Below are 72,089 nucleotides of genomic sequence, written 5' to 3' on the forward strand. Positions count from 1 at the left end.
ACCGTGATGGATTATGAGGTTCACGGACAGCAGCTGATGGATTGTTGTGTTGCCAAGCATCACGTGTTGTGCCTGCACCACCAGGATTATACTGTTCAATGTTGTTCAGTATCATGGCTGGGAAATGTATACCTGTTGAATTACACTGCTCAGTATTGTTCTGTATCATGGCTGGGAGAGTGTCTGTTGGAGTACACTGCTCGGTGTTATTCTGCGTCATGGCCGAGAGAGTGTCTATTAGAGTACACTGCTCGGTGTTATTCTGCGTCATGGCCGAGAGAATGTCTATTAGAGTACACTGCTCGGTGTTATTCTGCATCATGGTAGGGAGAGTGTCTGTTGGAGTACACCATTCGGTGTTGTTCTGCGTCATGGCTGGGAGAGAGTCCAGTACATTATACAGCTATGTTCCATATCACTGTGTGATCTTTTAGATGACATTTAAAAGACATGGCGAGAAGGATTTACAGGAAACAAGGTGACAAATCACAAAAGAACGGGAAAAAACCATTTAAAATAATAAATCAGCAACAAACGATTATATAAAAAGTTGCACTGAAATGTAACAATCACAATACTCTTCAATACTTTTATTTATTCCCCATCATAGTGAAACTGATGTTGGTTATTTGTACTTTCTAATGCAAATACATATAATTTATATAAATGGACAACCTTAATTCCCATCATTCTGAACCATGTTGCACGTTTGGTAACGACATACAAAGATATTTATGTAAGCATAAAAAAAAGCCACACACACAGACACACATACACTCACACACATACACACACGCTCTTTGATGACATTAAGTACATTTTCATCTCGTTCGAAGTGTAGACTCCACACACTTCCTCTATGAGTCCCGGGGTCAAATGTCCCGTGACAAAGTTCCATCCCACTTATACTAAAATAACTGGGAAAACAACAAAATCCATCTTCAGGTCCAGACAGGCGTCAGCACCACATGCCTTTCAAGTTACTCCAGTTATGTACATTCTTTTGTATGCCCTATGTTGGTCTCAGGGTTCTCTCTCTCTTTACCAAAATTTGAGGCTGTGCTGGTACACACTGCCCTGACTTGTGAGACATAGGAAAACACCCCATTTTATTCAGCCATCAGCTCTGCACAGGCTGGTACAGTAAAGCTACATTAGCACTGTCCTCCTGTTAGAGAACAATACCATAATATGTGGTATATGTGTGCACAGCCAAGATGGGTAAAATAACACTTTGTACAGTTGGTAGCATGGTATGTTACAGCAAAGTTGACATCCTAATATATTACAGTAAGAGAAAGCAAGATAAGCTTTTACAAAGGCAATCAAAAGTAAATAATCTGCAGCAAAATATTGTTTCCGCTGACAACAGTTTGCAGGCTGCTACCTTACACAAAGTCACCGTGACAGATTCAGCCTCAGAACAACTTAACTTTCATTCATCACGTGATGTTTCGATGTTTCTTTCATATTCCCAGAGCAGATTTAGGTGAACAGATGTTTGTCTAACACACTCAGGCTTATTAAGCACAAGCATGAGTATAAATGACATCCCAGATTTTCCGTAAACATTGTAGACCTCCCCCCAACAGCAGGAGGAAGCTCTTCGGACATTTTACCCATGACCTTAAACCAAACGTTACACTGTGCATATATCTCTGTTGTCTCCAGCTAGGTAAAAAAAAATATCTGATCAATGTTATGAAGTCTCCATTCTGTTGAACCAAAAGCACTTCCCATACTTTGCAATGTCACCCATGGACATAGCTAGAGCAAGCAAATCTCTTTACTTTAAACAGTGTTTCTAACAGAAAAAAACAATGGCAATTGCATTAGCTACAAGCTAAATCCACTTTAGGACCTTGGTGTTCATGTCACTGAAGGAGCTTATGTAATTTCACTGAGGAGCTTCCAAAGGCTTAAAAAAAGTTAATAAATTAGTAAAACCTTTTTAAAGTGAAGGCAACTTATATCATCATAGTGCACCACAGATGTCATCTGTTCTGTAATATGCAGTATGTTCATCATGATCACACAGTTACCACGTGGTTCATCTCGGTGTACTCTACTGTCATTACTCGGTTCACTTCAATAATACCATCACTGTGCTGGGCATCTCAGACAATCAGGTTTTCATGGTGAGGTTCATTACACAGAACTGGACAGTCTTTCTGTGGTTCATCTTAGTCAAATAGATCACCTCTGTGTTTCACATTTTAGTCAACTAGACTGTCGGTGTGTGGCGTCAGATGATCACTGTGAGGTTCATTTTAGTGAACTTGGTCACGATATGTTTCTTTTCAGTCGCCTAGATGGACTTGGATGAACACAGTGTCACAAAAGAATCAAATCCAGGTAATCATAGGGTTTGAGGCATCACAGAGCCAACATTACGGAGCTCACTTAAATCCAAAGGCTAAGAAAACAAGAGCATAGATCTACAGAGGTCAGCACAGCCTAACACACCATCCATCACAGCAATAGCCACCTCTGCCTAAGCGGCAACAATTTTACACGCAATCAGTTTATCTTGAATCTGGTTTAGAAATGTGCAGGTCAGGAAACCAGCTTGTTCCCCATCCCGCATGCGTACATTCCTGGTTCATGCATCAGCATTTCAACATGCGTAACATCATGATTTGTTAAGACACTGCTGATTTTTGCATGTCACACACGTACTGCAACATCGCAGCCATCAGGTGAGCGGTGAAAGAACAGGGATTTGTGTTCATTGTGGCTCAGTTACATTCATTTGCAAGTTGGTGCTATTTTCTTTCAATTATTTTTGTCTATATTTTGACACTAATGCATTTTTGCCATTGCCATCTGAAATAAATGCTGATGTGTTAGATGGTCAAACCACAACCTTCCATTCTGCAGTATTGATGTACATTCATTTTAACATTAATTTGGTTTGTGTCCTGTTTTTCAGTAAATTGGTTGGATTTGCATCTCTTTATTCCTTCCGATTGGTTAGGATAATATTCTAATTCCTTCAGTTCTTTGCTCTGATTGGTTTGGTTGGTATTCTGTTCCCCCTTTTTCAGTTTCTTGGTTTAGTCCTTACTCTCCTCCTTTATGCTTCTGATTGAGTGCGTTGGCATTACACCCTTCCTCTCTTTAAATCAGAGGCCCCTTCAGTCAAACTCTTCAAGGAGTCATTTGCTTGGTGCCCACACGACCCTGCTTGGGGAAACAGTTGCTAGGAGACTGAAAGGGTGGACAGGAAGAGGGTGGCCAGGATGAGCAGCAGTCGGTCGTGAGAGGAGCCACTGCCATTGGTGCTCTTGTCCAGGCTGGGAAGTTCAGGGCTAAACTCTTCTGGGAAAGAAAGAACAGAGGCTTAGTGGGCAAGACAGACTAAGCCAGAGTCAGAGTCAGCGTGTGATCAGTGTGCTGATGTGACAGCGTGGTATTGCTGCACTGGTGTGGTGTCTGTGTCTCAGTGCAATGTCAATAGGTCAATGTATTAATCTGTCATCCTGCTGGATTGTGTTTCTGGTAATAGTCTGCTTCTGTGGAGCTATTTATGTCATTGAGGTATAATTACAGCATGGGCAGAGGACTTGGGGTTGTTGGTGTTTAATGTACACAGGGCTGCTCTCTAATGTCAATTTCAGAATCCCTGTAATGTTTCTCTCTCTCACCTGCCTCATGTTCACTTCATGCATTTCTAAATGCAAGTTTATTTCTGAACTTAATTACTGAAATACTTGAACACTTAAACATGTTCCCCATCCACTATATTGTACTAAGGCCTCTGAGATTAAATGCTGTAGGGCAGGGGTGGGCAATCTTATCCGCAAGGGCTGGTGTGTATGCAGATTTTTGGAATAACCTTTAGGTAAGCTGTTCAAACCCAGGTGTGAGGACTCTTCAGCCAATCAGTCCTCTAATTAGTGACCTAATTAGGGAGTTGCAGCGAAAACCTGCATACACACCGGCCCTTTGCGGATAAGATTGCCCACCCCTGCTGTAGGGCTTTCCTTGAGATCAGAACATGCTTTTTTGTGATCCCAAGATCCAAGCATAAGGAGAAAAGAGCAAGTCAGGTCAGTACATGTGCTGTCCAGTGCAAAGGAACAAAGCAGCGCTGGCAAGATGCTCCTGGACATTAAAGCACTAGACAGCAGTTTTCTCTTCAGCCTTTACCCCAGCTTTTCCTCTGGGCCTGGATACCAGACACCCCCACAGTAAGACTCAATGATTTGGCCTGCGTGTGCGACCACCGCGCATTGGGCTTCTCAGGAAGTGTGTTGGATGACCTGTCGAGCTGACATCCCTGGAGGGTATAGCCTGGTCTGCCACAACACTGGCTGCAGGGGACCATCTATGTACTATAGGTCTATGCTTTTAGCAGTGAATGGCAAAGACCTAAAGATTCTACGAATATGAGTGGGAGTAGAGGAGCAGCTATTCCATGATTTATCTACATACTTAGCTTACTGAGTCATACAAGCTGATGCAATAATGCCATTAAGGTTAGCTGGCAGGCAATGGGGTCAGAAAGTTAATACAGGACAATCTGGAAAACTGCAATGCTGCATGGTGGTGGGGTTACACAAACCTTAACTTAACCCTAACCCTAACTTAACCCTAACCTGCTCCTAGGCCCAGCGTAGGCATGTGCCACTCAGGCTTGCTTTAGGCTGCTGTAGGATGCCTACTGACAATTAATGTTGTTCAGAGCAGAGAGACAGGACAGATGGAGCAGGGGAACATGGGTAACAGCTGCCAGGTGGTTACATTGCTCTGTTTTTTTTTCGGTTCCTGTCCCAGAGTCCCGAGGGAAAACATGTTTTTGTTGCAGCCTTGCAGTGACACACCTGATTCAAATAATCAAGAGTTTCATTATGAGCTGATTATCTGAATCTGGCCTGCGTAGTGCCCGGCTGAAACAGAAGTGTGCCATCCCCTCAGGACTGAGTATGGGAATCAGTGCTTTACAGAACACCAAGGAGATCCTGGAGCCCCTTCGCCAGACACATACATGAAGAATTCAGCAAAACTACACACACACACACACACACACAGAGGTTTGTAATTATATCTTTGTGGGGACCCTCCATTCATTTCTATGGAGAAAAATTTAATCCAAACATGATGGCCTTAACCCCTATCCAGCCCTAACCTTAACCATAGGTAACCAAACAAAATTTGACACTTCTGGCATTTTTACTTTTTTGATTACATTCAAGGGGCAGCACGGTGGTGCAGTGGTTCGCACTGTCGCCTCGCACCTGGCTTTGAGTCTCCACAATGTGTGGGGAGTTTGCATGTTTGCTCCATGTCGTGCTGGAGTTTCCTCCCCTCACAGTCCCAAAAAACATGCTGAGGCGAATTGAGTTACCAAATTTCCCACAGGTGTGGATAGGTGTGTGACTGGTGTGTGAGTGTGCCCTGCGATGGGTTGCCGCCCCATCCTGGGTTGTTCCCTGCCTTGCGCCCATAGTCTCTGTGATGGGCCCTGGGCCCCCCGTGACCCTGAATAGGACAAGTGGTTTCATAAAATGCATGGAGGATTGCATTCACAGATCTTTGTGGGGGAAATGGTCTCCACAGTGTCAAAATAACTGGTTTTTGTTATTAATCCACATACAATCCACACACAGATGCACACACACATGCAGATGCACAGTCATACAAGCTTCCTGATTGTAGTGGCAGTGAGTTGACAGGTATTCCCCTGCTGAAAAACACAACCTGTTACATCTGATGTGACAGAGAGGAGATGGAAAGAAACAAAGAAGCAGGACACAGCAAAAGGACCCAGCTTAAATGGGGTACATGGGACACACTCACCCATACTGTGTATTTTGAGGTTGGGCCTGAGAGTGTAGTCTGGCATCGCCGCGTTAGAGTCGTCATCTCTGTGAGGTGCTGATAGACACAGAGAAAGTAGCTTCAGTAGGGACTCCATCATGTTCCACTGCATCTCAGCCTGGCGTACTAATGAAGAGGCTCTTTCTTTCTAGTCTGCTGACCACAGTGCTTGTCTATCTGCTCTGCTGACCACACTGTGCGTCTCTTTTATCTTCTGTGCTAAACATGCTGTGTGTCTGCCTGGTCAGTCGACCACTCTTGGTCCAAGAATAATCTACTAACAGAAAAACCGCCAATGGGTGCAAGAGGGACAGGAGGCAAGGGAGTGAGTGTGTTAGAGGAGAGATGCTGAGATAAGGGGGAGGAGCAAGCTGTGTGCGGGGGGGGGACTTACGGGTGGAGCAGCAGACGTACACCCTCAGGCGCAGACAGCTGTGGTCATTATGGTGGGTGGGCTTGGCTGCAAAGCACATCAGCGTGATTACATGGGGAGGGAATGCTAGCCTGCAAAGGGCCCTAAATACCAATGTCACATAATGTCAAGAAGTTCAGGCAGAGTTAAAGCTCACAGATCTATTTCAGAGGTGCGCCAAGGTGTCCGAGGATATTTATCAAAAACAATATGTCACACTGAATTCACATATATAGAGGTGCAGTAGAATGTAAATCACACTGAATTCACAGATATGTCAGTGCACTAGGATGTTAAACACATTGAATTAACAGATATATCAGTGAACTAGGATGTTAAACAGATTGGATATGCAGATATAAATCTGCACTAGAATGTTAATCTCACTGAATTCACAAATATGTTTGTGTACTATGATGTTAATCAAACTAAATTTACAGATATATCAATGGACTAGGATGTCAATAAAACTGAATTCAAAGATACAGTATAACAATGCACTAGGACTTTAACTTCACTGAATTTGCAGATATATCAGTGCTGTAGGATGTTAAATACATTGAATTCATAGATGTACTTCGTATCAGTGCACTATGATGTTAATCACACAAAATTTACTGAGTAGACAAGGATATAAAATACACTGACTTCACTGGTGTGGTGGTCTACTAGAATGGTAATCAAACAAAAATACTTGATGCAGTGTACAAATAAATTTATACACATATAGATATATATATAGATATATTGATGTACAAAGATATTAAACACATTAATTTCCAATATGTATGCTGTACTTAGCAGTTGAACGCACAGCACTCACAGATGTAGTAATAGTCATGGCCCACGTTGAACTCGTAGCCCAAGGAGAAGGCGCTGTAGCGCTGGAACTTCTCGGAGAACTTGATGGGCACATTGGGGGCATGGGGGGCATGTGGCTTGTTGCACTCCCACCGTTTGAAGCCCCGCTTCGGGTCACAGGTGTGGTAGCCATGGGAGCTGACCATGTAGAGCACGTACTGCTCTCCTGTCATTGTCCCCTGCTGGCTGCCATTGTAGAGGGGGCAGTAGATGTCCAGGTAGTCATTCACGCTCACCTGGACTGTATAGCCTTCTCTTCTCAGGCTAGAAGACAAAAAAGAGAATATTATAGTCAACAGCTACAACGTCCATCAGATCATCCATCAGAAAAAGACATTAAGTTGTTTCAGAAACAAATGTCTGGCTGTATGAAAGAAATCATCAGAGTGAGTTCTGATTGTGAGACAAATATAATTGCAACTACAAAAACCTAGAAGCACCAGTAGGTGTCAGTAACTGCACACATAGCTTAATGGCAAACATGTTCTCTCCTTCTCAATTCTAGGTCAGCTACGCAGGGAGTTTATTATTTCATTAATAAATGAGGATGCCAGTACGACATCTCTCTCTCTCTCTCTCTGGTCCTCTCTCTCTCTTTCCCTCCCTCACTCCCTCTCTCTTTTTCCCTCCCTCTCTTTCGCTCTCTCTACCCCTCCTCTCTCTCTCTCTCTCTCTTCCTCTCTCTCCCTCTCTGTCTTTCTCGCCATGTCTGCTGTCACCACGTTGCCCCGTCTCCGCCAGGAAAGCAGGCAAACACTGCCACTCAGCCCAGCTGTTTCTACCGGCATCACTCAGCCCTGTTTACCAGAAGCAAGAGCAAAAACATGTTTCTGCAGAGGAGATGAGGGGAGAGGGATACACAGACGAGAGATGGTACAGGAGGAGCAGACACAGACGGGGAGGGCAGGGTGTGAGTGTGTGTGAGTGCATGTGCGTGAGTGTGCACGCATACACAAGCGTGTGGTTCGCTCACCTGAACATGGTAATTTGATGATGTAACAGTATCGCACATCATCAGCGGGTGACAGAGGAGAGAAGGCTGGTTTCTACAGAACGGGGTGCAAGTCTAAGTGTGGGGGGGGGGGGGGGGGGTAGAGCTGGAGAATATGGCCATGTAAAGAGCGGTGAGAGTGGCTATTTTTATAGCCAGTAAATGGGAAATAAGCACTGAAGCTGGAATATGTTTGAAAGTGTAACATGAATATGATGGCGGCCCCCCAAACAGTTCCTGATGTTGTTTCGGGGGGCAGAGCTGATTCTTAAGGACAGAGGACTGTGATAAACCGGAGATGTGGCTGGGGGTGAACAGGGGTAAATAAAGCTCCTCTCTCCATTAGTCAAGATGCAGAAAAGGCTGGAAATCAAGGCTGATGCTGATCACCAACAAAGACTTTGGGGGCATTTCAGGCCGCTGCCCACGGCCGTCCTCAGGTCCCATCAAGCATTTCTGAAGGGACATCAGCAATGTTTGGCTGAATGGAGGGGGGGGCTCCAGCAGCCCTGCTTTTTAATAAAGAGGCTCTGTCCTCCCAGGATGCTGCTGTGCGGATAAGGACCCGGAGAGGAGAGGGGTCCGCGAACGCCATGTTTCTGTGAGCCCCCCAGAGGAATTTGGCATGGAGTGGAGCCTCTCTTCCCCTTCTGCGCTGCTGAGGCGTCCCGGTGAATGTCAATTTCCTCCTTGGCGTTTCAAGAGCTGACTGACCCTTTAGAAATGTAAATGTAAATGCCGGTGTGGAGGCTGAGCTGCAGCCTCTGTAAGACAGAAGCTCTCCCACTGAGCTCTGCGGGCCTCCGGGCCGGACGGCAGCCGCCAAGAGCTCAGCTTCCCTGCCGTTCTTCTGTCTGTCGCTGCCGACAGCACACACACATTCACGCACACAGCTGCACTGACGCACAGACAGACACACACATCGACTCAGATAAACATACTATGCACATCAATGTACATAAAATCCAGGCACATACACTGACACAAAAATACACAGACAAACTTACACAAAACTCATACACACATAGACAAATAAACACTAATATTTCTGCAGCTCCACATACAGATTTATACTTTGTATTTCACATAGCAATTGTATGCAGTTATGAACTCTCATGAAATCCTCAATATCCCATTAGGTGTCACTCAGTGAGCTTTCTATTTTAATAGGTCTAGCCTTCTTAGGCTTCCAGCCCCATGGTTGGTCTCCAGAGTGCTTTCCCAACATCCTGGCAGCCAATCCACCGGAAACTGCTCTCCTACATTAGCATAAATATAACCCACATGCCACTAATCAGTCTTGCCAACGGCACTAAAATTTGATCAGCACTTAGCAGAAACGGACCCATTAAAGTGCCAGTCGATATAAGCTACATAAGCTTACCTAGCAGGCTAAATATTAGTATTTTTTGGTCAACAGATGTGGGGTGGTGCAGTGGTTAGCACTGTTGCATCACAGCTCTGGGCCCAGGGTTCCAGTCTCTGCCATAGCTCCATGTGTGGGGAGTTTATATGTTCTTCCTGTGTCGTGGTGGATTTTCGTCTGGGTACTCCGGCTTCCACCCGGTCAAAAAATATGCTGAGATGAATCAAAGTTACCAAGATGTTAGTAGGTGTGAACGTGTGTGAGTGTTCCCCGTGGGGGGTCGGTGCCCCATCATGGGTGGTTCCCTGCCTTGCCCCCATAGTTTCCAGAATAGGCTCTGGACCCCAGTGACCCTGAATCGGACAAGCAGGTACAGAAAATGGGGGGATGGTAAGCAGATAGCATCAGAGACGTAGGGCTGCTGTGTGTGGGCTGCAATGATAATAACAACAAATGTCATGTCTATCCTTCATGGAAGACCAATATATTCTGTAGGCCAGTAATTCTCCCACTTACAACCATGTTCATTTCACAGGATGGATGTGATATATTGCAAATAAATACACTTCACAACAAAGTATCCATAAAAAAGCCCGTTCCCCCAGCATAGCTCATCAACTGGTCTAAACCCAAAGAACGTCTGATTCTTTACTCATATCATGCATTATTATATTCCCTGGGATCTGGGGAACCCATATGGTTATGGGACCAGTCCTCTGCCACTGACTCAAAAACTCTTTCACAAATCATTTTCAAACTTTGCAGAGGCATTTTTTTGGTGTCGAACTAGAACTGTTAAAACTCTTTGAGATAGATTGCCTCAAAAATGGGGTAACAGCGTTTAATGGCAGCAAAGGAAATGGTGAAAGTGGACAACATTCGACCTTGTGAATGTGATAACTCAAAAGTATTTGATGGATCTTATTACTGCTGCACAGAAACATTACATGGATGAAGATCTACACCAGATTTCATTTTCAGATCATTTACCCAGAAAATGAAACAGCAATGCTATGTGGCAGCAAAAGAAGGAAATGACAGCTGTAGAAGACACTTGGTCTTATAAACACAGTAACTTCAATAGTAGTGGACAAATCGTTTTCAAACTTAGCACACTTTCACAACTTTGCACATTGTAGAGGTGACAAACTGGAAGTAATATTCTGAGAGAGATTACCCCAAAATTGAAGTAGCACCACATAGTTGCATCAAAAAAGGGTAGTTTCAGACATTTGATCTTGTCAGCATAATGAGTCAAAAACGATCTGTCTCATTTTTTCAAAACTTTGTAGTCACATTGTGTGAGTGAAGATCTGGACCTTCAAATTTTGAGACAAATTACCCGAAACTTGAAGCAATGGCATTTAGTGACAGCAAGGAGAAGGATGAGATTATGAGAGGCTTATCTTTGTGAACAGGATCCTTCTACATGTAATTATTATTCTGTTTACTCTATTTGATCTTTGATGGATCTTATTAAAACTTCACAAAAGCATTATATGGATGAATATCTACACATGTACAGTTGACCAGACCCAAAATCACCGCAGAATTGGAAAATAGGAACTGCAATGACAGGAGGCAGCTGAGAGGTAAAATGGAATCTTGTGAACATAGCCATTTGCCATCTAAACATATAGATTTTTCGTCACTAGCCTTCCCATTCAGCTAACTTTACCTTCAGCGGTCCAGTAGCCAGTCGGAAAAATGTATCTTAGGGAACGTAACACTTAAACACATTTATTGTGGTAGAATTTAATAGTGTCACATTTTTGTTTTTTGGAGAGGTGGGGATAGTGTGTAAGGTAGGCTAGAGATACTGCTTTTTTTAGACTGCATTATTGCCATTAAATGTACTCTTTTTCGCCAATATTTGCCAATATATTTTGTTTTCTGGGGAAGGAATTTGCATACTGTACGACCGAAGAGTTAAAAATACTTTGATTTGTAAAAACTGTTCTTGTTGAACAGCAAATCCCGTGTAAGTATATAATGTCACGCCCAGCTCCGTACGATCCTCATGTGTGCCACGCCCCCTCTTTACCTCGTGTCAATTCCTGATTGTGATCACCTGTGTCCTGTTATTTTTGGCTAGTCTTGCGTATTTAGTCCGTGTCTCAGTCAGTATTCCCCAGTTCTGTCATTGTATTGTCCGTGAATGTTCATGCCTGTCTGTCCTTACGTGACAATTAAAACCCGTCTACCCGACTGATCTCGCCTGCTTCCCGACGCAACATAATGACAGAACTCCAAAACGACTAACCGCAGCAAGTCGAAAGCGAGCGGATGGGCTTGCTGCAGACGGTGATTCACTGGCTGTCCCAACCCGAGGTCCAAGAGGACCCCGTAGCCCGGGACCTGGCCAGCCGTTGCGGAGACCTAAGCGGAGAAACCCCACCCGGACACGCTTACCCCATTCCGGAAGTACGCGCTAACCTCCGGCGGCTGATGGAACGCCTGACAGAGAGGCGGAGCCAGCTGGTCGCGCTGCAAAGAAGACGGGAGGCCATGCCGCCGGCCGCCCTCTTTGAAGCCATGCAGCCTCCGCTTACAACAGCCAGCCGGAGGAAGAAGAAGAAGCGAAGGGAGAAGAGACCAGCGGAGGAGCTAACCGTCCTCCTGGGAGCCGCCTCTCTCTCCCTAGCTTTTTCTCCGGCCAGTAGTCAGGGAGAGTCCCTGATTACATCGGACATCACCGCCACCTCGAAGGTACCTTCGCAGGCAGCTTCCCCCTTCTGGGGAACGCGGCTAGCCCTTAAAGGGGCCAGGGCTGTCTGGGATGCGATTCCCCGGATCCCCAAGGCCCTTTAAGGGGCAGCGCCTGCATACCCGGCGCCACTCCTGGCGCCCATTTCTGACCTGCCCGCTCTGCCCACGGCAACACCTGCTGCTGCTGCCGCCGCACTGCCAGCGGCACCGCATGTCCAGTCTGACCCGCTCGTCCTGCCTGCGATCCCTGCAGCTGCCGCTGCAGCCGCTCTGCCCGCGGCACCGCCTGCTGCCGCTGTTCTGCCCGTGGCAACCCCTGCTGCAGCTGCCGTCGCCGCTACGCCCGAGGTACCTGCTGAGGTGCCCCCTGCTGGCCACGTGACGGCGGCGCCCGCCGAGGCGCCCCCTGCTGGCCACGTGACGGCGGTGCCCGCCAAGGCGCCCCCTGCTGGCTGCACGCCCAGGGTGCCTGCCGAAGCGCCCCCTGCTGGCCGCACACCCGCGGCCCTGCCTGAAGCCGCCTCTCTGCCCGCGGCCCTGCCTGAAGCCGCCTCTCTGCTCGTCCAGCCCTGCTGAGGCGCCCACTGCTGGCCACGTGTCGGCGGCACCCCCTGCTGGCCGCAAGCCCGAGGTGCTCGCCGAGGCGCCCCCTGCTGGCCACGTGTCGGCGGCACCCTCTGCTGGCTGCAAGCCCGAGGTGCTCGCAGAGGCGCCCCCTGCTGGCCACGTGTCGGAGGCGCTCCCTGCTGGCCGCAAGCCCGAGGTGCTCGCCGAGGCGCCCCCTGCTGGCCACGTGTCGGCGGCACCCTCTGCTGGCCGCAAGCCCGAGGTGCTCGCAGAGGCGCCCCCTGCTGGCCACGTGTCGGAGGCGCTCCCTGCTGGCCGCATGCCCGAGGTGCTCGCCGAGGCGCCCCCTGTTGGCCGCATGTCCGCGGTGCCCGCCGAGACGCCCCCTGCTTGCCGCATGTCCGCGGCACCTCCTGAGGCCGCCGCTCTTCCCGCGGCACCTCCTGAGGCCGCCGCTCTTCCCGCGGCACCTCCTGAGGCCACCGCTCTTCCCGCGGCACCGCCCGTCCAGTCCGGCATGCCCATCCTGACTGAGGCTCCGGCTGCACTGCCTGCTGCCGCGCCCGTGGCTCCGGCTACACTGCCTGCGGCCACGCCTGTTGCCTCATTGGAGGCCCTGACTCCAGTTCCCCAAGCCCTGGTCCCAGTCCCTGAGGAGGTCCCAGACATTCCAACCACCGCTCCTTCCTCCCTGGAAGGGGAGGAGCACAAGAGGGACCCCTCGGGGACCTCCCTCATGACTCCCTCGCCCTTGCCTCCGCAAGGCCGACACCCCCTAGGACCCTGCCTTTCCGTGTCTCGTAAGGGGAGGGGACACAAAATGTTCATGCCTGTCTGTCCTTACGTGACAATTAAAACCCGTCTACCCGACTGATCTCGCCTGCTTCCCGGCTCACCTGCCTGCCGACGCAACATATAAATAAAAATGTACATTTTTTGCAGCCATTCCATTTATTGTGTGATTGCCCCTTCATTGACAAATTAAAAGTGTAGCCCCTTTTTGTACCAATATGGGATGCCATGTCGTTTTTGCTGAATTGTGCAATGAGGAGCATGAATTAGTATTTCATGGACATGTCAAACAAAAGCATGACTTAGTATTTCATGAACGTGTTAAACAAAAGCATGATTTAGTATTGCATCAACAGTGCTCCTTTATCTCAAAGGTTTAAATTCCAGGGACCACACATAAATTGTACTCCTTCCCTCTTCTGTCTTTTTGGCTCGAGGTACAGTACAGCAAATTATTTACTTTTATTTTTACTGTATATTATTATTATTATTGTGTATGGCCTTTATCTTTTACAACATACCTGCAAATTTGATTTAAAGACAAACTTTGCATGGGAATGGGTCTCATTTGTAGCCTGGGGACTGCCTGTATTTAAAATTAATAAAAAAAAAAAATTAAATAACACTGAATAATAACAATCTTAATTAACATGTTCTCTACTACCAAGTATGGTCTCATATCTGTAGTGCTGAACAACCCAGTGGTTAATTTTTTTTTAGCCCAGTCTGAATTTGCTGGCAAAAGCCACAGGGATACTAACGTGCAGAGGATGCAGCTGTGTCCAAATTCTGGGGCTGCATCCTTCAAAGGACGTGGTCATCGAGGGCATAGCCTTCATAGGCTGTGTTCTATGGTCAAACAGAAAGTGCTGTTAAATGGGATGGTCTGGCCATCACCAGCTGTTTCTGCCCTTGTCCTTGAGTCATGAAGCACCACTTCTATCACCTAACCTGGACACACCCGCTTTGCCACTGCACAACGAATCTTGGGATATGTTGGGCTGCAAAGGATCATCGGGTGCTCCCTTTGTAATTCGGCAAAAGGAGGACATATTTCTAGACTGCATTTAAAGGAGCCTTTAAAATGAGAGTCTTATTGTGTTATTGTGATGCATTTGTTCTTGGAATACAGCCTTAGAAGGATGCAGCCCCTGAATTCGGATAATATTGTCTCAAATGTGTTAGCAGATCGGATGTGTTTCCAGCTACACATCCAAGTTTGATATAACAGAGCCGACAGAGTCTTTGTCTTATTAACTGCTTTTTCTGCAGTGCTGGTGTAATTTACTGAGAAGCCAAAATGTTCCCAAACCGCTGGTGTTGGGTGTTTCTCAAAGCATACTTGAACGTACTTGTATTCTCATGTCCCCGTTTTATGCCATTTTCCATTACTGAAGGCTACTTCCAATACTAAGAACAGAAGTACAGAGGATGGTAAAAATCACCCGATGTTGCTCTTGCCCCGCCCAAAATATCAAGGATGCATCAGTTGCGTCTCGCCAAATGAGACCAAGCCCCATGATTCATTGCACCACAAGTTCGTTCTTGGAAGGCAAGTTTGTAAGACCGCTCTTGCCAAGACCACAAGTACAATCATTGCGTACTTGTTATTCAGAAACACCCTATGACTGACTGTTACAAGCATAACCATAACTAACTCACAGTAACAATTAGCATAATATTTTCTGTGTTGAATGCCTACATGTGAATTTAGATTCCACCTGTATTCACAAATGTATTGATTGTAAATTTAAGTTTCATTGTGCATTCCAAACCAAAACTGATGTAACTGATGTATACAAATACAGCTGTACCAGGTACAAGTGGGGATCATCCAGTGCACTACAACTTTCCTAATCCTGCCCCTCCCCTACTGACAAGTTCAACAGTAGTGAGTTAACATAAAATCCAGCTAAGCATTCATTAATATGTTTGTTTAGATTTCTTGGGACTAAACTCAGACTGACTATTTTTCATTTTCAAGAAGTATCCAGTGGATGATATCAGATAAAAGCAGATGAATAATAGTCCATCAGCCCAGTGGATTCATTTAATTTAATTCTATATCTTCAGAAAGGTTTTTACATATCAGTGTTCAGTTCTTTTTTAAAAAAAAAATATATAATGATTACAATGGAGTTCACATTTGCAGATATCATTTACATATCGTAAAGATTTCCACCTAGTTACTACAAAGTTTGGGTCATACTGTTATCAACTAAATAGATAAGCCTTCATTGGCCTGTGCATTCATTGATGATTTTTAAATATGTCCTTTTCAGTGACTGAGTTTAACAGCTCTGGTCTATACCATTAAGTGTGTCTGTTACAGTTCTTACTGTTATGTCAAGGAAAATGTTGCCCGTAGTGCAAATGAGAAATAAATAGAATATAAAATGTGCCATAACTGAAGTTTTAGAGTTATGTGTCATAACAAGCACCAAGAGCATTCTGGTAAAACACATTTATTAACTTTCATGCAGTCATTGTAGAAACTGTAGCGGTTGCACGTTCTCCTCAACATGGTGCAGGTAGGAGACTGATGTCACTCAGTGGCCTGCAGTGTGGGAGGAGTATGGATTAGATGAGTGGGACAGGTGACAGGGCTGTCTGGGGGATTCAATGCTGTAATGTATTTATTGGGTATGGGCATTATCAGGGCTGGACCAGCATACTGGCATATCAGGCATTTTCCCAGTGGGGCAATGGGTTTAATCCCAGTCCAGCCCTGGGTATTATATACACGGTGATCCAGTGTTGTGGCCCCTGCAGTGACTCCAAAAACACCCATCTGTCTTCCAGCCATGTATGCTAGTCAATGTGAAGCCCATCGTAGGAAGCGTAGGGCACAAAACAGATGTACACCCTGGACGGGATGCCAGTCCATCACAGGGCACATGTATTGCACACTAAGGGCAAGTCAGAGAAGGGTATTAGTCTAAGGCAGGGTTGTTCATTCCTGCTGCTTGATCCCAGAGCAGAAAAGAGCAGCCCCAAGCTAATGCAGGTCTGTGGTCTATCTGAGGAAAGTCACAATATGGGGAGAGCATGCAAACTCCCCACCGAGAGGACAGAAATGGACCTGAACCTCAGATGTGTGAGGCAACAGCTCTGCCCATTGACTGCACAATACGCTTGGCCGCAAATTGCCAGTATATTAAACAGGCCAATGAACGCAGTGGCTCCCCCCTCCCGCAGAAACACACTTCACCTGTGCCGACACAAAATCACTTAATTGTCCACACAAGTTTCAAGTGAAGAGGGTCACAGAGGCCCTCAGAGAACAATTATTAGAAAACAATGGAGCCAGGAAAACCACAAAATGAGAGGAGGAAAAGAAAGATGACAAATTATATATTACACAAATACAACATGTACTCTTGGAAGAAGACAGGGTGTCTATAGCAGTTAGCATATGTGCATAGGAGTTTGCACGTTCTCCTCAAGCTGGTGCAGGTAGGCCCGCAGTGTGTGATTGCGTATGTACCCTGTGAACAGGAATCCCATCCGGGGTGTGATTGCGTATGTACCCTGTGAACAGGAATCCCATCCGGGGTGTGATTGTGTATGTACCCTGTGAACAGGAATCCCATCCAGGGTGTGCCCTGCCTGGTGCCCCGTGCTTCCTGGCATACGCTCCAGGCTATGGAAGATAGAAAAATATAATCTTAACATCAACTCTGGGTCGAGCTTGATGAGGCAGTGCAGCAGGGGCAGGGAAGGGAGGGGGTTCAGCTGGTGAGGAGGGGGTGACGGAGGGACCTTCACCTGCTACTGAGCAGCAGCGTGTGTGACAGCCCTGGCTGGGCAGGGGGAAATGTTACGATGTGTGTATCTGTCAGTCAGCAAGGGCTCCTACATCACTAAGCCATACGTGGCCCCTCACTCTGCTTTGCGGACGTGTTTCCAGCCTGAGTGGAATGACAAACAGTGCCAGCCCTGTAAGTCAGTGTTTAATTTATTTGAGGAGTTTCTCCACAGAAGACGCCAGAAGGTCCGTAAACAAGGCTTTCACCAATGACGACTGACAGTTATCCAGGAAATGAGGGGTCCTGTGGAGATCCAGGGACCGATGTGCTCCTGGACTGGATCCGCCCTGTCAGCCCAGCCACCCCCCAGCGTGGAGCCCAGAAATCCATGTGATACTAATGAATACATACAGCCATGGAGGACTCAGCAACCCACCATCAAATATACTAACTCAATGTATGTTTAACAATGTTTACTCTAAGTGCTGTTAAAGATTTGGGTAAATATTTCTCTTTTCTCAGTGAGCTGGGACTCATTTTGTGTTTTCGTTTTATATTCAGGCTACACTAATATCTTACAGTTTTTTTCCCTTAAAACTGACATTAATCGTTCTATTTCCAAAACGCCACAACACGACTGCCAAACCAAAAACACACTTCCTGCTCCAGATTTGCTCAAATGGAATCTAAATTATTATCGGTGAAATGCAGCATCCTTCATTTATAGCAGTTGCCTTATGGAACATCTATGATCGCAGTGCAAGCAGAGGTGTTCAAGAAACTGTGTCTCTGACAAGTGTTCAGGAGTGAAGAGGAAGTGGCCAGACCAAGACAAGCGAGAAGATCTGTCTTCAGAAATGAAAGCGGTCTGGCCATAACGCTGGGCTAAAAGTTCACCGCTGCCTCTGGCACTCAAACATGAAAATAAGTACATATAGACTGGACTAACAATGTCCTATATGTGTCATCAAATGAATTGGGGTTTGACCTCCTAGCATTTTATTTTTCCTTCAGTTTCAGCATTGAAAGCAGACATCCCTGTGGTTAGAAGTGACACATTCACAGACAGACTGGAGGCATCGCCCTTGTTGGAGGAAGAGCACCACTTATCAGCCTGTAAGAGCTGTGGAGTAAAACGGCCATAGAGCATCCTTTTCCCAGTCACTTTGCAGGTAAACATATCAACAATAACCCTGACACTAAAAAGGCACGATTGATGAGGGACCAGGGGTCGTATCACATGCTCACATGCTGTCTAAGAGAAATGCTGTTTTTGCTGGACACTTTGAGCAGAGGGTGGACTTTCAGGTTGCTCTCCTTGCCACAGAGTAAAGCGCATGCAGCAATGACACCATGTTGGCCCCACGTTTACACTGCTTGACACTTACTGGTGTGGCAGGCTTCAAGCTCTCAAAAAAAAACAGCAATGGTGAAGAAAGGTCACTGGGCGACGCGTGATTGAGGTTCCTGGGCAGTGAGGGTTCAGATCATGGCATGTGCTGCCATCACTAATGCTGAGGGGTCATCTGTCACCATCCCACCTGCTTGGGCACACTTAGTGACAACCTCATCCCATAACAGCAAGGAGCAGCCAACGGACAAAAGAAAGTGATACATGTCTTTATTTGTGCTTCTGTTATTCTTGTCTGGTTTAAAAATAAGACCTTACACTCCATTCCATCTCACAGAGGAATTAACGGTGTGGTTTGAAATGTTACCCAAGCTGTGGCCTCACCAGCCGATGGCTCCTCTTCGTGACTTGGAGCCAGAGAGCAAAGACATTGTCAAGGGCTGGATTCATCCTACAAGAGAGTATTTTGCCTGGTGCTGGGCCAGACAAAACAAATACAAAATACAAAGTCCATAGTGACATTGATGGGAAATTGGGCAGACAACAGACAGACGAGATTAACAAAACAAGACACACTGCTCCCATTTTTCTTCTGGTGATGAACAACATAATAGGAAAAAGAGGTTTTTGTTTTTTTACAGCACGATGCTACTATAACACGCAAAAGCACAGAGCAAACCGCTGTACTGTGACGCTTGCAGAATTCCTCATAAATATGCCCCCCTCACGCATTGACAAATTCGGCCCGAGTAACAGATTTACTGAAGGCTAACATGCTTACCTCAGCAAGAATCTTCAAAATCAAGCCAATACCCTGATAAATAGAGCTTTAAATAACTACGTCTTGAATTTATTTTGCCAGTGCATAGCGGTCCTTAGAAGAGTCATTCATTCTAATCGTGTATATAATTCGGTTAAAAAAAAATGTATAAAGAATTTCAGTTGCACATTTCTTCACAAAAACTGCTGTTTATGGTTATAATTTTGGAAAATGTAGTGTCACAATGAGATATCAGAAAACTATCAGACAGAAAAAAGCAAAAGGGATTCTTACGCATTTGAATTTCAAGCGCTCAGCATCATATTGTATGGCATGAATGCCAGTGCTAACCAATGTAATGGATAGCATGCATATTTTATATCTAAATATGAAGTGTAATCTGTCTTATTTATTCCGTAATGAGATGAATTCAGATGCTTTTTGCACACACCGTGCAATTCATTAGTACAGCTGGATGCTTCAACCTAGGCAATAAAAGAAGTATTTCAAGGGTACAACAGCAGTGATCCTCTTGTGACTTCAATCAGCAACTCTTTCAGTCATAGGTCCAGGTCCTGCCATACAGGCCAGCATATTTTACATTCCCAACAGGACATGACATTTAGAGTTTCTCGGTTTAATCTGCCAAATGTCTGCCTGTTTTTAATCCTCCCAAATTCTTTTAGTAGCTGTCTGGCTGCTCACTTGCTCTAAAGGGAGTCATATAACGTTATTTATGCCAAGCTGATATGGCTGCACCGGGGCACTTCAAGTTACACCTACTCTGGGACTGGCTGGAACTTCTACATTTATATTCAGAGCTCTTGAGATCATATCCAGTACAAGTTGGCTGGTTCAGACGTAATTGTTGTCCAGCATTGGTAATTCCAGACCCTATTTAGAGGGACATATTTCCATGGAATAAAATTGGCAACCTTACTGGGGCCTAAGACAACCTAAGGGTTAAATCATAGACTCGCCCCTGGTCTTCATTACATATGGGCATTGCCTCAAGTTCCAGCACACATGGTTATAGGCGGTCTGTGGTTGGGTGGAGCTGTGGCAAACACAGTAATAGTCAAACAGGGATTGGTTTGAGTCCCAGCATGTATCGTTATTGGATGAAGTTTCTGCACGCATGCACAAGACTGAGCTGGGATTGGGTGGAGCACAACATTTATGGTAATAACTGGCCTGGGATTGGGTGGAGCACAACATTTATGGTAATAACTGGCCTGGGATTGGGTGGAGCACAACATTTATGGTAATAATTGTCCTGGGATTGGGTGGAGGTGGACAAATTAACAATGCTCGTCTCTTAGACAGTCAGCCTATGCATGAAATAGTGATGTCACGTCTGCTGCAGCTTCAAAACACTGTATAAGGCTTAAGAATAGAGCACACTGTTATCTCCTATTCTCCAATGCTGCTGCAGCCTGAAGCCCAAACCCTGAATGAAATGTGACACAAAACTTGTGTAAATGTTGACGCAGCTGATGTATGATGAGGGTACTTTTGATCTGAAAAACTATGAACACACATCAATCAAGTGAGTGACAAAGCCAGATGGCTCACCGCTTTCAAGATCAGCCACAAGAGGCACAAAAGACAACAAGAGCTATTCAGAATCTTCCCTTAGACCTGCTACACTGATGACAGATTCATAAACACCAGCATCAGCCCTGGGCTCAGCCTTTTCAGTTTCCAGCAGCCCTTTCCCATTTGCATACCATTAAAATGATTCATAAACTGCAAGTAAAAGGGAAATAAAAACTCTACCAGGCTCTAAAATTAAAGGGAACGGAAGCGGCGTTTCACAAAATTCATCCGAAATTGTGGAGACCAAGCGAAAATGTCAGGGTGGTGATTTTTGCTGCTCCACGTGGACGAATGGTTTGCTAGGAGTTGTAAACAGCACATCGGCTGCTGGGGGGGCTCATCATTTGTGTTTGTTGGGGTGTATGGGAAATGGATGGTATAACGTAGGAAGGCTCAGTTCAGATCCTGGTTATTTCACACAGAAAGGAGGTGATTTCAGCACCAGACAAATGAGGAAGAGGGAGAGGAAGAGGACGTCTTACGTGGAACCGCTGTGTATGCTGGGTGCTGATCAGAAAAGCTGCATCTTAGCGCCCTGTCACGGAAACTGGGGAAAGTGACATGCCCCATGTCCTCAGACACTGGAGATCCCCTTATGAGACACAATGGCTTAAAGCCTGGGGTCATCGCTGCTGCCAGCCATACTCAAAGTACCACAGAAAACAATGATATCATAGGGAGAAATTCAGCACTCCTATGTTCTCACTGAGTCCCCAAGGACAGGAGAAGCATTAAGGAGCCTCAACCCCTTTCTGCTTCATTATTGTAGAAGTCTCTTCATAACCAGTTATTTCATCCTGATGCGACTGTCATCTGAATCTTTCTCTGCACACCAAGTTCTCTTCATTCTCCATACTTTTTACCTTTTTCTGCAAAATGGTACACCTGCAATTTTGTCTCAAAATATCCTGGGAAAATTTCTTTTAAATCAGAATTCAGCAACAAAGAATTCTTGTGTTTGGCTGACATTCTGACGTGACTGAAAAGAAACTATAATAATAAGCCTTCTTAAATATGCAGGACTTAATTAGCACAGACTTAAATAAGGCGGCGATAATCACACGGTATCACAGCTGCATTCGTTTATGAATCTGCCCGAAATACCAACATGAGGGTTTATCGAGGCGGCAAACGAGCAGATACGCGTGGAATTGGAAATGCACAGCACAGCAGTGCCGTTGTGAGAAGGGTGCTGATCACAGTGTGGGCCGCGGCAGAAAACAGAATACACCACTACAACAGCTGCATTTCTGTTAAGTGCAGGGCCACAACCCTGGCCAGATAGCCTCCGAATGCTGCACTGTGAAAGGCAGTAATTACGATGTGCTTGGCTTGAAATAATCAGAGCGTGCAGCACATTTGAGTGCCCAAAGCGTAAATGCTCATTTCTGCATGTCATCCTGGCTGCACAGCTGACAAGCAGAGAGTAACCTTCACCCCCACTAAACCGCTATGGGACCCCCTCATGTAGATCATCACATCCCTCATTCCTCACAAATGCCAAGTGAAGTGGGGGTGGAGGGGGACGCTCGTTAAGGGAGCAGCTTTAATCAGCGTTAATGACTGCAGACACCGCTCTCGCTGTCAGCCTGAGTACGGGTGGCTGGATTCTCTCAAGTCCTGATGTCAGAGACGGAGGAAAATCAAGGCAAACAGAGGGTGACTGAAAGCAGTATTTCATCTGAAAGGCATCCTAATTCATTTTCATTTACATTCTCATTTGCATATTTATTCACATGCTTTAGGCTGCAGATCCCATATGGTCTAGTGATTAGGATTTCACCCAGGCGGGCTGAGCTTGACTCCTGATATAGGAAAGCTATTAGGCTGGTGCGTGGCACTGTGCCCATGATCGCAAGGTCATCAGTTGAAATCCTGTGGCCAGGAGAGTCATTATATCACTTTTTGGCCCTTGAGCAAGACCCTTAACCCTGAAAATTGCTCCAGGGGTGCTTAATAAATGGCTGACCTCACCATATCTCATACAATAAGATGATGTGATAGACAAAGACGTGATATATGTAATGCTAAATAAATTCTATGTACATATCCATCCCTCCATCCATCCAATTTCCACTACTTATCCAGGTCTGGGTCACGGGGGCATAGCAGTCTCAGCAAAGATGCCCAGACCTGCCTCTTCCCAGCCACCTCCTCCATCTTCCCTATGGGGGATATCCAGGTACTCAAAGGGCAGTCGAGAGATATAATCTCTCCAGCATGTCCTGGGTCTGCACCGGGGTTTCTTCCCGGTAGGATATACCTAAAACCCCTCCCCAGAGAGGTGTCCAGGAGGCATCCTAGATAGATGCCTGAAGAACCTCAGCTGGCTCATTTCCACAAGTTGCATCCGCAATCTCATTCTTTCGGTCACTACCCAGAGCTCATAATCATAGGTAAGTGTAGGAATGTAGATTAACTGGTAAATCGATAGCTTTGCTATTCGGCACAACTAAGAACATAAGAACATAAGAACTACTGTATACAAACGAGAGGAGGCCATTCGGCCCATCGAGCTCGCTTGAGGAGAACTTAACTAATAGCTCAGAGTTGTTAAAATCTTATCTAGCTCTGATTTAAAGGAACCCAAGGATTCAGCTTGCACTATGATATCAGGAAGACTATTCCATACTGTGACTACACGCTGTGTAAAGAAGTGCTTCCTTAAATCCAGTTTGAAATGTTCTCCCGCTAATTTCCACCTATGGCCACGAGTTCTTGTATTTGAACTAATGCTGAAGTAACTATTCGGTTGAACAGCATCCAAACCTGTTAGAATCTTATAGACCTGGATCATGTCCCCCCTCAGTCTCCTTTGCTTGAGGCTGAACAGATTTAGCTCAACTAACCTTTTCTCGTATGACATTCCTCTAAGAACAGGAATCATTCTTGTGGCCCTATGCTGCACCTTTTCTAAGGCCGCAATGTCCTTTTTAAGATATGGTGACCAAACCTGCACACAATATTCTAGGTGAGGTCTCACCAAGGAATTGTATAATCTTAGCATTACCTCCCTTGACTTAAACTCCACACTCTTTCTTTCAGACTGGTACAAAGTCTGCATAACTGCTGATGCTGCACTGATCCTCCTGTTAATATTCCACTCCATTTTCTCTTGAACACGACCCCACGATACCTGAGCTCCTCCCCTTGAGGCAGTCTCATCCCCAACCTGAAGGGGGAAATCTACCCTTTTCCAGCTGAGATCCTTAGCCTCAGACTTGGATGTTCTGATCCTCGTCCTGGCTGCTTCACACTTGGCTGCAATCTGCCCAATGCACATTAGAGATCACGGCTCGATGACACAAACAGGACCACAACATCTGCAAAAAGCAAAGATGCAATACTGAGGTCACCAAGATGAGGTCACCAAATCCTAAAAAGTTCGAGTTCTGATCGAATTTTCCCCATAAAAAATTATGGAAAACCAATTAATTGGTTTCCGGTCCCAAAAAATTACATCTAAATATGTTTTTTTTAGCATTTAAACAAAATGAACCGGATAAAACAAGGGCATATACTGTACTTAACACATCTAAGCATATTTATCAAAACAGTAATTTGTAAAGTAAGAAAATAAATGTATCCAAACAATGTGTAAAGTTAAAAAAAATGTGTCCTGCCCCGATCGTCCGCTCCTTCCGTGTGCCACGCCGCCACGTTAACCCCGTGTGGAATCCCCGTATGATCAGCTGTTTCTGTTTGTTGTCATTAGTCCTCTGTATTTAGTCCGCGTTTCAGTTTGTTTCCCCAGTCCGGTCAATGTATTGTCCGTCTGCGTTTTGCCTGCCTTACCTGTAATTCAGGGGTGGCCAATCTTATCCGCAAAGGGCCGGTGTGTATGCGGGTTTTCGCTGCAACTCCCTAATTAGATTACTAATTAGAGGACTGATTGGCTGAAGAGTCCTCACACCTGGGTTTAAACAGCTGACCTACAGGTTATCCCAAAAACCTGCATACACACCGGCCCTTTGCGGATGAGATTGGCCATCCCTGCTGTAATTAAACCCCATATTCCCCGATACCCTGACTTCTGCGCCTTTGCTCTGTCCCCGCTCAGCACGACAATATTATTATAATTAAATGTATTAACGGTTTATTATTATTAAAATAATTAATAAGAAATCTTTATTTTCAAATGTATTTTATTATATAATAATTGCTCTTACTGTCTATCATTGTCTAAATGTATTTTTACTGTCTAAATATATGTATTCAGCTAGTGTAAACATGCACGATGCTATCACAGGGAATGCGAGGCTGAGACTGAAGTGTTACCCTTTGTTTCCGCTGAGAGACGTGCCGCGTGACTCATTTCCCCGCGCGTACAAGTTATCTTAGGTCGGCGTTCACGGTTTAAATTCTGAGATTCAGATCGAGCTCTAGGTAATTTTTTTTTCTAACTGGATGGTTCGACTGAAATTCGAGTTCTAATGAGTTTGAGAGCTGAGGTACCACTGTATCAATCTGCTCATAGAGTTTTCTTGTGCCAGGTGTACTTATTAAACAGCTTATGTACTTGAACAAATAGCAAAATAAATTTTCATTATTAATTTCAATGGCATTGTTTTATAATTCTTTGGTCTTTTATCTATTACAGGGATATAAATTATAAGTAATTTCTCAAGCTGTTAAATTTTAATTGTAAACAATTTTTATTGCTGTAGTTAATAACTGCTGGACTTTTTTATTAGGCATTTTTGCTGGGCATATCCTTCACAGTTTTAACAAAATGTGCATTTGATGACAGCCTACCCAGGCTTGAGCAGTATTCACAGTGGCATACCTAGAAAAACAGCCCAGTCAGACTAGCAGCAATGAGCGATTGAGAGGAACAAATGCCTCAGCTCCTGTGGCCAGTTTATCTGGGTTTCTCAGGACCCATTCTACCCAGACAGTGAGGTGCTGGCAGGAGGGGAGGCCAAAAAGAGGATCTCAGCAGATAAAAGCAGGTGAAGGGAGTGAGAAGGGGATGAGATGGAGGAAGAGAGAATGAGGCAAGCAGGATTGACAACAACACACATCCAGGGAGATAAGCAGAGATGCAAATCACAACACAGTTAATAAATATGAATACATCAAAGTGACACAGTTTGGTCAGGATGATTTGTAGATGTGAGCGATACCTGTAGAGATTGTGGTAGGAGATTCTGAAAAAAAGGAGAGATGAAGTGAGGTGGAGCAAGAGAGACTTGCATGGGGACATGGATACGTTGCCACCAAATACTGTTACAAAACTTATCGAGAAATCACCAAACTGATATTTTAACCACCAATCCATTGCTTTTTCTTTCTATAAAAATCATCCAACAAATAATTTATGGCACCATTGAGCCAAACTCTGCTAACCAATTCACCCACGATCTCACCAATCTGGTTCTGCATTGACAAATTCACCAATGCACTGAGCTGTCACATCACTGGTAACCAGAACCAACTTAACCATGCTAGACCATGCTGAACTGCACTGAACCAGGCTGCAGCTCAGTATACCTGCTCCACTGCTAATTTGAGTCGATGAGAGTCTTACTCTCACTAACAAATGCTGACGTGGAGCAGCTTCAGCAAAGCACTGCCGAGTCACTGCTAATCAGCATCAGCTGAACCTCACTAATCCATGTGGACACCACTCAGCTCCAGTCGAGCACTGCTGAACAACTGCTAATCAGAGTCAGCTAGCCCTAGCCCATTTATTACACCATGGTACTGCTCAGCACTGCTGAAAAACTGCTAACCAGTCATCTGAATCACTAACCCATTTTGAAAATACCAGGTCCAGCTCAGTACTGGCAACAACTGCTCATCAGCATCAGAAGAACCTGATTAACCCATATTGACAATAATTGGCTCCATTTCAGGATTGTTGAACAACTATTAATCAGTCATTTGAACTTCACTGACCAATGCAGAGGAAGTATGCTCCAGCTCAGCATTGCTGAACAACTACCTATAGGGATCAAGTGAAACATCCTATTTCCTGCAGCTCTGGGACAGTGAACCTAGAATCCAGTTCACAGAGAGCTTCAGCCGTCTTGAGTCCTGAGCGCTCCCTGAGAGTACCTCTCCAGTGTCACACATCCTGGCCAGACACAGACACAGTGGCATGCTGGGTCATTCTGGGATAAGCCACGCATGCATGTGTTGGCATATACACTGACTGAGCTGGGTGACAAATCCCATTAGCTCCCATTACTGAGTGACGGGCCCCAGCGACATGGGTAGCTCCCACCTGACAGCCCAAATGTGTGAAGTGAGCTTAGCCTGGCATTCAGAACTTATCTGTTTCCAGGGGCACTTGGGTCAGCTGACAGTAATGGCAGCATACAGGGGGACAGATGATAGAACTGAGTAATTACAGACGCCGCGAGGATTCAGCTGAAGAGATCAAGGGGGAAGAGCCAATAGAGGCGTGACAAAACACCCATCGCAAACCACACACGCTTTACATACAGCACTATACATTATATGTTATCAATAAACAGGGTGCAGTACTTATTAAAGACAAAAATGACTTATTTGTAAGGATCATAGCTGTTAAAGCAATTCAGCTGTATGTTTTCACCAGTTAGCTGCAGTTATTCAACTTTTATTAGGCTGTGTTACATATTGCATGAGGGCAATAAGGTATGGCTGCTCTCTCTGTACATATGTAATTATTTGTGTTTGCATAAGTAAACTGAATTATTTATAATCAGGCATTTTTACTGAAGCCATTCCAGTGTGATGTCTTCAGGGGTTCAACAACATCCACCAACTGATGCATTTTGGTCAGAAGTCCAGCTAATTCAATATCTCACAATGTACAGTCTGTATAAGTACAATTCCAACAAAATCCGGTCATTACATGCATTATTCAGAATGCTTACTTTGCTGGGACTACACAGCCGGCATATTTTCAAGTTATGTGTAGGTAATAAAATCAGCTCTTTCACAATATGGCTTCTGCTGTATGGATCATAGCTGTTACTTGGCAAGGACAACCTGTAACTTTTTCTTTGCCCCAAGAATTTATGGGAAACCAGCAAAGTGTGGGGTGACCCTGCCTTGTTCCAGACCGTTAGCACATGGGTAACATGAACACATGCCAGGGATATTCCTGGGTGTGACACGGAGATCAGAAAATCTGACAGTTTATGGAGCACATAGATTTTGTTATCAATACAAACCAATACAGATAAATCTCCTGGTGAAATTTACAATTAGATTAAAATAAATTTCAGTGTGTGTGAGTAAATTACTGAATAAACAGGGTTCTGATTTCAGCCATTTTAAAGAAATTTAACTCATATACAAAAAGGGGTGGCCCAGAAACAAATATGCCACTTACGGGGGTAACCAAAGGCCACATCTCACTATATTTGAAAATTTTAAAACTACTTTATGTGAAATAAAGCATTGGTTTGCAGTCCATTACATTGCAGGTGACTGCATTTCAGCCTCAGGGAACAGCTCTGCGCTTTTACGGCATGTGTCTGTCTGTTTACTCAATAGGGAGCAACTTTAAAGAAATTTTCAGAGGCAGAACTGACCTTTTCCGACGGGCACCTGCATGTGTGAGTAACTGCCAGTGAGATGTACCTGTTTATTTGCTTTCTTGTGTGCATTTAAAGCCATGAATACATCAGCCGGTAATTTTAAATCTACAAATCAGTTTTGTTTGTATGTTGCGACACCAAAGCTGTGGGAATCTGTGAGCCGTCCACGGCGTAGCCTGTCGTTACTGTCGAATGCTGCTTTCCAGAGCAGAAAACGCTCAGATGTGCAGCTCCTCTCTTTGCTGCAGCCCTCAGGTGCCACGTTCTTCAGTGCCCCTGGCGCCTCATAAAGCCACCCCCCCCCCCCCCCCGCCATCAAACATCTATCACGCCAAATGTCTCTCATCTTCCTCTCAGCCTGTTTAATTGTTTCTCTCTATTTCATCCTCTTCAGATTCAAATTGGCCTCGGCTGATAACACAAACATGGCATCCCGGCCACTTCTGGGAAAGCAGCTCTCGAGTGGATCGACGTGCAGCCCATTTCGCGAACCTCCCTGCTCGCATGTCGGCTCCTGCCCGAAAAGCGCTTCTGCCGCAGCACTGCTGGAGACATAATGTCACAGCTGGGTTCTGAGAAGGGAAATGGGGGAAACAACAGGCAGGATCCTGACCTCCGGGAAAAAGGAACACAATCTCAGAGAAGTGAAATCCGGCTGAGCCACATCAACGAAAGGCCGTGACATTCTCCCCTGACCGCTGGAAAGTTCAGCATCTCATTGTAAATGCTGCATTGCCTGGGCACAGCAGCTCTCATCACTTTTCATTACATTGGTTCAATATTGCTCAATATCCTTACTGGGCGTCTGATTGGACACCACTGGCAAAACTGTTTTTCTGTTGTATTTTCAGGGAGGATCTATCACCATTATTTAACCAATCAGCAAGCAGCACCATGCTACTGTATATAGCCAGATATTACCTTAACAGTCCATCAGGGAGTGGGCAGCTGTAAGGGGACATTTCAAAAGACATTTTCGGGAATTTTAATAAGTTTAAAAGCTGGTGATCTTAATGTTTAAGGAATTGTGCAAAGTGATGGACACGGAGAAGAGCAATAAGAATGTGATGCTTTATTTCAGGGATAGTCTCCTGGGAACATTTAGAAGTGGTGTAACAGTAACGGTGGCACCATTGTTTCCAGACAGTAGCTAAACAAAATAATTTCTTCAATTAATTTTAAACCCCTTTCTTTTATATTTACCTCCCTTAGTACCAACAAGACCGGACTGAGGAAGCTTACTGGATTACATATATGCTTCTGTGTGTTTTTACTATATTATAATGCTAGACATCAAACACTGTTAGCAAACTGGCTGAATTGTCTGCTTAGCTGTTGTTAGTGTTAGCTGGACTGCTTGTGATCCATAATCTATATGCTTTCCACTTTCTTGCTTTATTGCCTAACAAATAGGTGTTTTGAGAACCGTCAGTCAGCAAACACTGCTCATTTATTTATGCATTCAAAGAGTTTACAGCCTGGCTGCTGATTTATTTTGCATTTTGTAATTAGACTGAACAGGACTGTTCTCTGAAATGCTTCATTAAGCAGGAGCCAATTAGTGAGCAGGAATTGCTTTATAGATTGAGTCATTCTCCAAAAGGTCACATGATCATAGGAAATAATAACACGGCTGTTGGAAACCGAGTCAATGTGCTGTGTTTAACCAATGACCATGGAATTTTCTAGAGAAAACTGGGTCATTTTCACCAACAAACAGCATTCCTACCTTTCAGTACAACCTGTCCTTGAAACTGATTAATTTAGTTCAGAAACAAGCATTGCAACAGAGACAAAACATTGTTTCGTTACAACTTAGCTTAGCTGTGAAATTTTCCCCTCAGGTGTTAATTAAAAGATATCACAGCTGATAAGTCTTTGCTAAAAGACCGTGAAAAGGATCTATTAAAAGATTTTACTCTTGTAAATTTCAGCTGTTCACAATCATAGCATTACAGCATTTGCCTCATTTTCAGGTGTCCTTATGTCCGTGGTATTATCGTAGCCATGCAGTGCAAGGTGTGATTCAATTTATTATCTACATGATGGTCAGATTTGAGAAACAGCTATTGTTGGATAATAATAGAGAGGATATAATAATGTGTTTTCACAGTTGCTACTGTATGTGTCTGTTTCATCCAGTACAGTGCAGCCCTGCCAGGTCATTTACTCGGTGCCCATGTCTTTAATGGCGATGGAGCAGGGTCATGGAAGGGGGGTCAGCTCACATCCTGCGACCGCCACTGCAGTGCCATCCTGTTAAAGCACACAGGGTCCAGCTGCACTGCTCCATCAGCATGCTGAGGCCAGCCTGGGCTTTAACGTAGCAGATGTTCCACTGTTGTGCTCCTGGGAGGGGGCATGAGTCCGGGGCTGCCAGTGACAGCAGTGACAAACGGTCAAAGGAAGGAGGTGACCACCCTCCCGCTGAGGGAGTGATCCAGCAAATCAGCAAGCGGCTGGACGAGAGACAGCAACCAAGCACGTGCCACAGTGGCTGAACTGGAAGCAGATGCTTCGGAGTGAACCACTCCCTGGCACAGCAGCTCGAAAACCCACCTGCAGCAAAGATGGAAATGGTACAACCTAACAGCTGCCCCTCTCCTAGTCTTGTTTAGCACCAATAAAATGTCTTCTTCATGTTTGCAAGAGAAAGGGCTGGCAGAGCGTCCAATTAGCTGGGGAGGTTACCTCACTTACATGATAGCTTTAATTCTGAGTAATGTCAGAACAGAAATTTAAGGCAGTGGATAGAAGTTAAAAAATGATAATGTTTTTCTCTATGGATGAAGAGTGGCTAGGACAACTTTACAATATGATTCATTTTATGATGATCATTATTATGTCCTGCAAATACAAAATATAGTTAAAAATTCCTACTGCTTACAGCCTACCTGATGTGACTTGTGTCCAAACAGTACACAGCATACTGAATGTCTCTGGAATTCCTCAGTCTGCCTCTGGACCTCCCAGACTAAAGGTCCATGGCCCCCCAAAATCTCTGCACTCCATCATCTTCTGCTCCCTGCCTTCCCTTCAGTCTCTGGCCCTCCCCTGCTTCACCCTACACTTCATCCCCTGCCCCAGGACTCCCCCAGGACTCAGATACCTAGCCTTCCTCCCCCATCCCCCAGGCCAGCACGCTCCGCTGGAAGGTTAGAGATAAGCAAAGCCCTGAGCGGCTTGTTACCATGCCGATGAACACTCTGCGGAGTGACGGGTGGTGCTGGGGGAGGTGGAGGGGGTTGTGGGGGGGGGGGGGGGGGGGGGGTTACAGTGGACAGGTCTGAGTCTACTAAGCTACCACACTCTCCATTAGCACTGAAAAGATGTTTTATTTTGATGAAACTGCTTTCATCAACTTTCCCCTCAGTGTGGAGTGGGGTCACATTCCAAGCTGGAGCTGGATCATTAAACAGTCAACATGCTATCTGAATAAATACAAATATACACACATACAGATATATCAATCTGTTCCATCCATTCATCGATTCTCCGTACCTCTAATACAAAGCAGGATGGACTCACCTAATCAATACATAACAAGCATGCTTCTGTTTACACAGGGTCATGGCTAATAATGACCCACATCGCCTGTTTAGACTGATTGGGTACCTTTTTTAATGGTATAACGAGTTCGTTCCTGGCTCTGAAGCTCATATTCTCGCCATTAACCATCGTGAAGCCCGCAACTACCTTGACCCGTACGCAGAAAAGCACGACGATAATGAGCGTGAAAAAAAATGACCATGAAAAAAAGTAATTTGAAGAGCGTATGTAACCGCGACTGTACGTGTTACCATGCGATTCCTCAAATAGGAAAGAGGGGATCTGCGACCTGATCGTGAGAGACACTGACCCCGGCTCTAATGACGGCTTAATGCGGGTGGGAGGAACGTCAGGAGAAGCGTCGGCTGTAAACCCAAATGATACCCCCAATCTGCACTCCACGAATCGCTTTTTTATTTCCTAAATAAGACATATAAGTGGTATTTTCCTGCTTGTCCGTGTCGCTTTCCCCTACTTCGCATAAACCGGTATCTCAGGCAATTCACTTTCTTGTTTCTTAACATGTAAAAAATGATTTGGGCTCATGCATATTTCATGTGATATCTGTTTTAATGAAAATGACTTGTGTGGTCCACTCATTCTGTTAGTAATTACGACAAATTTAGTCACAGAGTACTGCAACGCAGGAATAAAATGTTGCGCAGCCAAAACGAACCTAATTTAATATGATTGCCTTGCTGACAGCACATTCTGAAAATTTAATTATATTCTGAGTTACAGGGCAATTTCTATCCGATACGGTGTGGGAGTCTTATCGTCCCGTTTAATTCGCCGCTCGCTCCTCTTTCCCAGCGAATGACCGTAATGGGGCGAGGGGGATCCGGGGTGAAGCTGCAATCCGTCATAAATACGCCCTATAAGTGTGAGGACGGGCAAACAGCACCAGACGGAGGATGACACGTCCCCTTAATGACGGAAAAGAGGCATGCTGATATGAATGGCAACCTGAAATACAAGGAAATACAAACACAATGACAATAAACACAAATGCAATGATAAACTGAACGCCTTTACTAAAAATAGTCACCACACAACGTGCCAAAACCACATAACAGGATGGATACTCAGAAGTGAGGAAATAAATGGTCTATTGAAAAATAGAAAATCTGGCTTTTTAAGATAACAAGGAAAAATTAAAAAATCAATTCAAAGTAACACCCGGCAAACTCAGGCATTATGTCATGTGCCTGTGGTCTGCTGTCATCACAATCTGGTTCTGACGCAGAACTGGTTATACTCAGGCTTAAAAATGTTACCCATCCTTTCAATTTAACCAAACAAACTCTCTTTTCAGGGAACAGACACTTTTGTGCTGTTATGGAGTGGAGCAGTGACGTGTCTGACTGATGGGCTGGTATACAGATATGGTAAAGATCCCAGTCAACAGGGATTCCTCTAAGTTTGTCTCCCTGCTCTGCTTGAGTGGGACAGCAACTCTCTACAGCTCTGCATTCTAAGGTACCCTGTAGTGTTGCATTCATCTGGATATTTTTTTCTGCTGCCAGAATTAGCTTGAAGTAAAACACTTTCACATGCAGTCTAAAACACGTTTATATATAAATCAGCAGGCTTATCTTCACATTTGGGGCATTATCAATCAAATTAAAAATGCAATTGGCTATAAATGAGCTTTAAATTTGTCTGTTTTACTCTGCTATCCTCAGAATCCCTTTATGACTCGCTGTGTTCTTCAAAAAAGTTTTTTTAAATCATAGATTCCAGCAAGAACCAACATTTCTCCATTGTGGTTAAGAAATTATATTCATGTAACATTATGCAATATAATAAAAGGTTCTGGGCATAATGTTATGGACTGGCATCCCATCCAAGGCATACTCCTGCCCTTTTCCCTGTGCCAGCTGTGACAGGTTCCTGGGACAGCACCCAGAACACAACCCCCGCCAGGATATACCCCAAGAAAATGGATGGAAGGATGAAGGCATAGACTGATGGATGGATGGATGATGGATGTAGGATGGATGGATGGATGGATGGATGTAGGATGGATGGATGACTGTAGGAGTGGGATTAGTTTTAAATCTGCACAAACATGTCTAAAACATGAATATTACAAGGGAGTTTAAAAACATTAGGAATATTTCAAAATTTAGATTATATGATGTTATAAATGTCAAGTGTAATAATAGCACAAAAATGAATAGATGACGAGTTGTTTCTCTCCATGAGATTAGATTACATCAACATTCTTTCAGGCAGCCTAAGTTATCCACTTGACTGCAATCAGAACAGGAGATACATTCTTATTATTACCTTGCCTGGCCAACACTGAAGCACAAAATCAGCATAACAGCCCTGGTTTTCAGTTTTTAACCATATACATAAAAAAGACATAGGTGGGGGATCATAATATATTAGCAATGGTAACCTTTCAGAGGCGAACAGGAAGCCGCTGTGTTTCCATCTGATCTATGCTGTTACCTGTATTTCGGGCCTGTTAGGTATCAACGCAGCCACTCAGACCCTGTTCCTGGCACCTCGGCGCAGTGGGCACCTAGCCAATCAGCTCTGGCTGGCGATATAAAGCAGGACGGGCAGTGGCCAACCTGTAACAGACGTGACACCAGCTGCTGCAGTGGTCTTGGGAGCTGCTTGGAGCTGAATCCTCCCGATATCCTTGTGCTGGCTCCGGCTGGCACGCCCGGGGGGGCGGCCCCGCACTCCCAGAGGTTTAGTTTTCCTTCTGCTTTCTCTGGTAATGTTGTTTTCCTCTCCTAGGTGCCATCTGCCTTTCTCAGCCTATCTGCCATATATGGTAAGGCGTGGTTACACAGTGGCCGACAGCCATGTTCACCAGCTGTATTGTCTCGTGGCGTCTATAGGAGGTGGCAGAGGACACGTGTTTAACTGAAAACTCGACCATGATCTCCAAGTGGAGGATGGGGGCACCAATGGTGCCTACACTTCCATGGGATCGCGGGGCTGTGTGAGCCACCGAATGCCACTGGCCCTGCGGATACAGGACTCTATGGTGAAGGAGCATGCCCATGTTGGTGTGGGGATTTCCTGCCTAAGATGGTCAGCTGGGCCTGATCCCGACTTAGACTCCACTCAGTGAAAAAGCTGTTACTATTGTGTTATTACAGACAGTGTGCTTCACTAAGTGTGGGTTTACAGGCAAGGTCTTCACTTCACCAGTGAGTATTTCTGCATCTGTGTGTCACTGTGCGTGTGTATACATGTGTTGCTGTGTCGCATATTGACGTGCTTGCTCCAGCGTATGCTTGTCCGTGTGTCTGCTTCAGCATGTGCATATCCGTCTTATAGTGTGTGTGTGTCCACATGTCTCATCCTGCATATGTATGTTCATGTGTCTGCATGTGCATGATCATCTGACTGTTGCAGCGTGTGCATGTCTGTGTGTCTGTTCCAGCGTGTGCATGCTTGGGCCATGTGCCCAGCTCCCCTGAAATAGTTCCCCCCAGGGTCTTGTGCTTCTGCTGTCTGTGCATGTTTTGCTATGAGACACGTGCAGATCTGCATTTCCCAGCTCAGCAGGGGCTCTGTGATCTCTGGGGGTGCCAGCTGCCTCACTAGTGGCCTGTGCACACAGAGTGGGGTGCACAGGGTAAAGAAAACCACATGACTGTTTAATCTGCCAGCTAACGGCATTGTGGCTGCTCACGTGTCACTCTGATATATTTTTTGACATTTCTCTGAAAATCATTGTTGATCTACTTGTGCTAAATACCCTCTCCAAATTTTGCAGTATTTCTTAAATACTGGAATAAAACATTTTAATAAAAATGTTATACATGATAATGCAAGTAATAATACAGTAAAGCGTAACAGAAGCAGGTCACCTCTATCTGTGATGAGTTATAAGAGCTGTTTTTAATGAAACTGTTACCAAAAAATGCCTGAATCATCACAAGAGGCTGAAGTTGACATAAGAAATGCATCTTTGCATGGTGCTATATCATAAATGATCTGTCTCCGCTGCTGGCATTTCAGAAAAATGTGTGTATCTGCATGTTTTTTTAAGTTGATTTACTAAGAAAAAGATGCACTTGTTCCAATCCGGCCTGGGAACTCTGTGGGGGCATATGGACACCTCACTGGCATTTTACAGTAGTAACCTTTCTCCAAACACGGCTCTTTTAAGCCTGTTAATTAAGGTTGAGCTCTTGCCAAAACCACAGCTAAAACCCACAGCTGACTCCTTTCATGACCAAAAGGAGTCTGGTCTGGGGACGTACCCTGTATCTCCGGACAGTGACAGAGGGTCTGGGGGCGCATGCCCTGTATCCCCGGACAGTGACAGAGGGTCTGGGGGCACACGCCCCGTATCCCCGGGCAGTGACAGAGGGTCTGGGGACGTACGCCCCGTATCCCCGGGCAGTAACAGAGGGTCTGGGGGTGCATGCCCTGTATCCCCAGACAGTGACAGAGGGTCTGGGGGCACACGCCCCGTATCCCCGGGCAGTGACAGAGGGTCTGGGGGCACACGCCCCGTATCCCCGGGCAGTGACAGAGGGTCAGGGGGCACACACCCCGTATCCCCGGGCAGTGACAGAGGGTCTGGGGGCGTACTCCCCGTATCCCCGGGCAGTGACAGAGGGTCTGGGGGCACACGCCCCGTATCCCCGGGCAGTGACAGAGGGTCTGGGGACTTACGCCCCGTATCCCCGGGCAGTGATAGAGGGTCTGGGGGCACACGCCCCGTATCCCCGGGCAGTGACACAGGGTCTGGGGACGTACGCCCCGTATCCCCGGGCAGTGACAGAGGGTCTGGGGACGTACGCCCCGTATCCCCTGGCAGTGACAGAGGGTCTGGGGGTGTACGCCCTGTATCTCCGAACAGTGACACAGGGTCTGGGGGCACACGCCCCGTATCCCCGGGCAGTGACAGAGGGTCTGGGGGCACACACTCTGTATACCCAGGCAGTGAGAGTGGGTCTGGGGGTGTACGCCCCGTATCCCCGGGCAGTGACAGAGGGTCTGGGGACGTACGCCCCGTATCCCCTGGCAGTGACAGAGGGTCTGGGGGTGTACGCCCTGTATCCCCGGACAGTGACAGAGGGTCTGGGGGCACACACTCTGTATACCCAGGCAGTGAGAGTGGGTCTGGGTGACCACAAGCCCTGTACTCCAGGCTGAAGGGTGATCTCCAGGCTGCTCATAAGTGCAGGCATGCTGCTGGTCTGCTTTGCTCATCTGTGCATTGATGGGGAGTGAATACAACTGCTTAGTAATATGAGTGTAATAAACGCAGCTTTTTCTGAAAATAAAAATGATAATGTGTCCGCAGGCTGATAGGCAGTGGGGGCTGGGCAGGAAGGAATCATATTGATGGTGCCATAATGAAAAGGCTCTCTGATTACATTTCTGCAGTCATAACTCAGAGCTGTCTTACATACTTCTCATGCCCATAAAACTGCAGATCTGATGCACTTCCTGTGCACAGAACACAGGATGGTCTTCCACACTTTCTGCTCCCAGAAAATATGCCATTCATTAGTGAGATGATGTTTGACAAGGTCAAATTGTGTTTGTAGATTAGAATGTGTTCATTACTAAATGCACTGGAGTGACCTTGCGATTTCTTTCAGATGTTCTAATTACAGAAGTGATTGCAGCCAGAAGTGTGTGTTTAATTAAAGTGTAATTATAACTTGAATAGCCACATTTAAAATTATGACCGATTTATTTTATTCGTTTAACTTTTCTTCCCAATAATTATGCCAGTATTTAAATCCACATCCCACAAAACATATAAAAACAAAATAAGTCAAAATTTGAGTCATAGTAGTCAGTGAGGATCATACACACAGCAGTGTAAATTATATACACAAAGAACACTGGAAGTCAGGCATAAGTAAGCCTTGATTTAATTAACACTCCATTACTTAATGAATAAAGTCACCTTTTTCCTGCCTTTGATGGGATTGTTTCTCAGCATCACACTAGTCGCCTTGCCATGCTGATAGAGCCTGATCCTACAGCTCATACTAATGGGGTACGTTACACATTGCTGCCATGTTTATGAAACACACAGACACACACACTCACAGGAAGAACAAATTGAGCAATACAGATGTATTTAAACTGCAATCAAAATTTCTAGCTTAGATCATGTCAGCAGAATACGGATTAATAATTCATACAGTCATTATCTCCTCAAGGTTAAAAGGAGATGGACTTTGCTCCCCCTTCCACAAACATCTCAATGTAAATATAAATGAATTAACATGCTACATGAGAGTTTTGAGCTCTGGTCCTGACATGCAACATGCAAGTGAAGTAGGGGACTCTTCCCCCCTCCCAGGGCAAGAGCTAGTTTAACAGCCTGTTTTGGGGGGTGGGGGGGGGGTAAATCCAAAGGTCTTAAGGAAACTGCGGATCCGGCACTTTGCCGTGGGTTAGAGGTAACGCAGAAACAGCAGTGGTAACCCCATGACACCATCACACCAGAGGGTCGTATGCTGCACTGGCTGCCGTCATTGTATTTTCTCAATTTTTGCAGATCAGTAGTAACGTTTATGCACTGTAAATCCCCCAGGGGATGTTTTACAGAGCGGATCTTATGCACTGCACCGGTACTGCAGCCAAATAGCTTGGAGAGTGTGTGCTGATGTTTCCTTGGCAGCTGCTAGGCAGTGAGGCTCGCAGCCCAGGTGCAGTGGGGTCACAGCTCACCTAAACATTCATACAGCAGAACGGAATCCATGTCCCTATACCACTTATTGGGGGAAGAATCAGATCGAGCCACTGATCAAGTCATCATCAGAGGCTGCTCATTCAACCACAGACACAGGCGTCTGAAGCTGGATTGGGGGACAAGAGGTGGTTTTGATGCCTGGGACAATAAAATCAGGGGAACACACACAGACTGATTAACCAGAGCAGAGGGACACACACACAGACACACAAATATGGTAACGGCAGGTCAGCATGACCCCCTCACCACTGCAACATGTGCTCAGGAGCTATGAGGAAACCAGAGTAGGCAGGAGAGTGGGGGGGTTGGGGGGGGTTAGTGACACACAGAATTTGCACCTGCAGACAAAGATGGGGCTCCAGGCATTCAGCCATCGGACTTACATGTTCATCAACACAGCACACCCAATACTACCCGTCCCCAAACTACTCACCCTTACACTGCCCACCCCCACAGTACCCACCGTGACACTGCCCACCCCCACCCTGCCCACCCCTACAGTACCCACCGTTACACTGTTTTTTTGCCGGGTTGTGGGTGCAGGGTTTTGCCGGGGTGCAAGGGTCTTGCTGGGGTGTGGGTGAGGGGGTCTTGGCAGGATGTGGGTGCGGGGTTTAGCCGGGGTGCGGGGGTCTTGGCGGGGTGTGGGTGCGGGGTCTTGCCAGGGTGTGGGTATGGGGTCTTGGCAGGATGTGGGTGTGGGGGTCTTGGCAGGGTGTGGGGTCTTGCCAGAGTGTGGGTATGGGGTCTTGGCAGGATGTGGGTGCGGGGGTCTTGGCAGGGTGTACATGTGGGGCCTCACAGCGGTGTTTATTCAGCTGCCATCGGACATCCTGCGTCTGAGAGGCCTGGGCTTCAGTCAAGGAGGGGCTCTCCCTCTCGGTGTGGTGCTGGGGGTGGGGGGCATGGTCATGTCAAGGCCATCAGGGCACCCAGTCTTCCTCAGGCATGTTCCTCTCTCCCCACCTAGCAGCCCATGGCTCCCCCAAGAGGTGATTTAATTGTCTGGGGCTTTGAGATTTTTATTTCATCTATGGAGAAGATACTAGCCTGTGGAACTGGCTCTTGGCAAAAGAAACGGCGACATTTTCCACCGCGAGTGGGCAGATCTGCGGGGTGCTAAAGCCCTCGCTGCCTGAGCTCTGTTCCTGGCCAGGGCAGAGTAGCCATTACAGCAAAGGAGATGCTGCTGGCAGTCCCCTCACAAACGACACCAACACATGAGAGCCGCAGCTGGTAATATTCAGGCTTTATAATGATGTAATGATAAGCTGCTAATGGGGACAGGATAATCAGCCAGTAGTCATGAGTCTTTGTGAGATCCACGTCACACTGTGAAATCTGCCATATTAACATGGCTGCCACATGAATCAGGACTGACTACTGATTTTCACACCACAACAAGGGGGACATGTAGGAAAATCCAACGATAATGTTCCAGTCAGCCTCATTATTCTGAAAAGCGGCCGTACAGTATATATGGGAGGACTTCTGTCACACCGCTCATTTTCTCATTAAGGACAGAGGAGCTAATGCTACACTGAAATGCCCCCTTGCAGTCGTGTGCATTTCAGGGGTATTTGCTAAAAATGAAAAGTACTCACAGTGCTACAAGTCTGAACACAAATCTCAGCATGTGCACACCATGCCTTTTAAAACACTGATTAAGTCATGTATTATTAGGAGATTACAAACATGCACACCTCCAAAATGCAGGCGATGCTGCTCATAAAGATGGTAACTCGAGAATTTTCATCTTAAAACCACTTTAGGTCTGTAAATCACACTTGCATTTATTCATTACTGTAAGTTATACCAGGAAAAGTAATTCCCTTAAGCATACAAATCCCAGGCACGCTTTTAAAAAGTACACAGTTCCTATCCTGAACAGAATGTCTTTTGTAAGTTGATGAATTAAGTCGAAGAGAGATAAGACTCCTTCAGTTATGGCAGTATTGTCAAATAAAGAATTCAATTCCACACACAAGTGCTCGGTGTGATTTTCTTAGAAGGTATCCTTGTCGCTCAGTCAAAGGAAATGCCAATATAAAGTGTCTTAATGAACAATCAGAATATCCTCAATCTGTCAAAGCAGCATCAGCGTGCCTGACACTCTCCTGGAGAAGAGTGTCGTTCCCACATAAGGGGCTTCATTGGTGGTGTTCAGATGCTACTCTCCATATGTATTCATTGGGATTGGGGTGTGGTTACTGGGAAGGCCCTCGAACAAGCTCTACATGCTTTTGATGCTTAAAATACCAGGCATGGTCCTTCCAGAAGATTCCCCTCCAGTCAGGGTAGGAAGGAGCATCTGTCACTCAAAATAATGGCTTTTTATTTTTCCTATGTAACTTTGCACGATCACAGAGTCCTGCAGAAGCGCTCACACTGGCAAACAAACCCTCCCTCCGTCGTTCTCCGCACATGTACTGGTAACAGGCTGACGAGTGACTCATCTGACCATCTGACTTTTCCCTGCAGATCAGTTCACAGATGCCTGTGTTCTTCACAGCACTTTGCTCTGAAAAGTGTGGTTCTGGGAGCAGTAAGTGGTTGGTGCACCTGATAGTACAGAGTCGCCTCCACACACTGCTCTGTACAGAAAGGCTCACAGCTCAAGATTCAAGATTTTCATTTGTCACATGTATGAATGTACTGATACACAGTGAAATGAAATTGCCGCTACTCCAGACTGCAACAAACAAGAAGGATAACAAAATGAAAAATCATAATTTTTTTATAATATAATATTATGTAATAGATATGTATATGTATATATATTGTATGTAAGTAAAACTTTATTTATAAAGTGCTTTTCACAGACAAAAGTCACAAAGCACTGTGCAAAGCAGTCAACCTTACAGCACATAAAGAATATTAAATATAATGATAAATGAAAGCAAAAAAATCTAACCAAAAGCTTGTTTAAATTAAAGCGCATATATATATATATATATATATATATATATATATATATATATATATATATATACACACACACACACACACACACACACACACACACACACACACACACACACACACAGTGGTACCTCGGTTCTCGAACTCACTAGAACTTGAATTTCTTGAAAGTCGAACAAACCAGTTTGACCAAGAACTCGATCTGAATATCAGAAGTTGAACCGTGAATGCTGACCTAATATAAATTGTACGCACCAGGAAATGAGTCATACTACAATGCAATTCTTACATGAATGCCTTCTTCACAGACTGGACGATTAACCAAATAAAGCAGCGCAACATTACAGTAACTATCAATAAATAAACCACTAACTTACGTGTACTATTATAGCATTTATGTCATTTTTTTAAACTTTATTTTACCAGGTAAACTAACTGAAAACCAGTTCTCACTGCTTTATGTGATATTCGGGAGAAATAGCAGATTACGCATCGGAACTGCCTGGGATACAAACGTCATGCGTGTAACAACTCTTCAGCCAATAAGGGCAAAGGTGTGTCGTCACGGAGGCGGTTCCAGTTTGTGCAGCCAGGTGAGAGGTCGCAAAGCATCTAACCGTAATGCATTGCGTCAGGATCAGAATACGTTGCTTTAATTAAGCCAGCGCTGTAAACAAGTTGAACGCACCCAATGACCGGACTGGGAAAACAAACTAAAACGCAGACTTAATACAGAGGACTAATGACAACAACCAGAAACAGCTGATCACATGGGGATCCCACACGAGGTTAACGAGGGGGCGTGGCACACGGAAGGTGTAATTTTGGGGGCCAGGAACCAATTAATTGGTTTTCCATTATTTCTTATGGGAAAATTTAGATCAGAACTCGAACTTTTTAGGATTCGATCCGAAGTCCGGAACGGATTACCACTGTATACACACATACATACATACACACACACACACACACACACACACACAGTCGTACCTCAGTTCTCAAAGTCATTAGCACTCGAATTTCTTAAAAGTCGAACCAACCAGTTAAAAAAAAAATTACCTAGAACTCGATCTGAATCTCAAAAGTTGAACTGTGAATGCCGACCTAAGATAACTTGCATGCGCGGGGAAATGAGTCAAGCGGCACATCACTCAGCAGAAACAAAGGGTAACGCTTCAGTCTCAGCCTCGCATTCGCTGTGATAGCATCGTGCATGTTTACACTAACACAATATACATATACAGTGGTACCTCAACACTCGAAATTAATCCGTTCAGAACCGACCGAATACTAAAAAGTTCGAGTTCTGATTGAATTTTCCCCATAAGAAATAATGGAAAACCAATTAATTGGTTCCCAGCCCCAAAAAATTACACCAAAATATGTTTTTTTTAGCATTTAAACACAAAATGAACCGGACAAAACAAGAAAGGCATATACCGTACTAAAGACATCTAAGCACATTTATCAAAATAGTCATTTTTAAGGTAAGAAGATAAATGTATCCAAACAATGTGTAAAGTTAAACAAAAAAAAAAAACAATGGGCCTCATTCACCAACCGTTCTCACGAACAAATTTGTTCTTAAACCCCACATACACATTCTTTTATGAAGATTCTGACATCCACCAATGTTTTCTTATCTGAATTTGTTCTTAGCTAAGAACAGAATCTACGCACACTCAAGACCATTCGTACGCACATTTGAGTAATGATAGTTTGTTCAAAATAATCGGTTATATATATATATATACACTCACCTAAAGGATTATTAGGAACACCTGTTCAATTTCTCATTAATGCAGATATCTAATCAACCAAGCACATGGCAGTTGCTTCAATGCATTTAGGGGTGTGGTCCTGGTCAAGACAATCTCCTGAACTCCAAACTGAATGTCAGAATGGGAAAGAAAGGTGATTTAAGCAATTTTGAGCGTGGCATGGTTGTTGGTGCCAGACAGGCCGGTCTGAGTATTTCACAATCTGCTCAGTTACTGGGATTTTCACGCACAACCATTTCTAGGGTTTACAAAGAATGGTGTGCAAAGGGAAAAACATCCAGTATGCGGCAGTCCTGTGGGCGAAAATGCCTTGTTGATGCTAGAGGTCAGAGGAGAATGGGCTGACTGATTCAAGCTGATAGAAGAGCAACTTTGACTGAAATAACCACTCGTTACAACCGAGGTATGCAGCAAAGCATTTGTGAAGCCACAACATGCACAACCTTTGAGGCGGATGGGCTACAACAGCAGAAGACCCCACCGGGTACCACTCATCTCCACTACAAATAGGAAAAAGAGGCTACAATTTGCACGAGCTCACCAAAATTGGACAGTTGAAGACTGGAAAAATGTTGCCTGGTCTGATGAGTCTCGATTTCTGTTGAGACATTCAAATGGTAGTCAGAATTTGGCGTAAACAGAATGAGAACATGGATCCATCATGCCTTGTTACCACTGTGCAGGCTGGTGGTGGTGGTGTAATGGTGTGGGGGATGTTTTCTTGGCACACTTTAGGCCCCTTAGTGCCAATTGGGCATCGTTTAAATGCCACAGCCTACCTGAGCATTGTTTCTGACCATGTCCATCCCTTTACAATCCCTCGGTTGTAACGAGTGGTTATTTCAGCCAAAGTTGCTCTTCTATCAGCTTGAATCAGTCGGACCATTCTCCTCTGACCTCTAGCATCAACAAGGCATTTTCGCCCACAGGACTGCCGCATACTGGATGTTCCCTTTGCACACCATTCTTTGTAAACCCTAGAAATGGTTGTGCGTGAAAATTCCAGTAACTGAGCAGATTGTGAAATACTCAGACCGGCCTGTCTGGCACCAACAACCATGCCACGCTCAAAAATGCTTAAATCACCTTTCTTTCCCATTCTGACATTCAGTTTGGAGTTCAGGAGATTGTCTTGACCAGGACCACACCCCTAAATGCATTGAAGCAACTGCCATGTGATTGGTTGATTAGATAATTGCATTAATGAGAAATTGAACAGGTGTTCCTAATAATCCTTTAGGTGAGTGTATACTGTATGTGTGTGTGTGTGTGTATACACAGACACTTACTGGACACTTTATTTTTATCAGCCAATCATATGTCAGCAGCACAGTGTATAAAATAATACAAATACAGGTCAGGACCTTCAGTTAATCTCTAGGGTTTACAGAGAATGGCCCGAAAAAGTCAAAACATCCAGTGGTGGTTTTCTGAGCGAAAATGCCTTGTTGATAGGTCAGAGAAGAATGGCCAGACTGGTTCAAGCTCAAATAACCACTCATTAATACCAATATATACAGAAGAGCAACTCTGGATGCACAACACGTCAAACCTTGAAGAAGATGCTACAGCAGCAGAGGATTCCATTGGTGCCAATCCTGTCAGCTAAGAACAGGAAACTGAGGCTACAGTGAGCACAGGCTCACCAAAATTAGACAATGAATGATTGGAAGAATGTTGCCTGGTCAGATGAGTCTTGGTTTCTGCTGCGACATTCAGGTGGTAAGGTCAGAATTTGGCATAAACAACATGTAAGCATGGATCCATCTTGCCTTGTATTCAATTCAGGCTGGTAATGGTGGTGCAATGGTGTGGGAGATATTTTCTTGGCACACTTAGAGCCCCTTAGTACCACTTGAGTATCTTTTAAATGTCACAGTCTACCTGAGTATTTCTGACCATGTTCATCCCTTTATAACCAGTGTACCCAGCTTCTAATGGTCGGTTCCAGCAGGATAACATCCACAAAGCTCCTATCATCTCAGACTGGTTTCTTGAACATGACACTGTACTGAAATGGCCTCCACAGTCACCAAATCTTAATCCAATACTGCACTTTGGGATATAGCGGAACGGGAGATTCGCATCATGTAGGTGCAGCTGACACATCTGCAAAAACTGTGTAATGCTATCATGTCAACATGGACCAAAGTCTCTGAGGAACATTTCAAGTACCTTGTTGAAGCTATGGCACAAAGAATTAAGGCAATTCTGAAGGCAATAAGGGGTCCAACCTGGTACTAGCAAGGTGTACCTAATAAAGTGGCCAGTGACTGTTTCTAAAAAGCAAAGATAACTAGTCATAAGAATAATTTGAAAAAAATATTTAGAGTACAAATTGCAGATACAGTTCATTTTATTTGCTGGAGCTAATGCTCCTAACAGCCTGGGGGTTGCAGTTTTTCCTCAGCCTCTCAGTCCCGGTCATAAGGATCTGCAGGTGCCTGCCTGAATGCAGACACTGGGACATGGCATGGCTGAATGGAGTGTCTCTGATAAAGCTTAATGCCCTGAAACAACAGTGTTCACTCAGCACACCGTGGATTTCCTCAGCTGCCTCAGGTGATCCAGTGGCTACCCAACTCTCCACATCAGGATGGCCGTGTGGGTCCACATCAGGTCTTCAGACATGTCTACTCTGAGGTACCTGTAGCTATTGACTGTTTCTACCCGTGTCCCGTAAACCTTCAGGCATGTGTACTTCCTCTGCTGCTCCTTCCTGAAGTCCAGGACCATCTTTGCTCTTATAGACATTCAGGTCCAAGTCGTTAGCGTGGCACCACAGAGAATGCTCCTCCGCCTCACCTAGGTATTGCATCTCATCCCCCTTCAGACTGACATCTGCAGTCAGCTGATTCAGTGGCCCGCAGGGACCTGGCTTTCGGGGAGAGCAGGGGCCTCCGCAGGCACCATTGGCTGACGAAACCTTTGCCTCAGACCTCAGTACCAACATCACCTTAGTGACTATTTCCAGGACACCGGCAAGCTGAGACCCCACCAGAGACCAGCCTCCCTCTAGTGCAGTCACCACAATCTTCTAGTGGCCAGCTATTGTGACCCTAAGCGGGATGAGAGGCTAATTGTTTAATTAATACGTGTGGAAGCACTTGCCTTTAACACGCTATGCATGGTTCATTTGCTCCAGTAGGGTTCCTTTATTTTGCCAGTTCCCCATATATTGGCTTAAGACAGTGCTCACATTACTCAGAATGAGAAAATAAGGATAATACTTTTATTTTCACTGATTATTTATTGATATTATGCACATGAATACACAAAAATATTGCATATATCCTCTCTCTTATAATAAAAATATTGCTTATAATATAAGAATATAGATTAAAATAGTAAATATTGACTGTTAACATCTCCAGTTATGCTTACTATATCTTTATCTGATATAAAATGTGCAATATTTACCCAAAATAAAGGTGAATTAATACTATACGTGTATATATATATATGTGTGTGTGTGTGTGTGTGTGTGTGTGTAAAAATATGGACATTTTTGTTTTAGAGAAAGCTATTGCCCATGAAAAATCACCTCAATATAGCACCTTAATGTTACAGTGTGTGTGTGTGTGTGTGTGGATTATGTTTATATTACATTGTGGGGGACTAAATGTCCCCCACAATGAAATAAAAACCTGTTATTTTCACATTGTGGGGACCATTTTTCAGGCCCCCACAAAGATCTGTGAATGTAATCCAAAAAAAAAAGTTTTGTTTGGTTACTTATGGTTAAGGTTATGGCTGGGTAGGGGTTAGGGTGGTCAGGTTGGGATTAGAGTTTTCCCCATAGAAATGAATGGAGAGTCCCCACAAAGAGTGTGTGTCCCCACAAAGTGTCTGTCTGTGTGTGTGTGTGTGTGTGTGTGTGTGTGTGTGTGTGTGTGTGTGAGTGTGTGTGTGTGAGCGGTCCCCATAAGGATATGTTTACCTTACATGCGTGTGTGTGTGTGTGTGTGTGTGTGTGTGCATGTGTTAAGCTTGTTCTTAAGCTGATTTGTCCAGGGAAGAGTGTGCTACCGAATAAAAAATGGTGATATTTAAAAATTTGCAAAGATGTAGCCTTTTACATTTGTATTTTTAATTACTTTTTGGAGAAAAGTACCTCAAGACAAAGGTAAATCGAACAATCTGAAAATAATATCCAGCGGCTACTAGGGTCCCTATTAAGCAAAGCTCTACATGTTCACTCTTACTTCGTCACCACTCTGAGTATCTCTGATCTTAATAAAACTACCAGAACTGCTTCTTTACATACATGCATAAATATCTTTTCTTAGATGTCTCAGTGAAAGTATGGTAAATTTATTTAATTTTTAAGGCAGCAATACATAGATGTTTTCTTTTTCTTTATATTGAAATTTAGCTATCCTGACCTTGGAAAAAAATAGCATATGTCGATAAAAAAAAATGAAGTGTTAAATGAATTAAATGAAGGGGTTTGCATTTAGGTGGGAAAGAGTAGTGCATTCATTGAGTACATTGTTTCGAATGCTATTCATTTTCCCCTTATTGTTATTGTTGTTGGTGTGCTGCTTTTTAAATAGCAGCTCAAAGTGCTAAATCTCCAGCCACAAGCTGCACAATTACTGCATCTGCTAACAGGTATAATAATATTACCAAGCCCCTTCACTGAACATGTTTCAGCTAATCTCACACTGCAGTGCTTAGGGGTAGCAATAAGGCCACCGCACTGAGCAGCAGTTAAAAGGCAGCTTTTCTGCAGCACTGGGGCTGCAATTTAGACCCAATCTAACTGAGGTGGCCGATATCAGGGTGAAGTTGCTGCTACTCACTGTAACTCTTCGTCCTTGTTAGATTACTGAAGCAGCCCTTTGGCAGAAGGTTGAACCGTTTATAATTCCATGTATTTAATGGATAATATACTGTTCATGCAGGTTTAAAGAAATTTTAATCATACTATATTTACTATATTTTGTATACTAGAAAGCTCACCGTTCTTTTCCATTACCTTCATAGATTTATAATTTATGGAGGACCTTGACATACTCCAGTGGCTTGACTGTTGCTTGGGCGCCAGGTCGGCTCATTAACCAGGGAGATTTTGTGTTCAGCCTCCTAACCTGTTAAATGTCAAGCCTTCTGGAAGTAAAGGGGAGAATGAAAAGGAACGGAGATGGCCCACTTATCATGAGAAGAACACAATCAGCATGTTTGAGTAGGGGCTAAGTCAGCACACTGCCACCGTTGTCTGAGGAGCTCATACTGAAATATGGGGCCTACAGGGGGCACCAGGGAGACCTTAGCCCCTCCTGCTGACATCATAAGTTTTGCGCCAAATTGCCATTTTATCATCACAGAACTTGGAGTGATTATGTCATACACACATTGATGTCATATACACTTTGCTATAATGATGCAATCTGAAATCAGGGTATTGCACATATCATATTATTATGGTAAAACCTGAAATGATGATGTTGTGTAAACATTATAATAATGATGAAATCTGGAATAATTGTGTCATACACAGTTATCTTATGATGAAACTTAAAGTAAGTATTTCTTATTATTTATTATTATATTTTTAAAGTAAGGTTTTTATATAGATGTAACCTAACATAATGTTGGTTACATATGTTATAATGATATAACTCTAAGTTATGCTGTCATGTACATATTGTAACAATGATGAAACCTGGAGCGATGTCATATACCCATTGCCATAGCGGTATAATGTAACGTGATGCTGTCATTTATATTCTATTCATGATGTGCACATTTTTCCCATCCTTCATTTTCCATTTTAATTTGTTGGTTATTAAAAGACACATATACAAGTTCATGTTTTAATGTAAAATCTGTACATTTAGTAGGTAATAGATCTGCTTTACGATCGGAGAAGCTTCAATAGACAGTCATTACTAACAGATCCACAGGGCACTGAGTCGATACAGCTCACATAGATGGAGACATCAGCGTTCTTCTGAAGGAGGCTCAACCAAGCTAAACTCTTGCAAATGACAAAGCAATAAAACAGGAAGTTTTTAATGTGACAGTCTGGACAGGAGTTTCTAATCACTGTGGGAACCCAAAGCTATCAGAAAAAGCAACCTGACCACAGGAGGGCACCATGCTGTGCGCCCCCCCCCCACCCGATGTGATGAGCACTCAATTGCAATGGCGCGTATTGTGGCTCTTTTGCGTGCTCGCTGAGTGTGAAAGCCCCCATGACGGCTGAGCCCTGACACACTGACCCCTGCAATCAGCTGTGAAAGGAGCTGAAGGGGAATATGGGCTCCTACAGCAGGGAGGAGGCACGTTATACCGCCTGGGTGCATCCGGCACATGGCCATGCTCTGTAAAGGAACGGGGCCAGATCGCATAAGGCAGCACCTGCAACCTGCTGTCGAGCATGACTCACCGATGCGCAGCTGCTTTGGGCTGTGCGTCTGCCTGCCAGACTCCACCAGCGCAACCTATGGCCATGAGACGTGCTAAACAGCCCCATAAAGCTGCATTACTGCTAAGGAAATTCTTATGACTTCACTTATTACACTTAGCTTAATGAGTTGTTTCACTTGTATTTCTAGAAAATTCAAATTCCCCACCCTGATCTCCAAACCTTGAACAGACTCTTGAAAAAGGTGTTCAATAATGGAAGCCATGCACCAGATCATGCCTTTGGCTGAAACCTAAGAATTTATGATTAACTTATCTGATTTATGTAATCCATGTAAGGCTGTGGGGAGCAGAGCTTGGAGATAGATGTTATTCCCGACCACAGTGATAAACACACAAGTTCTATATTTTCCCCCCCGTGAAAATGGAGTAAATCTCGTTCACATTTAATAACGTGGCAGACACTGAGGGATGGGCAACAGCAGGATGTGAGGAGCGCCGAGCCCATTAGGCAGAGCGTAAGAAGGAGCCTGACAGCACACACTGAGAAGCAGGAAGAGAAACGCCGCGACAACTGGGAGACATTTACTCAATGGTGTGAACTGTTATTATCGCTTTCTGCCGTCAGCCTTCATATATATTGTCGACTTTATTGTCGCTGCAGTTGCATAAAATCTTACACTTCCACATAGGACCAGAAACGAACAGGAATTAACACAAAGACTTGGGATAAAAAGGAATTCTCCAACAATAATGTCACAGCGGGTGTCTCAGTAACACTATTTCCCCATTATTCCCAGACTTTATCAGAGAGAGAGATAAGGCAGGCAGAATTAAACAGAGGCAGGGAGAAGACAATACCATTCTCCAGCAAGTGCAGATAGCAGTATCACAGAAGCAGAGACATTCAGCGTTTCACACGCCATCTGCAGTATCAACGACAGAGTGCCAGTGACGCGAGAAAGCATAAAAATGCAGAAATAATCTCTCTGATCACTTTCCACATGCACTGAATGTACCCTTCGTAAATTAAAGCATTTCACATTTTTAATAGGAATAAAAATCTAGAAAAATTACACTGCCTGGCATTAGGAAACCAATTTCTGCTATTAAGTTAAAAAATTGGTGGCGGATGCATTTAGGACAAGCCGCTCATGACTTTACGCCATTATTTTTCCACAGGTCAGAAACAGCAGATCTATATATTAGGAGACTATGGCATTTTCCAATAAATCCATGTAAGGAATGCAAATACCCATCATGCATATTAACTTGCATGGTACATACATACATACATACATCCATCAATCTCTCATAGACGTTTATCCAGTACATGGTCACAATAATCCTGCAGCCTATGCCAAAGAACACTGCACAAGGTGTCCTCTATATACTGCAAATGGTGTCCTCTGCCTTTTGTCCAGTGTTTTATACACACACACCTACACATAACTACACACACATACATATACACACAGACCTGTACTCGTGTCTTTGCGGGGACTGTACATTCAATTCAAGGGGAAGAACCCTAATCCCAATAATGGCAACCTTAACCCCTACCCAGCCCTAACCTTAACCATAAGTAACCAAACAAAATACAAGTCTTTTGGCATTTTTAGTTTTTTGATTGCTGTGACAGATTTTTATAAAATTGAATTTCCCCACAAAGGTCAAAATAAGTGGTCCCCACAATGTAATGTATTCCTGGACCACACACACACACACAAACACACACCATTAACCAATTCACATAAAGGCATAATTTGGCAATTATTTTCACAGCCGATTAATTTTCTTAATTGCAATTAATTACATATTCAATCATGTTATAATGTTGTTGAAAATACATTATGACTATGTTCAACTCCAAGAAAACAATTTATTGCTGGTCAGATACACAATTTCATTATATGACAAATAAGGCAGCAGCTTACTATTGTTAAAATAATTGTTCAAGTGGAACAACATAAAAGAGAACAACGGGATTTTCCCTGCCCTGGTAGACCAGCTATAACAGGCTTGACTTTGAATAGGTTTCAAATAAATAAATGCCGAAATTTAACAACACAAAATTAATATAAGTAAGTACTATACCTGTATCTGTTTAAAGGAATGAATAGAAAAGGGCCAAGAAAGTTACAAAGCAAAAAGTTAAACAGCGGGAAACAGTAAATGGAAAATAAACTATAGATGTACAGTAGGTTGTATTTCGTTGGTAGTGACAGAAAGTCGCTTCTGCATTCCTTCACTGCTAATACGTAATGAAGTTGAACAATAATTACAGTTAATATTTATATGCAGCCAAGCAGTGTTATATTCTACAAGTTTGCATTTGTAGATAAAACACATGGACAGAATAACTGTTAATGAGACATAATCTATATATGGATTTTAGACCAAAATTTCTGTTTAATTTACATTTTAGAAACTGAATAAAAAAAGCAGACAAAATGACAAAAATGTTTCAAAATACTTGTTTAAATCTACTTATGAATACCTTTAAGGAAGAATTTTGAAGACTCCAATGTATTTTTCACATGCTCTTTGTTTCCAACAGTGGACTCAAATTCACCATTTAAAGATGAATTTGTATCATGCCTTATAATGAGCTATAAAGCAAAGGATTTTATTTGGTAACACTTTACCTTTTATGTTTTTAATAATTTATAAACACATTCATGACAAATAATAATAATGTATTCATAGACAATTATCAACATGGCTATAAATATTTATCAAAAGGCAGCACACATTGTAGCCATGTGTTTGATACATTATGAATGCTTTATGGTCCCCAAAAAAGGAAATTTAATTTTATTTAGAAAAAAAAAAACTGTGACTAATCAAAAAACTAAAAATCCCAAAAGTCTTGTATTTTGTTTGGTTACTTATGGTTAAGGTTAAGACTGGGTAGGGGTTAAGGTTGTCATTGCTGAGATTAGGGTTTTGCCTAAAGAAATGAATGGACGGTCCCCACATACAAACAAGATGTGGACAAGATGTGAAGGTGAAGACAACAAGAGTGTATGGCAAAGAAAGAGCAACATGCACTCAGGGGATTTCGGCAGCCACTTGTCCCTCTAAGATTGCTGCCCCTGTCCCCAATTCCAACAAGCCAAAGGTATGAAGCAGGAAGCAGCTCGGACAGGACACCAGGCCATCGCAGGAATCGCTACGTATGCACAGTCACACAGCAAAAACATTTTAAAGACAACTGTTCACCTTAACAGCAGGTGTGTGGACTTTGAGAGCAAAGTGGAGCTACCTGGAAATTTATTAACACTACACAGATACACAGCAGAGCAGGCGAACAGGGCGTCCGAGCCATTAACCTCAGCCTGCAATTCTCCAACTGTAAATATTCTTAAAACTGTTAAAACCCAGTGCCCTGGGCAGGCATGGATTCTAAAACTGACAGAAACTCTTAAGTATTGAAGTCACTTTAGGTCATATTTTAAACAGTCTTTGGCTGAAACCAAAGAATTTATTATTGATTTATCTGATTTATGTAATCAGTGCAGGGCTGTGTGAAAAGGAACTTGGAGATAGACATAATTCCCGACCACAGTGACAAACACACAAGTTCCATATTCCCCACCCCCCATGAAAATGGAGTAAATCTCGTTCACATTTAATAACGTGGCAGACACTGAGGGACGGGCAACAGCAGGATGTGAGGAGCTCCGAGCCCATTAGGCAGAGCGTAAGAAGGAGCCTGACAGCACACACTGAGAAGCGGGAAGAGAAACGCCGCGACGACTGGGAGACATTTACTCAATGGTGTGAACTGTTATTATCGCTTTCTGCCGTAAACCTTCATACTGTATATACTGTTGCTATTGTGGTCTCAGATTTCAAGTGAAAACACCAAAAAGGAGGAATGAGAACAAAATGGTGTAAATGAAGTGACATGAATGAATGAAATGGCATTTTCAGTAGTGAGAGAGCAGCTCACACGTTAACAACCTTAACCTGAAGCACTGAGCTGCACCTTAATGTTAACAGCACAATACTGAAATAAATACCACAGCACTAATTAAACAGAATCTCGGGATTCATTCAGCATGAGTCCCTCTTTCCTCATATTACCTTTACAAACATTGGTTTACTATGTTAACATATGTACTTTCACATAACAAACAGCATGATGTAACCAATTTAAGTTCATTTTAAGTTGCTAACATCTTCCAATGCACACAAGACAACGGTGGAGGAAAGCAGAGCATGTACCCAGAGCGTGCTGTGCTGTGCTGTGCATATTGGGAAAACAGAAATATGCTAGATGGCAGCCTGCATGTAATCGCGCATCATCCCGGAACAGGGATTCTGCTGTAGGCATCTGTAATGTGCCTGTTTGACGTTGTCTCTGTTTAATACAGCATTCAGCTGATTGGTGTACTGCAGAAACCCTCACGCGTATTTACACTCGACCCTCATTTGGTATTCCTGCCATATCTCAGATGAGCCACGCGGGTTAGTCTGATGAGCCGCTTGCAAAATAGGCCAATTCTCTCATTATTTTTCAGATTTTATCGCAGTGAGAGAGAGCGATAAGGCGGCTGTTAAACAAAGGCAGCATAAAGACAATGCTGGTTTGCACATAAACTCAGGCACCACACAAGTACACCTGCTGAAACTTTCCACGTTTGACGTGCCATCTGCAGAGCGCCAGTCCTCCCAGCAAATGTAAAACTGAAGAAGGACCCTCAGCCATCACTTACTACGCGTTATACACGACACTGTCAGCACAATGAAAGTGATAAGCCCTGTCACACTCACAAGTCTGTTATGGAAAAACTACATCTTGTATTCGTTTGTTTAAAAACGAATGTTTGCAAAAACAACACTATGTCAAATAAAAAGATCACATTGATGGTTGAGACTGCATTGTTTACTAATATCACCATTTCATAAATAAAACTGTCCAACAAGTATATACATCTATAAGGTCCATGGACAGACATACAGGAATGTTTATAAAATGATATCCAAAGGCATGGATAGATGGATAACTGTAAGTAAGTTTATGCCCAGCTGGGTTTGTGCATTAAGAGAAATGTATAGGTAACAATCCTTAAATAAGCTGAAGTAAACATTAAAAAGGATGAGAAGATTAAAGGCTAAAATGAAAGCAGAGCGAAAGAGAGAGGGAGAGGATTTAGTGTGCATATTAGCCAGAGCGGAGTTAGTGTGGTAGACACAGATGGGTGAGCAGATTTCAGCCTAGATAACAATACACTGGGCTGATGGAGCCCCGATGGCAGCAAGTAGGATAAGTATGAGGCTGAGAATGAAAATGACAGGGGTAGGTGAGGAGACACTGGAGGGACAGGTCTCTGCTGTGGCAGGCTGTCATACAGTGTTGAATAGGACTGCTCAAGCTAGGGGTCATGTTGTCAGTGCTGTAGTGGTGGAGATGGCCCACTGAATAGATTAAAGCATAATGAAACCAGGATGAAGAGCTACAGGAGGAAAAGCAGCTGGACAACGTTGAGGGAAAATAATATATACAACAAAAGGGAGACATAATTCGGGAAGTAGATTATTAAAATATAACTTACTATGATCAGTCATACCGAAGGCATCTGAAAAGCATTCACTGATGACAGGCAGTGCAGAATTTAAGATTCACTGAATTGTTGTAAACATGAGGATAAGCCATGGACTACAACTATAAAAACCCTTGTCATCAGACGCAGCGCACTTTGCATTTAGAAACAGGTAATATATTACAGTACATTATCTGCTACAACTTACTGTATGTTGGAGCTGTTCCAGTGTACGGCATGTCGGCTATTCGCTTGCACCAGGTAGAAGTTTGTACAGGTGAGCGTTAAGAGAAAGAGAGAGACCGAAACGAGAGCCATAATCCTTTCTCTCTCCCCTCCGCTCTCCTTAATCTGACAGGCAGTCACCCGATCCCACGCTGTAGTCCGTCCGATCCCTCCGAGGAAAAGGCGAAATTTAGGCAGTCTGGTGCCTCTTTGCTTCTGGCAAATCTGTGCGATGTGCTCAGCGGCTCGTTGTTAAATTCAACACCCATCAAGGCGACCCCCCTCCTGCCAAGTTGCTCATCAGACGCCCGGTTTCCTAATCTAAATAGCTTACAGAAACATGGGTTCTTTTTTTGACAGCATTAATGGTATAAGTCGGGGAAATGAGGCCGAACCATTAATGCTGGAAATGCACTGCAAGCGTGATGACAGAGTGTGTCCGTTTGTAGATGCGACGAGCTGGCGAGCCGCATCAGCACGGCGATGAATGAAATAAATGCTGCCCAGCAAATGTGGATAAGTGAAAGCGCAATTCCCCCTCCTTCAACTGTAATCTCTCACACAGTAAAACTGTCCTCTTTATAACAAAAGCAATCTGCTTTTTTATGTACTTGGTGCGCGTATAAGACACAATGTTTCAGCAGTGTTAAGAAGTGTTAGGAAGTAACCGGCCGCTCATAAAGCAGCATCTCACTTTCCCGTCCATCGCTCCGGTCCTGCTCCCTTTCCCTCCGCGTCCCTCTTAGGCAGGTTGTACTCGTTCAGTCAATAACTCCACCCCCCGCCTCCGGTCCGCATTTAACCATTTATCTATCGTCCAGTTAGTGAGATTTCTAAATAATTAAACGGCAGTTTCCCGGAGTAATGAAACCTTAAAGTGTGAGCGATTGTCGCAGTCCCAGTGGGCTTGGACCTGCGTCTTGTTGTGAATATGAAGCTATTAGGTAGAGGTGGAAAACATGAATCTTTCCAGGGAATCGATTTATTTCACTTCGTTCAAATTTGTTCAAAATCGTTCATTGATTCACTCCTGTCACGTGTCTCGCGGAGCTGGGGGGTCATCCTTTGATACTTTTCCCATACAGTGTTACAATTCAACTAAGTTTATATATTGCGTTCCATTTTATGTTGTTTAAACTGATTATATATTAATAATTAAACTATATACTATTCATTTTAATCAACGTATAACGTTAATATATGCTTCATAGGGTATAACATTCCCTGCTTAGACTACTACCCCCGCGACCCGACCTTGGATAAGCGGCAGAAAATGGAATGGAATGGAATGGAATGGGTATAGCATTACATTAATTTAACTATATTAACTGTACTGACTCTATCAAATTCCTTCGTGAACGACATGATCTAGTTCACTCCTGAACAAACTGAACAGTGATGCACTCATTGGACGGTAACTATGTCATTCTAACTGATCGAACCATGCAGTGCAATCGTTTTGTTGACTAAAAAAAGGAGTCGTTCATAAATGACACAAGTCTAGTAAAAATCCAGATTTGGTCATGAAACTGACATCTGCTATAGTCATGTTTTCCTATTAGTTAATGTATGTGAAGGAGGTGGTGTTCTGGCCGGTTAAATGTAAAGTGCTTTGTGACAATGACTGTTGTTAAAAACCCCTATATAAATTAAATTGGATTGAATTGAAAACAACATATTGATGTTTTGGTGAGTTGTGCATGCAATTATTTTCCCTCTTATTTATTTGTTAGTTTGTTCGAACCCTGGGTGTCCTTCCCTATCTGACCATAGGGAAGAAGATCAATCTGCATTCATTAAGATTTCTTGCGCGTTAATGTTCCGAGACCACAATGAGTAACTGAAAAGCATCTTAATAACAGCCCTATCTATTACAGTATGTAATTCAGTCCAAGTTCAACGTAAAATAAGTTCGTCAGGTGCCCACCTACACAGATGTTACACAGCTGTCAGTCCGCTCTGTACGTGATGCAGGGTACTTGGGTCTTGATCTCAAAGAAGACAGAAGAGCGTCTTACTGTGTTACAGAATGCCTCATTTCAAAGCTTTTCTATACATTTTTCTCCCACATTCATGTTGATAGAAAGCAGCGTTTCATCAGTTTAAGATGTTTAACTGCTTTATTTGTTTCAGTGTTTTTGTTAGTCTGGACATCAGTGGCTGTTTGCAGATTTTATTCTGGTCCAAGGCAATATAAGCAAATACTGTTGTTGGGATTTCTGTGGTTTTAATTGAATAAAAATAAGTATTTTTCCTTCCTTGGAATCCTGACCTGGATATAAGCATTTAGAAGGTGGATGAAAGGCTTTTCTGATTTTCTGATCTTCGTCTAGTTGCACTGCGTCACCTAGTTGCACTGCTCCGTTCTATATCACAATCAGCCCATCGCAGCGCCTACCCAGCCGGCAGACACCGCTAAGAGCGAGCACCCTGAACTCCAGCAGCGTCTCTGCTAAGCTCATTACTTTCTTTACACGCTACAGTTAACCCAGCGCCACTCTGGAAGGTTCTTACTGATTGGATGATCAGCAGTGCTGTAAATGTTGGAGGCGATCATATCTTGCGGTCAAACTATGCAGGCTGCTTGCCTTAAGCCCCGTTAGTATGAATGTCTTTTACACTTGCATTTATTTATTTGGCAGGTGCTTTTGCCCAATATAATGCAAAAGTGAGGCAGATAATGCATTACCAAGCATGACTTAAATGCACACACAAATGGAATGGGAGCTGCTCTGCTATTCCTCTGCTTGTCTTAAACCATTTTACCATAACGCTTTGCTGTAGTTCTTGCCATGACACAATCACTTATGCAAAGTACTGCAAATAACTATGCCTTGTAAATAAGGTAAGCAGCTGCTGATTGAAGTATTTTAAATGGGTTTTAATGGCTAAAGCAGTTGCTTCCTAATAATCATGGGTTCAGCTCAGTCTGTGGTGAAAATTCCTCCTTGTGGTCAGCAGGTGATTAAGCAGTGATTAAAGCTTCATAGCATGAAGGTTTCTGATTTAATTAATGTCCAAGAGAGTAGATGCTGCTGTAGTGTTGAGCTAGATAGCTAACCTCAAATATGTTGAATATCTAGCTGCATACATCTATAAACTGTGACAGAAACCAAAGGTAAACATATACCTTTGATTGATACATGGCAATGGCTTGATTGTATGGTTGCCAAGGAAATAGTGCAGTTAGAATTCAGGCAGTGTACTGATTGGTGGGTGATGAAAACCTTTGATGTGTTCAAGGGTAACAAACATCAAGATGTGTACAAGTTACAGTAAGAGGGCTGATCTGAGGCATTTCTAGGGTAAACCTGGCTCACATTTTGGTGGGAGGCTCGTTGGGTAGCATCACACCCCAGGACTGGGGCTTTGACTTCTGCTTTGCACTATATGTGGAGTTGGTCTGCTCTCTTTGTGTTGCGCAGGTTTCCTTTAGGTAGTCTCTTTCCCATTGCATGGACTGTTTCCAAGCTGATGCGACCTGTATTGTCTGGGATGGGCTCCAGGCAACCCTCTGATAAGCAGTTGGTTGATGGATGGATATAAATTTTGCAACCGCACTGTCAGGAACTTCAGGTGGTTTCAAAGGGTTCCAGACCACAAGCTTGGTTTATGGCTCCCTGGATTTTTATCCTTTGCATTATCGTGGAATGTTTATCTGAGCTGTTTTCTGTTCATGCAGGTGAGTAAATCAAAGACTGAAAGATGATGTTTGTCTTTTTTAGAAATCCAGGGAAATTATAGCCTGTTTAGAATAGCAATAGCTAAATCTATGGTGCTACCTGGAGCGCTAAAGGAATGCCTTCACTGAGTGGGGGGCTCACAGGCATGTGCTGTTTTTGTTCACTATGCTACTATTCTGTGGTTGCTGTGTCACAGGGCTACGAGGTGGACATCTCTACCAGAGATGTTCCTATGAGCTGGGGCAGTGGTGGGAAGGGAGCGAAACCTCCCATCTTTCTGCTTCACTTCTCTGTCGGCCATGGAAATGAGGTCCCTGCTTTTTTCAGGTGGAGGTCGTGTGCTTCCACTGTGAATTTGAAAAGCCTGGTCTTCCATATGGCCTGGAGCGTGAATCGAATGCAGATTGGAGTAGCAAAGCACCCTGATTTGATTGTCATTGTCCTTTTTTGATCTAAAAAATGGGATTTTAACTTTTACAGTGGATATGGAAATTCCTGGCATCTATCTGCCCCTAAATTCAGTCAACTGGACTCCTGTCATTTGAAGGTGGTTTTTTACATTTCAAAGCAGGAGCTGCTTTTACATGGGCATTGGAGTAAATTGCATACCTTTTGATTAATGGCACATAAATGCCCCTCCCACACACAGCTATCACAAGTCGTTTGTATTTCACCCACATCAGTCACTGAGCCACTGCAGTGTGCAGGTGAAGGCAATAATGTCCTTCTAATCTAAACATTTTTTAAATCACAAGTATGTGGAAGTTATTTTTAATAAAAGTAAAAACCATCAAATGATTTATCATATCTGAACTCTAAGAGACTTTGGTGGTTGCAGAAACACAATTTCTAATGATAGAGGTATTCAACAGTAACATTTGAGAACATAAGAAAATTACAAACAAGAGGAGGCCATTTAGCCCATCAAGCTCGTTTGGGGAGAATTCAACTTATAGCTTAAAGTTGCTAAAATCTTGTCTAGCTCTGATTTAAATTAACCCAAGGTTTTAACCTGCACTACACTAACAGGAAGAATATTCTATACTCTAACTACAAAGAAGTGCTTTCTCAAATCCAGTTTAAAATGTTCTCCCACTAATTTCCATTTGGTTGAACAGCATACAGACCTGTTAGAACCTTATATACTGTACCTGGACCTTTATGCGAGGCGATGCATACGCAATGTGATGCTCACGCTATATAAACAGGTCAAAAACATGTGAATTTTAACACATAGAATACACGTAGAATACATGTTAATATGCATTCTACATGTATTTTATGTGATAAAATTCACGTTTTTGAGCCATTTGGCCACTTGTCCATTTTGAATGGGTGAGTGTCATTGGCTGCCGAGAATTAGGGTTAAACCATTTCTGTAGGCATAGGTGTTGCCTACCACTATTTCACATGCTAGGCAATCTCTTATTTCTTTGTCCTTTTCTTCCTTTTTGTGGAGCCTATGAAAGTAAATATTTGGATTGCAGTTTTGCGACTGTATTATTAAAATTATTATATTATTAGAGTGTGTATGGGGGATGGGGGGAAAGGGGTTACAGCAGTCTCCTTTGCTTGAGGCTGAACAGATTCAGCTCTGCTGACCTCACCTCATAATACATTCTTCACATTCTACGCCTGCTCTGAGGTTTCCAGCACCAGTTCGTACTTACACCATATACTTGTCTCCACCAACACGGTACCAGTGCCGGTGCCGGACTTTTTCCCAATCTGGCACCAGTTCACAAAAAATGGCCCTGGGCCAGAAAAAACACCCCCAGCACGGCACCACAGAAAAGCTGGGCTCAGAATGTGGCGCCGTACCATCAACGAAAGTGGGACGGGCTATGGGTTCTAAACCTTCTGTATACCTGGAAAATTCAATCCTTAACCGATATAGTTAGTCTAATAACGGCGGTGCCTGCAGTGAAACATCTTGCCAGCTTATTAGTGGAACATCATGTTTTTCACTCCTGTGAAAAACAGAAGATCAATCTCTTGCCCAGATTTAATAATAAAGTAAAAATATGTCACAAGTTGAATAAATAAAATATTGTGGTGTTTGAGTGGCAATGAGATCATCAGGTGGACAGCAAAGTTTAGTTATTACCAGACCCTTTTATTGCACGCTCCTTAAAAGGGCAGCAGTAAAACAGTGAGTGAGAATAAACTCACTCACACACACAGATGGGGAGCTTTTAAGGAGACAAAAGTGGATACAGGTAATAGGGAGAGGGTGCAACGAGTCATACTACGGAAATGTTTATTTTGGTTCGGCTGAATAAAAAAAAAATGAAATACAGATTAACCTTTACTCTACTTTCACTTCTGCCTACCTACCATTTTGATTCCATTCTTTTTTTAAACCGGTGGAAACGCAGGCTGGTTCTCAAAAGGCACCAACTGAGTACCAGTACCAGCACCAGCTCTGTGTTGGTGGTAATGAGGCCTAGGTTCACACCTGGTATTAGCATGCTTCCCTGGCCTTCCGATCACAAATGGGCAGCGTTAAATACGTCTGTTCACACCTGGCATTAATATGCATCTCTGCATGCATCTCGACTGAGCGCTTTTAACGCATCTCACTTTCCTGGAACTTTTAGATTAACAAGCATGTAAATCACTTCTGTATGCAGAATCTGTAAAACATTAAAAGAAGGAGGAAAAGGAATCAAAAGCTATTGGCACATTCCATGGTAACCAAACTGCCTACGATATTTCTAATGAAGGCTATAATACTCAAAATGAAATAAATAAATATATCTATAAATAAATAAATGGATAAAGAAATATTTCAATAACTAATTTGTCCTTTTATTTTTAAACAATTCCATAAAGGGAATAATATTTTTTAATAACGTTTATCTTCTACAATAATCTTTAAACTGAATTTCGTAATAAGGCTGTGATTTTCATTCGTCAGTCGATAATTATTATAAAATATTATTTCACATAATGCACATGTGATTTCTTAAATAATTCAAACCATATTTCACAATAAAGTTCAACTTCTCACATTGTAGGCATCCATTTTTATACCGCGTCAACACTATACAAATATACATGTTAAAAAGGTCTTTCAGTATTTAGGTTAATACTTTTCTATTCAAGGGCAAAGGTTTCAGTTTGTAATCCATTATGTTGGTTGCCATATGATAATATTTAGTTTTTTAATCATAACCAATTAAGCTCAAATTTTGGGAAAATTTCATTGAAACGGTTCATTGTTTTGTCTGATACCCTGAATAATGCACTGCTCAAAAAATTAAAGCAACACTTTAAAAACACATTACTGTAGATCTCAATGGGGAAAACATCATGCTGGATATCTATACTGATATGGACTGCATAATGTGTTATGAATGAAAGGATGCCCATTGTTTGATGGAAATTAAAATGATCAACCTACAGAGGGTTGAATTCAAAGACACCCCGAAAATCCAAGTGAAAAAATGATGCGGCAGGCTAGTCCATTTTGTAGAAATTTCATTGCACCAACTCAAAATCGTACTCAGTATGGCCCCCACGTGGTTGCATGCATGCCTGACAACATCGAGGCATGTTCCTAATGAGATGACAGATGGTGTCCTGGGGGATCTCCTCCCAGATCTGGCCCAGGTCATCACTGAGCTCCTGGACAGTCTGAGGTGTAACTTGGTGGAGTCGGATGGACCGAAGCATAATGTTCCAGAGGTATTCTATTTGATTTAGGTTATGCATGTGTGGGGGCCAGTCAATGGTATCAATGCCTTCATCCTCCAGGAACTGCCTGCATACTCTCCCACAAGAAGCTGGGCATTGTCGTGCACCAGGAGGAACCCAGGACCTATTGAACCTGTGTAGGGTCTGACAATGGGTCCAAGGATTTCATCCTGGTACCTGATGGTAGTCAAGGTGCCGTTGTGTAGCCTGTAGAGGTCTGTGTGTCCCTCAATGAATATGCCTCCCCAGACCATCACTGACCAACCACCAAATGGGTCATGCTGATGGGTTAAGGACCTTCCACGGCCCTGTCCAGCTCTCCTAGGGTAACTGCCTGTCTCCTGGAATCTCTTCCATGCCCTTAAGACTGTGCTAGGAGACACAGCAAACCTTCTGGCAATGGCACATATTGATTTTTTAGAATTAGAATTTAGCGATTAATTGTCATTGTTGACACATCACAACAAAACGTGTTCCCTGCATTTAACCCATATGTGACAAAGTGATGTAGCAAGGAGCAGCTAATTCAGCGCCCGGGGTACTTCAGTGGTGCCTTGCTGGTCAGGGACTCAAACCTGCAATCTTTAAATTACAAGTGCACTTCCCTAACCATTAAGCCACCACTGCCCACCCTAATGCACCACCCTGGAGGAGTTGGACTACTTGTGCAACCTCTGTAGGGTCCAGGTATTGCCTCATGCTACCAGTAGTGACACTGACTGTAGCCAAATGCAAAACTAGTGAAAAGACAGTCAGAAAAGATGAGGAGGGAAAAATGTCAGTGGCTTCTATGGGCTGATATTTGTGCCACTAGAAACTGAATATGAATTTTGTATATTTGAATCTGCATTTATCCGCGTTACAAAACTGAATCTGAATTTAATAGTTTGAATCTGAATTCCAGTAACTTGAAATAGCATTTATTCTACCTCGAAAAATTCAGTTCGCAAATTCAATTTCAATCTAGTATGACACACATCCAGGTCCTTGAGAAAAAGTAATCGACTGCAGATTCACAACGCAACTCATTTCCACGTTTACAGCAGTTCTCCGGTCGGGGTAAAGAGGAGGCGTGTGTCGGTATGTCAGAAAAACAAATGCTGGATTCGCAGGTTTGTCATTACCTTATGATACATATGAGAATAAGCTTTATATACACAAGCGATAGCATAAACATTAATCATACGTCTGGTTAGTATATGGTAGTATATGTGGTTAAATGAATGATTTCTGGCACTGTTAGTTTATGTTAATATGTTAGACTAACGCAAAACTAACTAGGGATATGTATTTTACTTCTAGTTTAGTTTATGTTATGGCTCGCCTGTTCATCTCATGTGGCTTTCTAGCAGTGTTTATGCTAAATATTTTTTTAAATATTCATCTCGCCGATATGAGGCGGAAATCAGTATTAATTTTATGTGAGTATGGAACATTATTTAGCACTTCATAATGCATAGAGAATGTAAATATGACCAATAAAGTTATGTCCATGCAGTGACATTTTTGTGGTGTTCTTGACTCTTTTCCTTTCTTAAACACCTGCATTACTAGCGTGTTTTGGTAATGAAAATTGCCTATAACTGATTACATAAAACATTACATTTTTGTGGAGAAAAAAACACTGAATATGAAATATTAAGCAAATGTGATTACATCCGCGATACACTCAAAATGGCGAATGGGGGCGTGTCAGACAGTGCAGACACGTGACTGACAAAGACCGATGCAAGGTTTGCTACTGAAGAAAGGGATTCGCAAAAATTCACGGCTGGGTATTTAAAAAAACACAACTAGAGATGGTCATGCCACCATTATGTTCAGCCGAGGAACCAAACAGTTACAGAGATGATTGACAAACATCACCTACGGGTGTGGATCAAGGGAGAAAACAACGATGGTGAATGGTTGAAGAAATGATGATGCTTAAGTGACGAGATATTGTTACACGATAAGAAAATGTATAAAAATTAGTGTAAAACAGTATTGGACACACTCCTGCAGGGTGTCTACAGCGCTCTCTGTGTACTGTGCTAATAACCGGAAGCATCAGTTGGACTGGCATTTAATATCTAAAAGCAGTGCTTGAAGTGGAGAAATAAAAGTGTCGCTATACTGTATTGACCGTGAGAACGGCGGCGGGGGTGTTGGGAACAACAGAAGCGCCTCAACAACACTGTCGGTACTGCGCGCGGTGTCCCGCCACTCTCGCGTGACACTTGTCTCTGAGTAGCAGAGTACTGGCAACTTGTGAGAAGTGGTGGTACGATAAATATTAAAATATAGCAGTGCCGGTGTTCTGACGAGTTGAGCTACCTATCAAGACATGCTATCGAGCCTGTCTGCGCATGTGCAGTTCCACCGTTTTGGGATTAGGGTTAGGTTTTAGGGGGTAGAGTAAGGGTTTTTGGGGGGTTAGGGTAAGAGTTAGGGCTATCGATTAGCACTACAGTAGCCTAACTCGACAAAGTAGCTCAACTCGACAGAACACCGGTACTGCTTAATTTTTATTATGTATATGATCCCGCATTTGCGTTTGCTACACCCCGGCACACGCCTCCTCTTTACCCCGACCTGCAGAACTGTCGTAAACGTGGAAATGAGTTGCGTTGTGAATCTGCGGTCGATGACTTTTCGTCAAGGACCCGGATGTGTGTCACACTTATATTCGAAGAGTGACTTGACCAAGGGAGTCATAATGTGAGGGACCCACTGATGATTTAATAGGGATGGAGGTAAGTTGACCAAAGCTGCACACAATATTCTAGGTGGGGTCTTACAAAGGAATTGTATAATCTTAGAATCACCTCCATCCCTATTAAATCACCAGTGGGTCCCTCACATTATGACTCCCTTGGTCAAGTCACTCTTCGAATATAAGTAAAAAAATATATATTTTTATTTATTTATACAGCAAAGTATTTTGCCCACTATTTAGGTTAGTGATTTAGGTTAAGTATCGTCCTTAAAAACTGAGCTACCTGCAGTGACAACCTTGAGGTCAGCATCCATGACAGCCAAGCAGCACACCGGCCGCCATGACCATGAAAAAGACCATGAAAGAGCTCTTACAGTGGGCACACTAGCCCTGAAAGGGACGGGCATGCGGACCAGTGCCGGAAAAGTGGGGCAGAAGAAGCCAGTGACAGGCGCAGCATATTAAACATGGGAACGGAGGGAGTGCTGATAGATGAAGGCAGGGGCAGGAAGAATGGAATCTTACTGGAACGCTTTCCTCCACATCACAGAAGGATGGGGGGGGGGGGGCGATTAAAATAGCAGCAGCTCAACAACATAAAATATTAAACAATGGAGAGAGGCAGCGAGAGAGGAGCAGGAGTATTTAATCTATAAACAAAAAAACACAATTATATAAATAGCGTGATGGAGTGTTTGCCTAACTTCTACTTTTCTGTTTGGGGAACAAATACAGGTGGATTAGTACCAACAATCTGGCGATTGAGCCACTTTTTCACTAAAGTATTGTTAAATAAGTGACGAGGGCACACCATGTGCATTTTCACAAATGTCCCTGAAAAGGTGAGCTCAACGAAGAAGGTGAAAGACATGCCCCCCACACCCCCATGCCTGGTGCAGCAGACCTGACGGCAGTGAGCCCTCGTGCTACTGCTATGATGAAACATTTACAGCTCCAGCAATGATCTGGCTATAAAGTCATAGCTTTGATACTGAGGGGCTCATTTGGACAATGTAACCTGAACATGAGGTTCAGTGGCACTTCTGATCATTAGTCTCGACAAACTGAGAGCCCAGGAAGGTCATCACTCACATGGCTGCGTGCTTATTGAAATACAGAGAGCAATTTCTGTTACATGCATCACTCTTACATGTCTTAGAAATGAAATTTTAATCTGCAGAAGCAGGTCTGTTTGGCAACACTCTGGATTGATTGATTATGTCTTCTGGGAGCAGCCACAGCACTGCTGAGTTATTCACCTCCCTCACAAAGCACTGACAGGTGATCGATTGAAGCTGCCTGGACGGCAGCAACCAATATCCCATTTACCCAAAACTTCATTTGCACCGGCCCGCTGTCATAGATCAGTAGGGCGGAATCTGAGGCTTGTAGTAGTGGGGGACCCTAGAATAGCTACATTATTCTTGCATGGCGCGTAAATGTAATGCTAATGTTTCCACAGCTGGGCCTCATGAGTGGCTCTGGGTGGCGGAGTAGAGAGTGATGGCCATGGCTGCTGGCTGCAGCTTCCACACACAAGTGTGTTTGTACACTTCAGTGGAAAATGCATCTTCCAGGCAGTGTGCCTGTACACAGACAGGTCTGTGCACCTCACTCTCGCCTACAGTATTTAAAACAATCCTGCTATTTTATGGAGGTCTGAAGGGCTGCTTCAGGTATCTGAATTCCTGTAAACACAGGTCTCTACAGGGTGGGCAGCAAACACAAACCCTCCTCCCCCCCACCAACGGGCTGTCAGTGCAGAGACAGAGCCTAACTGACACAGTGGGACCTTTCTGACTCCCCCGACCACACACCGTTCGAAACCTTTTGAGGTCACACAGTTGTCGTCCCATTTTAAACACGTGTGATTGTGTCGGGGGAAGATTTTTCTGTGCTTCGTGGGGAAACAGGCAGCTGCCTGACCTGATTAGACATTCAGATAATCGGCGAGTGCCCTGGAGGACAAATGTGGCCGGTTTGCTGACCGATGTGAGATTATCGCTGTCTACACCCCGTGCTCTGCTGGCTGATCGATCCAGAGGCGCAGTGTGGCCGTTGGAACGCCTTCATAAAGACACTCACTCTTTAATTGCCCAAACAGGGGGAGCCGTTTACTTCGTTTTCGGTTCTGCTCCTGGGCCTTTTGCTCTCTTTCCTGGGAAATCCTGAATTTTATCATTTCAAAGTCAGCTGCAGAGTAGGTTTTATTAACCAAGGTTTCTAATTGATCTCCTGGCTCACAGCCCGCGCTGCCAAAGGCTATATTACCCAAATGAGGAGAGATTACCCTTTCTGATCCACGGCCAAAAGATTGGGCTTTCAGTCTCATCCCTTAACGACAAAAAAAAAATAGCAATGCTGCCTTTCAGCATCAGCTTTGCAGTGGTGCAGCTGGGAAGCACATGCAGGTAAAGGGGCTGGGGGTGAAATATACCAGCAGCTGCCATGTGTAATCTTGCCATATGCAGACTGTGTGCAGTTACAGAGGTGCGGAGTGCAGATAAACCAGCACGTGCCACGTGCAGTTACAGTCTGAATGGCCCTCAGACAGCAGGGTGCACTGGGTGTGTCTAGGCACATGGGCATAAATCCCGGGGGGGACGGAGAGGACATGTCCCCCCCTATCCGAGGGTTGTCCCCCCCCAAAAAAAATTTATATTTATATTTTTTAAAAAATCGCACTATCTATTGTGAAAAATATATGTATGTATATACCTAAAATAATTCTGTAAGTAGAAAAAAAAAAAAAAACTCAAAAAATGCATTTAGAAACAGTTGAGTTCCCCCTCCCCTTCCTCATAGTGGTTTGGCCAACTGCCTGCTTTCCCAGTTCATCTCACCTACTCTACACACACGAGTCAGGTGTGTGGCTGCGGGTCAATTAATGTTGAACTCCAGTAAGTAGGGTATTTTATTCACTTTAAATAAAGCGATTCTCTTTAATGTAGTTGATGCAGACTCATTCATAAATTAGTTGCGGCAAAAATGCTGATTACCCAGTGCTTGAAGTGGGAAAAAATAAGTGCAGGAACTCTAATTTTCTCGGGCCACTGTCGCTGCGTCGGATCAGTTTCAGTAAGTACCGGAACGCAGAAAAAAGTGGCGGAACCCAAAAGACGAAAATACAGAAGTTCCGGAACTGCGTTCCGGCCCACTTCAAGCATTGTGATTACCGATGTAATTTTCCATGAATCTGCTATATTAGCGATTAAAATATTACTTATCTAGTTAACGTTAGCTTGTTTGCAATAGCTTGTTGCATAGTGCACTGCAACTAACACGCCAAAGCCGTTTCCCATGCATTGTTTTATTTGTGACGACTTGGCATAATGTTAACTTAACATTAACGGCCACAATTAGCATATTGTTTAGCTGTGCATTTACTAAATGAGCACTGTGCTACGTCCGAACTGATCCCACTGTATTTTTTGTATAATCAATTTCTATTATGCATTTAAACAGTCATGTTTAAATTTTATTGTATGTTGATGGCTTGACTGTAAACAACATAACAAACAATGCAATAAATAGTTTTGAAGAAAAATCTGCTTTGTCATTGAACCTGAGGAAAAACTTTGAAAATAACCATAATGACGCAGTCTCCATGCTACAATAATAATGATAGAAGCAAAGTTTTTCATTGTGGGGACATATCTTTATAAGTACAATTTGACTGTATTATTTGTGTCCCCTTCAAAAATTGCTCATGAGAAATTTTATATTTATTGTCCCCCCCTACTGTTAAATGAAATTTACGCCCATGTCTAGGCAAGGAGAACAGCAAGCTCCAGGAAGACTAAATAAATTTTCCTGTTAAAAAAAGAGAAGTTCCCTTCAGGCACAAGAAAAACTTTTTCCTGTACACACAAGAAAAGCCACAAGAGAAACCACACTATTTTTGTCTTTTACTCTCCCTGACTTCTTCTAAGCCAGGGTTATTCAAATCATGGTCCTCAAGGTTTGAGCACTGCTGATTTTCCAGCCTTCCTTTACCTGGAAGCCAGATGTGAAGCCTCTGGCCAATCAGAATCAGTAAGAAACCTGGGAGAACTGAAAACACGGCCTGGATCTGGAATCGGGGTTCAGATTCAAAGAGCCCTCTTTTAAGCTCACTGCAGACCTTTCTTCCAAAGCCCTCACACCTGATCATAACTGAGCTAATGAGCCACAGCCAGGTATGTGTGATGCCTGCAGAGATGCCCTCTGCCACCGAGTTTAACCAAAGCGAGCCCTGTGACAATGGTAGGACTGGGCTATGTATCATTGTTATCATTATGGTCATCAGCACATATTTCCATGTAAATGCAGTGTGTGTATAGCTGGAGGTATCAGCTGCTACATGTTTTGCGTTCCGCCTTCTACCATGGTGCTGGGATTTCACTCATGTTTACAGGTTCCATCTATTTAGCCGTGTCCCATCTGGCACAACAAAGACAATCTATTGGTTAACCATGAAAAAAAACATATGCTTAGTAATTAGTTTTGATACCCGAAACAAAAATAGGATGAAATGTTAGCCCACTGTATTTGACTTTTTAATGTAGTATAAAATTTCTCTTTTAGGCACAACCCTATTCTTAAAAAAATTCCACCGGGTGTTTATTCATTCTCAAGTGATATTAACAGGTGTTATCCAGATTGTTTGTAGAACTGCTTTTAAGTGTTTTGTTAGAAAAAAAAAATAGAGTAAGGGGGGTCAAACTCAGAAATTATGAGACAGAATTCATTTACAAATCCAATAGTGATAGTGTGAGACAGACTAGCTTACCAGAGTCTTTTAAGGGCTGCAACAAGCTGTCGGATAAATGATAAATGTCTAAAAAGCACTATAAACGATGCATATAAGAGATACTATTGGTTATTGCTTTGAATTAGAATAGACATAAATCAGAAATGATTTTGAAAAGAAGGAAGGATAACAAACTGACATCCATTCAGCCACACTGTGAGGTGCTGCCTTGCTATTGTTAATATGGCTTGTCTGCCAGTATTTTGCTGGCTTAAAAATAGTTCAGGGTGTGTTTGGGGACTCTTGCCAAAATTAACAGGCATGTTTAATCTGTAGCTGCAATTAGAATGAATTCTTGAATCACTGAGACTTTGCCTTCTATTCACACCGAAAAGGGGCAACAAGGTGGTGCTGCGGTCGCCTTTGCATTCATGTTCATGTGTGAGTTTCCTTCAGGTTCTTTGGCTTTTAGCATAATCCAAAGATAAAAACTGTTTAGTTGGACTAATAAGCCATAGTGACAGAATATGCATAGTTAAATGGGCTACAGTAGGTGGGTATTCGGTCCAGGATGTACAGTTGTCTTTGTCCAAAACCTCCAGTTCAGGCCTTATGTGACCTCAGCTCTGTTTGATAATGGATACTGAATCCAGACTGAGGATCCCTGTTCCCAGTGTCTTTCTCTTTCCAGAAAACCCTAGATTCCTATCACAGCCTTCAAGATTATGGGGATAGATATGACAAAAACAAGGTCTGAAAAGCGTGTTCTGCAGCACAATCTCTGTGCTCGAGTGCTGAAGTTCTCTCATGTCTCTCATGTCTCAGGGCCAGCAAGTAGTATACACATGCACTATAGTCTCACTCCTGAGTAAAGTTCTTCCCTTAAGTAGTTGATAAATGGATAAATATAACCTGTGTATGCTGCTTAAATTAAGCCACATCTTCTAATCAACAAAAAATAATTACATTCTTCTAGAATTTTGCCACACCCCCTAACACACTCACAATATGGTACTGCTTCTTCCGGAGGTTTATAAACATGATTTTTAGAAATAGTGGGTTAAACCATTTTCTGTTCCAAGGTGATAATTGCTCATGGATGCACTGTACTGTAGGTGAGCTACACGTATACGCAGCCAATACTCCCAAAATGTGAGGATATCAAGCATGTCATTCAGTCAATCTTTTATTACCCCCAAAGTCCTGGTATAAATGCTGAAGATTATGGTGACTGGAGTGAATAAACAGGAGTGTTTTAGGGGGGTAAATTCAGTATGGTGCGCCATCCTTCCACCTTGCTTTGAGATTCATTTAGCTTTGAGATTCATTTACATGGGGGTGGTAACTCAGTTTCAGTGATACAAAACAAATGCAAATGAATTTCCTATACAGTGATACATAGAACAATCAGTCTGTCACACATACACATCTCAGACTGTTTATCAACCGAAACCTTTTTTTTTGCTACAGTTATCCAGCACTCAACAGTGGTCGATGTCAAATTTCACTGGGAATGATCCAGTGAGCCATCCAATGCCAGTTCTTCCATATAGGTCTACACAATAAATCCAGCTCACCAGTTCTGTGAACAATACGCGACAGATCCAGCTTGGTTTTTGGGTGGATGGTGCAGGAAATGTATGAGGTAATCACATTTACCA

At 43.7% G+C, this 72,089-nt stretch overlaps 1 protein-coding gene across 2 annotated transcripts; it reads right to left on the reverse strand.

Moving 5' to 3' along the window:
* Positions 1 to 563: 563 nt before the first annotated feature.
* Positions 564 to 56,371, reverse strand: LOC111858190 (ephrin-A3-like). Of its 2 annotated transcripts, none has more exons than XM_023839730.2 (5): positions 55,600 to 56,371; positions 7,059 to 7,360; positions 6,218 to 6,283; positions 5,803 to 5,880; positions 564 to 3,318 (listed from the first exon to the last, which is right to left on the reverse strand). In XM_023839730.2, exons 1-5 carry the CDS (start codon positions 55,707 to 55,709, stop codon positions 3,203 to 3,205), a joined length of 672 nt encoding a protein of 223 aa, XP_023695498.1. In that variant the 5' UTR covers positions 55,710 to 56,371; the 3' UTR covers positions 564 to 3,202. The 2 variants fall into 2 exon arrangements, with proteins under 2 accessions (XP_023695498.1, XP_023695497.1); XM_023839729.1 differs by having other exon boundaries at positions 564 to 3,321.
* Between the last annotated feature and the right edge of the window lie 15,718 nt (positions 56,372 to 72,089).

The sequence above is a fragment of the Paramormyrops kingsleyae genome, chromosome 23 (assembly GCF_048594095.1).
Source record: "Paramormyrops kingsleyae isolate MSU_618 chromosome 23, PKINGS_0.4, whole genome shotgun sequence".
Lineage (NCBI taxonomy): Eukaryota > Metazoa > Chordata > Actinopteri > Osteoglossiformes > Mormyridae > Paramormyrops > Paramormyrops kingsleyae.

Coding starts and splice junctions, on each gene's coding strand:
- LOC111858190 (XM_023839729.1), bottom strand. CDS start 55,709: ATGGCTCTCGTTTCGGTCTCTCTCTTTCTCTTAACGCTCACCTGTACA. Junction 7,361..55,599: donor TGGAACAGCTCCAACATACA/GTAAGTTGTAGC, acceptor TTTGTCTTCTAG/CCTGAGAAGAGAAGGCTATA. Junction 6,284..7,058: donor CCATGACTATTACTACATCT/GTGAGTGCTGTG, acceptor TGTGCTTTGCAG/CCAAGCCCACCCACCATAAT.